Source organism: Heterocephalus glaber, unplaced genomic scaffold, assembly GCF_053883595.1.
Source record: "Heterocephalus glaber isolate CG9 unplaced genomic scaffold, H.glaber_assembly_v1.0 deba00000331, whole genome shotgun sequence".
In the NCBI taxonomy this organism is placed as follows: Eukaryota; Metazoa; Chordata; class Mammalia; order Rodentia; family Bathyergidae; genus Heterocephalus; species Heterocephalus glaber.
Window position 1 is genome coordinate 50,736,063 of NW_028258142.1, and position 72,089 is coordinate 50,808,151.

The window sequence follows — 72,089 nt, forward strand, 5'->3', positions numbered from 1 at the left end:
CTCCATGGTACATGAGCTTGGGTGCATGGGGCACAGAAAGCCAATGCAAATGAGCATTAATATCTGTGTTCTCATTTTCCCAATAGTAATAAAGTTATTCTTTTGCCTCTGACACAGGTGTGTCATCTTTTGGTAAATAGGGAAAAATTCTATACGCTCCATCATTCTTTAAAGACTCATTGTTATAACGCTGTTGAAAATACTGGTAGTGGGACATCTCCAAATGGTATATTATACCTTATTCTCCCTTATTAAAAAACCTTTCATGACTCTCCATGGCTGACAGGAGCTGCTTCTGGAGCATTGCCCCTTGGGTTAACTCATGTCTCATTAACAAACTAAAATTATGTATTTATAAGTCAATCTCCCTGCATACATATTTATGTAGTCATTATTTTATAATGCAACATAATGTACACTCTAAATAACTTGTTAAATGAGCTGAGTTGGTAGTAGCATAAAAGTATAGCATAACAAGTATTGTTTTAAACATGAAAATGAGGACCATAACTATGGGGTAATACATGTGTTTTCCAACTGCTGGAACAATATTAAAGTGAAATAATTCTAATAATTACATTTGTTACCTACAAAAACACTATGCAAACTTTAAATAGTATGATGTTTATATAATAATGTGTAAATTATTATTAATTTTATCTGACATTTCATTAATTTTATAAATATATGTAGAGTATTGTTTTTAAATTATTTTCTTATGAACAGTAGTTCAAATCATATATATTACTGTTTATAGGTGTCATTTGAATAAAATGTTCCATGATTGCATTTAGCTCACCATACAATTTCTTATTTTTAACCTGATATAATTTAAGCATGATGAATAAAATTATTTTCCCAAAAATATGGAAACACTATTCCAATTTCCTGATATGAAGAATATGTGTGTGAGACTTTGAATCAGTTAAGTAATAGGTAAGAGAAAGTATTGAAAATTTCTTTATAATGAAAAAATTGCATATCTAAAGCCACAAATGAAAAGAACAAAAACAATTTATTTGGGAACATCCCCTTAGGTAGTAAAAAGGGATTGATTTATTGTAATTCCTGAATAATTTTATGTGGCTTATGGGTTAGACGACTCTGTATGGTGATATATGTGTATATGTATATACGCACATATATATATATATGTAATTTTAATAATGATAATTCAGTTTAATGTAATCTTACTTTACTAGTCTCATAAAATGATCAATAACTCATTCTATTAGTGTATTAGTCAAGCTGTCTTGGAATTGAACTAGTAAATCCCATGGATATCTGTTCATTGATTCCATTCTTTAGCTGATAAATAACTTCTTCAGTTGGAATTAATATAAAATGATAGATATTGATGAAATTCAATATACTGAGTAATTCTGGAAGAATCACGAAGATCATAGAAAATCAAATTCAAATCTATATTCAGTAATTATTCTGCAGGAATGAATTGCTGGTTATAATGCCATGAAAAATAATTATGTCCAGAAAGCAAGTTTTGCACATGGTGTCATAACCAAGAATGGGGTGGCTAGGTTTTCTGCCTGGTGTCATACCCATGAATGGGTATGAAAGGTTGTGGCCATAAGAAAATTCAAAGATCAAACAGAGACTCAGTTTGGGAAATTTCTTTTGCTGCCCAGTCCATGTACAGCTTCCGTTCTTCCATCAAATCTGCTCTATACACAGCACAGTTCACAACACATTGTGTTTTAGAGAGAGGATGGATGACTCACATCCATTTACTCCTGCCAAGTTGGCTAAAGAACATCTTTTCCTGTAAGAAACTTAAGATGAGCATTTTATGGATGCAGATATTTTTACTCACTGGAATGTTGTTGACATGTTCAACATCAGCCTTCCTTGACATGCTTCTCCCAATCTGCAATATTGATTTTTTTTGCATCTCATACATTCATTAGCCACTGACAAACAACAAGTAATAACTAGATATATCATCTTCTGGATGCCCCATATGATAGATACTCTTCCACAGTTAAGATGATCATTTAATTTATGAGTATATTTTGATATATGGTTTTGTCAAGTAAAAAGAACCTGTTTCCCTGGAGAGCATTGCTAACAAATGATAGTAGTGTAGTTTTGCTTTAGAACAGTTTGTGTGTTCTACTTTTGATGGAGGAAATATTATTGGATTACTGTGTTTTTGTTGTTGGCCTCGGCTAGAAACACACTCTGCCTTTTTTGTCATCCTGGATGTGAAAGCTGTAGGCTCCATCTCCTCGAATCTCTAACAAGTTTCCTAATTGGATTTGGACATGAAAGGAAATTGAATAGAAAACCAAAAGGTGGTGGGCAAGAGAGTTCAGAATTATATAATATTTTTTCTTGTCTTCACAACAAAACCTGGCAAGTTACATTTCTCTGGAGGTACAGCTCCTTTTTGGTAATGTCTCTTCCTTAATTCCCCTTTTCCACTGGGCTCTATAACCCTTATCCTTCTTTGAAATATTAGACCTAGGGATTCCAAAGGTTCTCTACTATAACAACTTACTGCTGTTGGTTTACTTTCTTGATTACACGTCTTTAAGAGTTTGGTATACCAAATTATATTTGCTACCTCGTTAAATTTGTTACATTAAATTCTTGTTGAGTATGCATTGTGGTTTAGGCTGATATCTTGCCAAATATAGTATTTCTGACAACATTTACCCCTGAACAGCAACTTTATGAATGGTTGCCACTCCAAAAGATTTCTATTACATTTCAATCATTGACTGAAAAGTTCAGCATTGGAAAAATATTTGCTACCCCAAATAATTGCACTGATTTTTAAAGATTTCTTTGATAACATTTATTTAGTAGTGTTAGAATGTGGTGATTATTAAATTAACAAGAGTGATAAATAATTAATGGATAATGTAGTCTAATTTGTGTTACATATCATTTTTAATTATTATGTGGTATTTTCACCTGGGTTATGAGAATAATTTTCTATATATAAATATAGTACATATATGGCAGTACTAATAAATGAGCTATTTCATTGTGCAAAGCCAATGAAAATGCATTTCGCTCTCAAACGTGTTCAGTCTTATATGTAATATTTCTATAAACCATTATTGAAGAGATACCATTTATATAATTATGATACTACGTAATTCACTAGAAAATCTTTGTTTAGCATGAACATTTTGGAATCAGGCATTGGGATATCCTATAAATTTAGTAAAAGTCCTGTCAAAATTTAAGCAGCATAAAAGAATAGCAAAATTATGATAGAAAATAGTATCAATAGCCCTAGATATATCTAAGAATATTAGCAGTGGTATTAAGACAAATAATAAAGAAGATTTAAGGGAGGAGATGGGACAGAAAAATAATTTTAAAAGAGTTGACTTTTATAAATACTTGATGATGTATATATAGTTTTATCTCATTCATTCATTATAACATAGCTAAGATTTAGGCATAATTATGTGTATAGTATGAAGGTCCAGAGGAAGAGAATGATGAGAAGATAAACTCAAGTGCAAAAGGATGGATTATTTATTCATCGAACCTGTAAGTCTTGGAGCCACAACCTAACATTTATCTCAGATTACAGTTGTAATTGATCCTGTTATTGTTATCCCTTCCGAATTCAGTTATTCTACTGTGTGCCTCATATTTTTAACAATAACTTTGCTAATTTCCTAACTGGACTGCAATAGTATGCACTATTTACTGACCCTAGGAAATGTTCACCATTCAATCACGTCATTCATGTTTTATTTCCATGCCCAGCTAGTTTAGATTACATGCTTCATATTTTGTAATTATAATCACCCCATGTTAATATCTTTAATTTTTCTTTAATGGTTAAATTCTGCTTCTTTCTAAAGCTAATCCTTTCCCTCTTGTTTACATTCATCTGACAAAAACAAACAAACAACAAATAGTAACTAAACAAAACACTAATATCAGATTACCTTTCAATGTCTCCTTACTCCAAACACTACCTTAAAGCTCAGTGTGGAGAATATACACACATATGGCTAGTTTCATATCAAGTTCATGATCTCAAATCCAAGGCGGACCATTGGTTATGGTTGCTACATTGCAGTTCTGTTATTAATGTTTCTACTCTTTCCCCTATTCTTTTTCTCAATCTTCCTCTATGACTATGTCAATGACAGACTCATCTTATTTCATTGAGAACATAAAATAATTTTTAAGATCATATAATAGATTTCATTTCATCCATATCTACTGACTCTGATACTCTTTTGAGTATAATGGATACAGGGTGCTTAATCCCTGACTTAATCCCACTTCTCATTCATTGTATCTCAGTATTTCTCATCTACCCAAGATATCATCACTCCTAAAATTGTCTTCTGCTCCAAACATACCATCAATATTTATAAATGTATTTTTATCTGATACATAAAACCTGCCTAAATTTAGGTAAACATACCTTTCTCCTCAAAGATTTATCATTTCTTTATCATGAAAACATTAAAAATTCTTTCTTCTATCTTTTTGAAACAGAAAGTACATTATCCTTAGCTACAGTCTTCCTAGCACGATAGAAAAATATGAGAGCTTACTTTTAAATAAAATTTGAGTGCTAATGGGATGTAGTAGATGTATGGATTTTCTTTGTTTTTAATTAAATTAAGTCTATTGATACATTTAAATATACATAATGATCACTTTCATTGTAGGTAATTTGTACCTGTACATGATATATCTTGATTCTTTTTTTCCCATTCCTCTACCCTCCCTTCAATCCCTCTTCCCCTCCTTATTTACAAAAGCTTTGTTTCCATTTTTCCCTTATTTTCTAATTTTTTCCTTTCTCTTCCTTCCTTTCCTCCCTCCCCCCTCCCTAGATCCCCTACCACATGAACGTTTTCTCCCTATTTCACAATATCTGTTATAAATTTTGGTCTTCATTTACACTTTTAGTTTCTCACACCTGAGAGACAATGGAGTATTTACACATGTGTGTCTGATATATTTCACTTAAGTATATACTCTCAAGGTTCACCATTTGGCTGTAAACATCTCAAATTTATCTTTCTTTATGGTTGATTAGTACTCCACTGTGTATAAAAAAATCACATCTTCTTTAACCATTCATCAACTGATGGCCATATAGCCCATTTCCAAAATTTATCTATTGCAGATTGTACTGCTATAATTATGGATATGGATATATCACTGTGGTATAGTACTTTTCATTAAATTTAGACAAAAGTTTGTTGTTTTAAATCACTATAATGGAGAAATAAAGTATTTGTATCACTTGAATGTTTCCCCACAATCTTTTCTAGTCAATTCCTCCTAATTCTAGCCCCAGACTATCAATGGTGTGATTTCTGTCTCTGTGGTTTAGTTTTGTGTATTATTGAATTTTAAAAATTAGAAATATTTAATTTACAGTCTTTTGTGCATAGATTATATTTTCAGTTTATTTCTGAGCATTATCTGTCTTTGTGGGTTATGTATAGCGATACTAGTTGCTTCTTAGCCATATTAAAGTTTGTCAGGCCTTTAAATTTTAGTCAATATGGTTAATATAGAGTGCTAATGCATTGTAATTTCAATTTCCATTTCCCTGATGACCATTGATATTGATCACCTTTTTATGTATTTATTGGTCAAATACCTGAATTCTATTCCACTCAATTATTCCTCTTCTAAGTATCTTCCCAAAAGAGTTAAAGGCATCACATTTCAGTGATACATGCATGCCCCTATTTGTAGCAGCACAATTCATAATAACTAAATCTTGAAAGTGGCCTATATGTCCCTCAGCAGATTAACAGATAAAGAATTGTGCCATAAAGATAGAGTTGAGTCATTTGTAGGAAAATGGATGCACCTTGAGGCAATAATGTTAAGTAAAATAAATCAGACACACAAACTTAAATATCACATAGTTTCTCTTATATGAGGAACTCAGAGTAAAAATAAACAGAAAAATAAAAGATAGAAAATAGGAAGAAGGGAGACAGGTTGTTCTCAATTGGGAAGGTGATCAGGAAATGGAGGAAGGGAGAGAGAGAAAAGAGGAAGGGCAGGAAAAGATAATTAAAATGTGTTATGTACGTGTGCCCAATCCTCGCAAGGAAAGTAATTTTTATGCACTCTAAACAATACTAATAAAAAATAAAAATGTAAAAAATGTATACTATTAAAATTTCTATTGAAATGTTTTCCTTATTCCTAAGGATAGCTTTCTTTTTATCATTAGAGTTCTTGTATAGGGCCGGGGATTTAGCTCAGTGGTTCTGCTGCCTGCTGCACAAGCGCAAGGACCCGAGTTTGATCCCCAGTACCAAAAAAAAAAAAAAAAAAATGAGTTCTTATATCATAAAACTACAGGCCTTTAAAAATATAATTAATCCTGGTCTGTTTTCTGTCTTTTCATTTTGTAAATTGTGTCTTATAGATAGTAAATAAACAATTTAAATTTTAATGACATTCAGTTTTTTCTTTTATATTCCCTGCTTTATTGTCCTCCTAAAAACCTTCACCTAGCCCAAATTTGCAAAGACATTTTCTTTGTAAGTTGTTCTTTTAAAATTCTTCTGATTTTAGTGTTTATGCTTTGTTTAAATCTTCAGTTCAGTTAGAGTTGATTTCTTGTATATGGTGTAGGGTAAGGGTCAAAAGTAAAATTTTACATGAATATCCAAATCATTTAAGATCATCTGATGAAAAGCAGTTTCCCTGTTGAATATCCATAGTGTCTTTTGCAAATTAAGACTGTCTATTTCTGTATTCTCTATTATATTACTTAGCATAAAACAGCTTCTACATTCACTTGATTGAAGTAACATTATTGTTTTTCTTTAAATGAGTTATTTGAAGTCCTCCAATACAATCCTTTATTTTAAAAATTGTTTTGCATAGTTTTAATGCTTTGTATGCATCCTCATGTGTCTTAGTCACATTCTTGTTTGGTGAGATACAATAGCAGACACCCACAGTGCAAGGCAGGAAAAGTTTCTTTTGCTTCACGTTGCAGTAGAGGTCTCAGTACATATTCTCCAAGGCATGGCACAAGGGCATGGTGGACAGGAAGTGTGGAGACTCAAAAGAGAAGCCGGGAAGGGAAATTTAACCTTCTGAGTCACTCCAGGGTGACCTGCCTCTTCCAGCAGGTCCCACCTCCTAATGACAAGTCAACTATTGCACTCCTTAATCCAATCACATTTTTAAAGGCCCACTTTGAAATTTATTTTTAAATACATTTTAGTAATGTACGGAATTGTGATTGGCTTTGTATATTTACTTTATGTAGTATTATCTACATAATTGAGAAGTTTCAATGTCTTAGGATTTCACATTCATATTTCATATTATCTGTAAAAAAACTTTTATTTTTCCTCTTAAATATTTTAGAATTTGATTTTTTTTCACCTTATCTTCTCTGACTAGTCCCTCCAATAGAGAAGAGCAATAAAGCAGATGTGGTGGCAACATCTTCACACTGCTGGCATTAAGAGTAATGATGACTATAGCTTTTTGTTCTTTATAGATAACCTTTGTTGGGTTGAGGAAATAATTTTCTATGTTTAGTTTGCCTAGCATTTTCTTTTACTTGCTTATGTGTGTTTTTGTGTATGAAATAATGAGTGTGTCTTAATTTCTTCAAAGGATTTTTTCTATTTATATCACCTCACACTTTTCTAAATATAGGGTAAAAAACACTGATTGGTTTTTGAATGTTCGACTAAACTTTCATATCCTTGATAAGCCACTTGGTTAGGAAGTATTGATATTCTTATGTGTTGATCAACTTGGCTATTAGTTTATTAGGAAATATGGTGCCTTTGAGAATGGAGGATGGTATAGTCCCTTTCCCTCCAGGAAACTCAGTTGTTAGATATTTTTAGGACAAGATGGGCTTTTTTTTACTAAAGTTTCCAGTATTATATAAATTTATATTTTCCTATAACATTAATACAATAATCATAGATAATCATAATAATCATAGATAGTATATATGTAATTTTAAACTCATGCTTCTAAACCATGTCCTTTTATTGAGACATGCTTATTTATGAAGCTGTAGTTATATCTCTCTCTCTTATCCAGTCTTATATAATTTTCCCTTTTACTTGAAGTTTAGACCATTTACATTAATGTAACTTGTGATCTGTTGTATTTTGGAAAAGTCAACTTGCTCTTTGTTTTATAATTGGCTGATTAATCTTTTGTTCTATTTTTTTCATTACTCTCTCAAAGGATACTTGTATACATTTTAGCATTCCATTTTAGACTTCTTTCTTTTTTTGAAAAATTGTGGTGAATGATCTCTTACTAAATTATTCAGTTATTTTCAAGTAGCCAAACACACTTTCATAAAATATAGTAGGTTAAGCTTTTGGATTTAAATTTTTTTTTTTCAGCTTCTTTGACTGATTTTCTCTTCTGCTGTTTAAATCACTTAATTTACTTGGGGTTGATATATGAAAATCTGTACATAGTTAATATAATTTTGATAAGTTTTTGATATTCAAATATCCTTTGATATTTTAATACTGTATATTTGTATTCTCATTTTTGTAAACATTTTATTGCTTTCTCATGAATCTGTTTTTTAATGAATTTAGTAAGCTCATTCACTTTTGTTGTCACTGTTCTCTTTCACTAAATTTATTTATTTCTCTACCTCAATTTATGCACTCGAAAGAAACTCATAGCCTGAAACATATTACTAAAAATGATAGTATCTGAAATGCATATAATTCCTTAACTCATTTATGATTGTTTCATCTAACAAAAAAGGGATTTTTAGGGGAAATTCCAGGCCCAAAAAAAAGCCAACCACTAAATGAACGGATGTTGCGATGGCATGCCTTCATTGTCACTAACTTCCATTTTCATTTCTATAAAATAAAGGTGATGCCAGAGTCAGTATTTTATTGAAATGAGGATAGAATACTAATACTCATCATAATAGTGGTAGCAGCTGTGAGCAGCACTTTTATATTACATACAATGACCTAGACACATTCTAAGCTCTTACAAAACGACATTTGATTATAGCAAATATTACTTTCTTTCATCATTGTAGTTTAAATATTTCATCATTTTAAAAAACTATGTTACATAACTTAATGTACAACTGTTGATTATCAGCAATTTTAACCAAATTTCAGGCTTTTGCAAAATACAAACATGCACTGACTTGAGAGAGTCCTATTCATTTACTGAAATATCCCCAAAAAAGATAGAGTTGGGATGAAAACACATATTGTCTGTTTCTCTGTAATTTATCCTTGTTTATCCTTGTCACTGTGATTAATTAGAGCTTTAAAGATATGTTTTTGGAGAGATTATATTTCTGTCAACTACTGTCACTCTCAGTCTGCTACTCCATGTCATTCTTGAGTAATACAGTTCTTGACAATCTTCTGACAGAAACCCAACTGTCAGTCTCCCATGCTGATTGCCACTGCTTGCCTTGAACCTAATTAAAGATTTATGATTTTCACCAGACCAAAGATATTCTTTCCTGTTTCAGTTAACTTTAGCCCTGAGGTGCCCAAGTATATTAAGGATACATTTTTTCTCAACGATGATCTATTTTTCCTCAACATTAGTAACACAAAACATCTTTTTTTTGTCTTTATGAAGCCAAATTCCACTCTAAATACCAAGCTTCTTAAGAGGACTTTCAACACTTGACCTAACACAATATATACATTGTAGCATCATATACATCAAAAAAAGAATTATTCATTTTAAAATGAGAAAACAGAATTAGCTTAGCTATAATTTCAGCAAGGGGACTCTCCCTTAACTTTCAGATACATAATGTTTAAATTAGATAAGGATAAAAATATAAAATTTTATGAATATACAGCCACTAATGCATAAGTTTGTTTCACTATCAGCCTATATGTGCTTATGCAACTATGACAGTATTTATTTTGTTGGTTTTATGATTGCCTTTGTGCTTGTGGTTTTTGTTTTTGTTTTGCTTTTTATTTATCTTCCACATAAGATAATTTAGCCAAAGTACAAAATATCTACTGACTTTTCATTAAGGTTTAGGGGCTTTTATTTTGATTTCCTTTATTAGTAGCTTTAGCAATCTTTCTAAGAGTTGTATATATTCTTGAGATTACACCACAAGGATACAATTTCTTTTCTTAATCTTCCTATATATGAGTCAGTATTATCATAAGGATTTAATGGGTCTAGATTTTCCAAGTAGAAGAAAAATCTCATTTTTTAGAGTTTCTCATTCTATAGATATCTGCAATAGTTGTATAAGAGGTTTCAATAGTTTAACAATCTTGAAGACAAACTTGAAACATATTAAATCTCAGTGATCCATTACATTTGTACTTGAAAGAAAAGTCTAATTGTTTCCTAAAATTTGCTGTTATGTGCATTTATTGATGGCCCTGAAGAATGAATCGTTGTAGCAGCTATTAACACCATTCGCCTTCCCCAACATACCTAGGAAAATATACATTTCTGTGCATGGGCACACACACACACATACAAACACACAAACACATACACACATGTGCATACACACACATACACACACAGAGTTCTGCAAATGTCTGAACTCTTGAAATTTGTTTTGATAAACATAGACTTAATGACAACAGAGCTGTTCTCCTCTGAGGTGTTTATTCCAAATAATCTCAACACCAGAGTACATGTTTTTCACTCACCATTAACAATAGAAGGAAGATGAGGAGAAGGAAAAGAATAATAAGAAAGCAGAGATGAAGAGGAGGAGGAGAAAGAATAGAAACCCCACTGTTCGGTTTGTATTGTAGAAAATAAGTGCTTGGTCACATCTATCCTGTTTGCTTCTGCTTATCCAGTAAGATATCCACCTATTCTACTCTCTCTTAAACATTACAAAATGCAGGGTGATGGAGATTCCCAACTCTGAAATATTCTCTTCAGATTAATGTTCTTCATGACTGAATTAAATAAAGATCAATTCTAAACCGCCACTTGATTGTCTTTATATTGTACTGTATCTACATTTATAAATTATGATTTTAATTTAGGAGAAATATTCAAGTGAAATGTAGCTGTACATAATCACTGACAGCATTATTAGAAATAAACACAAATTACATATATAATATAAAGTGAAAAGGGACTTAATTTCACCCAAAAGTTAAAAAAGACTATAATCCACCCCTAATCACTAGTAAAAATGTCAATTATACACAATCAGCAGTCTATAAGAAGGTGCTGTGTTTATTTGTATGTTTTAGACAATAGAGATTATAGTTCTGTAGAATCATTTAAAAAAGATTGAGGATCTATGATTGTCACATAAACTAAAGGAAATACACATTTCTAAAATTCTGGAAAATAATGCCAATAATAGCTATATATTAACATAATTATATCTTAGAGAAACGAATTTATAACAAGATATATAGAATTCAAAACTTTGATGCTGTAATTTGTTCTAAGTAAAATACTTAAAATACAAAAACCAATTGGAAGATTTATAATGGTAGATGTTGTGTCATACTTTTAGGTCACCGGTTCAGATTTGAGTGAAGTTACTAATGACAAAAAGTCATTAACCCCAGTGACTTTTTGTGGCCCAAGTGAAATGAAATTGCTCTTTAGCCTACACTGCAGAATCTACTCTGATAATTGGAATCAGATTTAAGCCTCAAGAGAAAGTCTGACACATGTGTCTTTTATTTCATCTTAACTCATGTAATTAACACAAATCTGTAAGATCTCTAATGCATGAAAGTGATTCCTACATATGCACAGATTTTATGGCCCTACTTACTCAATGTGAACAAATAAACATTTTCCATAATCCATGTGTTTACACTGACTGAAGACAGAGAAAATATTCTCATGCATGAAATTTTAAGTGCAATGTATACCTGGATATTGGAGAGTATGTAGTATGGGAAATTATTATCATATTTGTTTCTTGATATTATGTGATTAAAATAATATTTCTATACATATAATTAAAGATAGATCAAAAGGAGGACTATATAATTAGAAAGGTACTGTTCCCTGTGTGAAATCCAAGAGGTTGTTGATACTTGGCAATAATGACTTATAGTATAAAAATTGTCATGAAGCTCTTCAGGGCTCTAAATAATAGTTACAATTTTCTTTAGTGTAATCAGACATTGATTTGTTTAACAAAGTTTTATATTTTCATTATTATGTATGACTGTCATGTGCACTGAAACATTTACTTGGGCTAACAGAATCCACCTGGCTATTATCAAAAAGTAAAATTGGCAATATAGAAAAATAATATGTTAGTACCATTTGCAGGGTCTTGCTTGGTTATTTTCACTACCTCATTTACTACTCACAGGAGCTACTTATTTTATCTATTGTATAAATTAACTGTAGAAGAGACAGATATGTTCTGAAATGCATTTACAAAATGTTAAACTTTCAAGAAAAATCTCAATGTTCAGAAAGTTGATTGGTTAATGTTTACTCACATAAGAATATTTAAGGATAGCATGCGAAATTGCATGGAGCAACAATGGCTTATTGATTGAAGAGAGCCTGACAGGTGCCAATAGGATAGATTGAGAAGCATTTATATTTTTATGACATATTCTTGTATTCCATACACACTTCTGATTTCCTCATCTGTCCTCAATCCCGCAGTTTAGTATTTCTGTTAACACAACACATTTTGCATTGCACACAGTCTTACAACATAACTTTTCTGTCACTAATTCTAGTACCTGAAGCAAAAGTAGGTCAGATTCTTTTTTTTTTTCCTGCATCTATTGGCTCTAACTTATGGGGCTGCATTTTGCTTTCAATTGCCTTCCATAGACTGCCCATGTTACATACATGTCATGAGATGAGGAATTGACAGTATTACATGATAACCTTGATTTGCTTCATACAATTCATATATGTATACATATATATATACATATATATATATGCAAGTGTCCGTGATTTGGCTGTGTGTGGTGGCACATTCTTATAATCCCAGAACTCAGGAGTCAGACACAGGAGGATCACCAAGAGTTAGAGACCACCTGGGCTATACTGTGAGTAAAAGGGCAGTCTGAACTACATAGGGAGATGCTGTCTCAAAAAAAGAAAGTTCTCAATTTGATTCTTTAGGGACAAAATATACTATTTAATTTACTACTTGAGTCTATCATTTTAAATTAATAGTATGCTAAGGGAATATAATCATTAGGTACTGTTATATACTAATAGAAATAAAATATCAAACAAAAATAGATTATATGACCAAGTAATAAAATATAAGATAAAACTGATCAAGTATGATTTATGCTGGAAATTTAACATCTCAAATTTTAAAATTTGGTTTTAAGTTCCAAATGATGATTTCAAGTCATCTTAAAACACATGTGAAATGCATATCATATACTTTTATATTACGTTATTTTGTTCTGGCTGCAAATATATGACTTTATAACTCTTCTTCCTTTATATAGAACAAAAATAAACTGTGACTCTAAAAGGCTAAGAGATCTTTTATGTGACAGATTCTATGTGACAGGAAAATATTTAGGTTCCACAATTTCTGTCTTAACTTTGGTAATATTTTTATTTATAAATATTGCACTTTATTTAGTCTTTATTTGTTCTTGATATCTATTAGAAGTCAGCAGGAATCTACTCTATGTGGGCAGCTACAATAAACATTAAAAATCCTACACATGCAATAATGGTCTTTGCTTTTCAGTAGGTAATCTTAACTGTCATTTGAATAGCTTTGATTATCAGAGTGAAATTAACTTTGATAATAATTTCTGGGTCAAGTAATCCAGTTTAAATATTAGGATATCATTTTATTTTAAATTTAATACAGAATTAATGTATACAAATTGTACATGTTTTATTTTATGATTATTTTATTTATTCAAATGCTGTATATATATGTGCATGCATAATTTTTTACAAGTATATATTTGGCTTAAATACAAAAAATATGCACTGTTCCATGCTTAAAGTAATGTGCCCATTTCTGGAAAATAAGAGGGGTGTGAGGAACAAAAAGAGAAAAAACCAATTGGTTGTGACTCGTATATGATTAACTATTTTTCATATTGTCATGTGCACCATTTGCATCATGATTTTACATATTGCAATATTCCACACAGCTAATTTACTTTTCTCTCTCTAATTCTAATACCTGAAGCAAAAGGCTTTTGTTTCCTGTGTCTATTGGCTCTAACTTATGGGACCTCATTCGTTGAATATTTGGTGACTTAGAGAATCATTTTTTTCCCTTCAAACATTAAAGTTAAGCTTCTTCTTAGGAATGTGAATATGAGTAGGTGTGTGTGTGTGTGTGTGTGTGTGTGTGTAAATGCTTGACTCATATCTACACAGAACTAGCAGGGCTTTGGGGTTACAATTCTTATATGGGTTTCCCTCATGTTATGCTTTGTGTAATTCTAGGCCCATTAGCTTTAAGACATGGTCATGAGAAATCATTAGAAATCTCAAGTTGACAGACAATTTTGGTGTAAATTATACATTTTAATCTTTTCCCCTTTTTATACTCTATTTCTCCATTCATACAAAAATTAGTTTAACTTGGGAGAGTTCTTGAGAGTACTTACTCTAACATATTCTTATGGATAAAACTCTCATGAATATATTTTTATAAAATTTTTCAGCACATGGAGAATATTTTACTTATTTGTTTCTAATTGTAGGAAATTATTATTAAACAGTGTAGCCCATAAGGTCTTTATGTTAAAAAGATTTTGTATGATATAAATCACTAAGTGTTGTGAATACATAAGCAGGGCTAAAGTGTGGGCCTTCTAATATTATAAGAAGATGCAAAATATTTGAAAGTCAGAGAATAATGTCCAAATGTCCAAATTAGAGACAAGGTAATGTTTCTCTGATTGATATCATGAGAACAATTTATGAATAAAATTATTTAGAAAGGAAATGATGGTAAACATTTCACAGCTATTGATTATGGGTTTTATTTGGAAGTAGGAGGAAACAGATATAGACTCAAAGTAATAGATTCAAATAATTCAATTCTTGTTGCCTACTGTTTTAAGCTACAAAGATGCTGCTGTATTATATAAGTTCAGTGTGAAATGATTCTGTTTTTTTAGTTCTAGGAAGCTAAATGCAGAGTTGCATAAATGTGCAAGCCATTATTTTAAAACACAGCAGGAAAGCTAATTCAATGAAAGTGAAGTATGGCATGTATGAAAATATATAACTCATATATCCTCCTGTAAGGAACACAAGTTAGTGGTAGAATTATTAAACTGAACATATGCCTCACTCTGAATAACTTGACATATATGGCAATGGTATTAAGACAGATTCAAGGAGGAGATTCCTCCAATGGCAAACTTTGACTTGAAGACAATTCATAGGCATGACCTAACCTTTGCTGGGGGACAATACATTATGATACTCCTCTTACCTAATCTTCTTTCCTTTCCACTATCTTAGCATATTTGTGAGATAATTATCATGGTTTATTCATTTTTCTGCTTTCTCTCAAAGTTAATATTTTGCCATCTCATATTTGTATCTGCTTCATGGCAGAACTAAAATTTATCTCATACTGAATAGCCTAAACTAAAAGCAATGGAATAGTGAACTGGACCTAGCTAACTCCCTACGTGGTAGATGAATAGAACACTCTGCTGTGACAAGTTGGGCACATAGTACCTGGCCCATGACGCAACTCTAATGTTAAACATTTTCCTGATGAGTGATCTTGGAAAACGTCTTTTGCGAATATGATAATAAGACCTGAAAGGCATGAGAATGATATCAATAAAGTAATGAAAGGCTTATTGAAAAATTGCATTGATGCCTTGTAGAGAGATAATTAGAACTGGAGATGGAGAGAGAGACAAAGACAGAGACAGAGATAGAGATACAGAAGGAGAGGAAGGAAGGGAGGGAGGAAGGAAGGACAGACTTACTTACAAATAGCCCCTTATATATTGTGAATGGACAGACCCAATGGAAAAAGCTCGGAAATCCATAGCCCTCTGGAAACATTTGTTTTCCCTGCCAAGTCACACCTGCGAGGCAAAAGCCAGGCTCTTGGTTAGAAAATCAGACTGAAATATTAGATGAGATAGCTTGATTGTTGCTTCCAAGGACCTTGGCCCTGGAAAGCCTCTCAAAAATTTCACTGAGCTGAGGAGAAGTTTAAGTCAACCTGTACTTCTATTCTTTCTTAAAGCAACTATGAAACTTTATTATGAATATTCTTATAGATAAAAAAAATCTACTAAACAGTATATTTCAGTAAAAAGAAAATTAGGAAGAAAACAATGAGAGTTGACATAAAACAATAGAATTGATAGATACAGTAGAAGTGATAATGATATAATTATTTATATAATTATGTAGCATAATGATTATAATAACAGATTTTTAAATAACAAAAATGATAGACCTTAAATTTAAACAATAGTAATGTGGAACAGAATTCTATATTTAGAATGTAATATATCAGGGATTTTCCTTGTTGGGGAGGTGGATAGAAAGAATGAATGTCATTGTACTCTGGTAAGCAAATTCCCAGTTGAATACATTCTCATACTTTCAAATTAAGCATCTAAAATATAAGAAGCAAGATATGTAGATTTCATGTAATTAAATAAATAAGAACAAAAGGAAGGAAGAAATCAGTGTTCTACAGAAAGTTAAAACAAAATTAAAAACTTAAAATCCCACAATAGGATTTTAGAAATAAAGTAATTAGACATCCCAAATCCTGCCATATGCTGTTTATAAAAGTTACAAATGAAACACAGACAGATTTTTAGGTGAGCAGTTCATGTTATACACTAGACCCCAAATGATTTTGAGTATCATCCATCTGTGGCCAGATTCTTAACACCTATGAATCTTGATTTTTTTAATCTGAAAAATAGTGATATACTCATTTTGAAGATTCTTTGAACAAATCAGGATTTTTTTAAAGCATGTAGAGTGTATTAGGAGCTTCAGTAAGTAGTTGTAATAGGCTGTTTTATTTATTAAAAAATGATAGCACAGTTCTAAATTGGAGTAATAATTCATCAGACTACAGTTAATTTTCTATTTATTTGGCTTAATGAAGGCCTACTTGAATTTGATTTAGTATTTAAAAAAATTTGTTCAGAGCTTAACTTAGATGGAAATATAAACCCAGAGGATTGGGCAGTTTAACACACAGAAAATTATTTATGACCTTGTAAAATAAAACAAAACAAAAACCTGTTATTTAAGTGGTTAGTCATATATGGCTCTAGAATAGCCATGTTTAGGTCTTGGAAATGCTTTGTCTGAAAATAAAAGCAATGGGAATGAAATTATTTTGTTTACTTAATGGTGATGGGTGTCACAATTTAAGGAATTTTTAAAATATTCATAATAACAAACGTACTATGTCCTGTTTTCTCCTTGGAATGAAATTATTTTATTTATAAGTTCTAAATATTTTCTTTCTACTGAATGGTTCCTTTGGTTATCCCAAGATTTTGTTTACTTTTTTCCATTGCATTTTAGGCTTTGTTATTAATATTTTTCTCTTACAGTTTTTAAAGTTGACATAGGGGATTGTTGGATTGCACAAAAAAGCTACAAAAAGCTTTCTTTTAAAAAATATTTTTATAAGCCTATATTTTTTAGCTTCATCTTTATTATAGAAGATATGTAAAAATATCTATGATTATGTAGAAAGACAGAAGAAAAAGTAGTTAATTCAGTACTACTAGCTCCTTAAATTTCATTTTTTAATTTTCTATATTTTTGTTGTTCTCAGCTAGTTTTAATATTTCTTTCATGAAGAGTAGAATTATATTAACAATTAAATCTTTTAAATCAGTGTTAATGTGGAATGGTGTTATCAATGGTAGAATTTACTGCTCATTTCTCACAGATCCAAATATTTCATGGTTCCTCTTCATATGAGGATCTGAAAATATAAGTAAATTAAAGAGCAAAATAACAGATAATAAGAAACAAAGTAGTTTTTGTTTGTTTTTTGTTTTTTTGCAAAAGGAAAGGAGACTAAGAGACAGAGGGAAGAGGGAGAAGAGGAAATGGGAATGAAAATAAATTAAGATACGTTATGTACATGTATCACTCTCCATGATGAATGCAATCATTATGCACTGTAAACATGCATAATAAAAATAAAAATATATGTGTAGTTAATTAGAGCATAAGTGTGCATTGTAACTAACCTAGATATAATTTATATGTAACTAGACCACAGGATGCCTTACATTTCAGCAACTGATGTACACACAGATGATAAAATACTTTTACTTCCAGAAAATTATCATATTACTTCCTTATACCCATCACATTCTAGGAAATAAGAAAAATAAAACAGAAATATAATTTTTGTCAGATAACATTTCTGTTTACCAAAATTATAAAATTTCTTTCCAGGTGATTTTCCTCTCCTTTTTCTCTAGGATAGAGTCTGGGATTGTACCAGTAGTCTTGCAGGATCTGTTGGCATTGGAAAGAAAACAGGCAGCCGCAGCGGGGTCCCTGGTCATGGGGAACACACCGATCCAGCCTGCACCCCAGCAGCAATCCACTGGACACCCCCACTCCCTGGCCTCTTGGCTGTACTGCCACTTGGTTCCACACTACAAAGACACAGAGGACACTGGAGCACCAGACCACTGTACTGGGTAAGTTGGAGTGATCATTACCTCCCATTGGAACCAGAACTATCTTCAGGGGAAGGGCAGCTGGAACCTGCAATACAACTCTGCAGAGTTCAACCCTACAGGCAGACAGGTAGCTCAACTTGGGACTTGCAGCCAGAAATCTGCTTGAATCTCACAGGTCTTTGATTGGCTTGTTGAGACTCATTGACATATATCTATCTGCACACTGCTACCCATGTTGTCTATTGTGACAGCAGAGACATACCCTGAAGGATGCCCTTCATTTTCATTTTTATTTTTTATTTCCAAAATTAGTATCATTGGTTTGTTTTTTTTCTTTCTCCTCTTATCTTTAATTTTTTTCTTTTTTTCTAATCTTGGCAAATTTTGGGTTTTCTCTCCTTTTTTTCTTCCTTCTTTTCTCTTTCCTTTCTCTCTCTCTCTTACACTCAATCTCTTGCTGCCCCACATTGTTCATCTCCCTTTTTTTACTATTCTGGCCCTCATTCAGATTCCTTCTTTATTTTTCTATTATTCTCTTTTTCCTTCTTGCCTGTGTCCTCTGCCTTCACGCTAACCTTCCACTATCCTTCTACCTATCTATCCCTCCCTCCCAACTCCTTCTAATTCCCCATCCCAAAGGATAAAGCTGCTATATTGAAGAGTTTATTCACTATAAACATATGTTGGGTTGGTCCTCAATTTTGATTTAATTCACACAGTTAAAGGTAATAAAGTAATAACTACCACAAAATGTCATTTTCTAAGATGTACTTGATGCAATGGTGTTGCTGACTGCATCACTTGGGCTAAGGTGTTGTTATTGATCTAGTCAGTGATCCTTTCTGGTATAATGAAAATGAGATAGCCTCAGAGGCATTAGGGGCTCAAAACTTAAAGACCAGCTATATCTGGAAGACACCTCTGAGAAGCAATCATTCCATAAGGGTTCTAATTACAAGCAACAAAGATACTTACAATAAGCAATTTCAAAGTATCAACCCAGGGGTTAAAGCAAGGACAGTACCAAAAACAAAAATGAGAAGACATTTAAGCAAGTCAGAAACTCAGACTTCCACCCCACCAAGAGTAAACCCTGGGGGAAACAAGGTGGAAAGGTCTGATAATCCACCACCTGGACACCCTGAATGATAGCACAAGAAGTAAAGAAACAGATGAATGAGGCTCTAGAAAAATTCGAAGCAGAAATAATCTCCCAGATACCTACAGAGATGGTGAACAGAGTGAAAGACATGATTAAAGGCTCTAGAACAGAAAAAGATAAAAAAAAATATGAGTTCAGAAACACGCTGGAAGCCATGAACAACCAACATAAGAAAGAAATGGAATCCATGAAACAGATTCAAAAAGATATTCAAGAGATTAAAAACTCCATTGAAATTATCCACAGCAGATTAAGGGAATCTGAAGATAGAATATCAGATACAGAAGATAGGATCACAGTTAAAGACCATGAAAACAGAGATTTCTTAAAAATAGTAAGGGACCATGAGAAATCAATCCAGCAGCTGCTAGATTATGCAAAGAAGAATAACATGACTGATAGGAGTCCATGAAAAAACATGAGAAAGTACAATTGACATAAAAAAAGTGTTCACAGAAGTAATAGCAGAAAACTTCCCAGACAGAGGTGGAGAATTGGACATACAGATAAGTAAGGCATATAGAACTCCACCTAGACATGACAAAAAAAAAATCTACACCTAGACATATAATAGTCAAGATCCCAGAAACCCAACAGAACAACGAAATCCAACAGGCAGTTAGAGAAAAGAAACAAATCACCTATGAAGGAAAGCCCATCAGAATCATGGCAAACTTCTCAACACAAACCCTCAACTCAAGGAGAGCCTGGAGTCAAGTATTTTGAGCCCTAAAAGAAAATATTTTTCAACCTAGACTGTTGTATCCTGCAAAATTATCTTTTGAAATCAATGGGGAAATTAGATATTTCCATGAAAAAGAACATCTGAGAAATTTTGTGAACACCAGACCAGCACTCCAAGCAATTCTAAACAATATCCTAGAAAAAACAATGAAGGTCACAGCTCCATGAGTCTAAACAGAGGGAAGCCACCAGGCAAGGTAAGACACTAAAGGGAAAGGGGGAAAAATAAAAAATTAAAGAGCTAACAAAAGTAAAACATCATGACAAAGATGAGTCAAAATCTATCAATTATAACCATCAATGTTAATGGCCTCAATTCACCAATCAAAAGAGATAGACTGGCAGAATGGATTAAGAAGGAAAATCCAACAATATGCTGTAGACAAGAAACGCACCTAACTCAAAAAAAAAAAAAATCATAGACTGAAAGTAAAAGGATGGAAAACAGTTCTGTACATGACAGGAACTCAGAAAAAATCAGGGGTAACAATCTTATTTGCAGACAAAGTAGATTTCAAACCAAAACTAATTAAGAGAGACAAAGATGGTCACTACATCCTTGTGAAGGGAACAATCCAAGAGGAAGAGATGACAATCATAAATATATATGCACTAAATACAAATGCCCCCAACTATACAAAATAAATATTAATGGACATGAAAAACCAAATAAGCACTAACACAATTGTAGTGGGGGACCTCAATACCCCACTATCACAAATAGACAGATCATCTAGACAAAAAGTTAACAAGAAAATTCTAGAATTGAACCGAGTTATTGAACAAATGGACTGAATAGAAGTTTATAGAGTGTTCCACCACACAAAACTAGAATACACATTCCCTTTGGTTGCACAGAGATCATTCTACAGAATAGACAACATGATAGCTCATAGGATATGTCTAAGTAAATGTAAAAGAATTGAAGTTACTCCCTGTATATTATCAGACCATAGTGCAATAAAATTGGAGATCAATAACATAAGAAACCGCAAAACCCCCACAAACACATGGAAACTGAATAACACCCTCTTGAACAACCAATGGGTCACAGGGGAAATTAAAGAAGAAATTAAACAGTTCTCCAAGTGAATGATAATGCCAGTACAACATACAGGAATCTATGGGACACAATGAAAGCAGTTCTACACGGAAAATTCATAGCAGTGAAAGCCCATATTAGGAAAACAGAGAAAACTCAGATAAAAAACCTAATACAGAACCTCAAGTTGCTAGAAAAAGAAGAGCATAACAAATCCAAAGCTTGTACAGGAGAGGAAATTATAAAGATCACAGCAGAAATCAATGCAATGGAGTCTAAGAGAATGATACAAAAAATTAATGAATCAAAGAGTTAGTTTTTTGAAAGAATAAATAAAATCAATAAACCTTTAGCCAACCTTATCGAAAAAAAAGTAAAGAAAAGGCTCAAATCCATGCAATTAAGAATGAAAAAAGTGGCCCGGGGATTTAGCTCAGTGGTTCCGGCGCCTGCCTAGCAAGCGCAAGGTCCCGAGTTCGATCCCCGGCACAAAAAAAACAAAAAACAAAAAAAAATAGTGAACATTAATTATGGGGCTGGGGATTTAGCTCAGTGGTTTCGCCTCCAGCTGTGCAAGTGCAAGGACCAGAGTTTGATCCCCGGTACCAAAAAAAAAAAAAAAAAAAAAAAAAGAAAGTACTGTATTTATAAAATAAATAAATAAATAAATAAAATAATAACAATAAAAAAAAAGAATGAGAAAGGTGAAGTCACAACAGATCCAACAGAAGTCCAGAGGATCATCAATACCTACTTTGAGAACCTGTACTCTAAAAAAATGGAAAACACAGAAGAAATGGACAGATTCCTAGATGCATACAAACTGCCAAAGTTAAATGAAAAAAATATAGAAATACTAAACACCTCAATTACAATGAGTAAAATGAAAATGTAACAAAAAATTTACCAACAAAGAAAAGCCCAGGTCCTAATGGCTTCACTGCTCAATTCTACAAGACATTTAAAGAAGAACTAATGCCATTACTCTTTAAACTCATCAAGGAAATTGAAAGGAAAGCAAGAATTCCAAATTCATTCCTGGAAGCAAGTGTTACTTTGATTCCGAAACCAGGGAAAGACTCAACCCAAAAAGAGAACTGTTGGGAGCAATGCTACATAATTCTAGGGATAAATCATTTGGTTAGCCTAGTTCTCTTGCCTACAGCCCAGCTACAGAATAACTCCAGTTTGGCCTCCGGTCACAACTGAGACTTCACTGATCCAGTGATGCTGTGATTCTCCAGGACAAGAAACATCCTGGGAGAACAAACATCTGCTCAGTTCCTCATTGTTCTTGGACTGATTAACATCTTGTTTGCCGGAGATGTACTGAACTCTCTGCAAGCCTTCCGTTACACCTTGTTTATCCCAATGTGAACTATTGAACCCTCTGCAAGTCATTTGTTACATTTGTTTCTCCCGATGTACTGAATAAAAAGTGTGGTAAGCTGGGGGCTTTGTCTTTGCTGTCCAGAGCAGCACTGATCAGAACCAAAGCTCAGCTTCTTCTCAGTCTCGTTTTTCTACCTTTCCTGTAATTCGCCGTGTGCTGCCGTGGCTCGCAGGAGACCAGGACTCACTGCAGAGGTTCTGGTAACGTCCCCTTCCCCTGTCCCCTACAGAGAACTATAGGCCAATCTGACTAATGAACACAGATAAAAAAAATCCTCAACAAGACACTAGCAAACAGAATACAGAGGGTCATCAAGAAAATCATACACCCTGACCAAGTCTGATTTGTCCCAGGGATGCAAGCATGGTTCAACATTCGTAAATCCATAAATGTAATTCACTATATTAACAGAGTCAAGGACAAAAACCATATGATCATCTCAATAGACATAGAAAAGGCATTCAACAAAATCCAACACCCATTCATGATAAAAAAAAAAACCTACAGAAAATTGGAATAGAAGGTCTTTATCTCAACCTGATTAAGGCTATCTATGAAAAACCAACAGCCAAAACCGTACTAAATGGTCAAAAACTGAAAAACTTCACACTGAAATCAGGAAAAAGACTAGGATGCCCACCATCACCACTCCTGTTCAATATAGTTCTGGAAACATTAGCCACAGCAATTAGAAAAGAGAAAGAAATAAAAGGAATAAAGATAGGAAAGGAAGAAGTTAAAGGTCATTATTTTCTGACAATATGATACTTTACAAAGAAGACCCCCAAAAAAATTCTACCAAAAGACTTCTAGACTTAATTAACAGATTCAGTAGAGTAGTTGAATACAAGATCAACACTCAAAAAACAATAGCCTTCTTGTACACAAATAACAGACTCACTTAGAAATTAAGGAAACAATTCCTTTTATAATAGCATCCAAAAAAATGGAAATATTTAGGAATCGATCTAACAAAAGAAGCAAAAGACCTCTACACTGAAAACTACAGCCCTCTGAAAAAGGAGATCAAGGAGGATATAAGAAAATGGAAAGACATCCCTTGCTCCTGGATAGGAAGAACCAATATAGTGAAAATGGCCATACTTCCAAAACTAATATAAAGATTTAATACAATGCCGATTGAAATTCCAATAATATACTTCACAGAACTAGAGAAAACAATATAAAAATTCATTTGGAACCAGTAGAAACCTAGAATAACAAAAGCAATTCTAGGCAGCAGAGACATGGCTGGGGGTATCACAATCTCCAACTGGAAACTATACTACAAAGTTACTGTGATAAAAACAGCATGATACTGGCAAAAGAACAGATGTGAGGATCAGTGGAATAGAATAGAAGATGCAGAAGCAACTCCAGACATACTCAGCCACCTCATCTTTGACAAAGGAGTCAATCACCCTCATTGGAGGAAAGATAGACTATTTAATAAATGGTGTTGGAAAAACTGGATTTCAACCTGTCATAGATTAAAAGTAGAGCCATACCCATCACCATGCACTAAACTAAGATCGAAGTGGATTAAAGATCTAAATATTCAAACAGAAACACTAAACTTGCTGGAAGATAAGTTAGGTAGAACTCTTGATGACACTGGCATAGGAAAAGACTTTATGAACAAACCTCAGTAGCATGGGAACTAGCACAAAGAATCAGCAACTGGCATCTCATCTTATTAAAAAGCTTCTGCACTGCAAAAGAAACCACCAACAGAGCTAACAGACAACTTACAATGTGGGAAAAAATGTTAGTAGCTGTACCTCAGACAAAGGACTAGTATCTAGAATACATAAAGAACTGAAAAAAAATCAGACCGCCCAAATTCAAAGACCCAGTTCAAAAACGGGCATCTTAAATGAACAGACATTTCTCAGTACAAGAAGTAAAAGCAGCAAATAAATATATGAAAAAATGTTGAACATCACTGGTCATTTGAGAGATTCAGATGAAAACAACACTGAGATTCCACCTCACCCCACAAAGAATGGCTGCTATCAAGAAATCAACCAATAACAAATACTGGCGGTGGTGTGGGAGAAAGGAACCCTTCTCCATTGCTGGTGGGAGTGTAGACTGGTGCAACCACTGTGGAAATCAGTATGGAGATACCTCAAAGAACTAGGACTAGAGGTCCCATTTGACCCAGGTATTCCCCTGCTGAGTATCTTCCCAAAAGAATTAAAAGAATCATACCACAGCGATATATGTGCACCCATCTTCATAATGGCACAGTTTGCAATATCTAAAGCTTGGAAGCAGCCCAAGTGCCCATCACCTGGAAACTGGATAAAGAAGAATTTTTTTTTTATATAAAATGGAATACTACTCAGCCATAAAGAATGAAAAACTAGAGTCATTTATAGCTAAATGGATGCATATCAAGGCCATACCCTTAAGTGAAATAAATAGGACACACATGTTTACATTTCTAATAGTTTTTCTAGTGAGAGAATATGATAGTGCAAATGAGAGTTAAAATGATTAAAAAGAATAATTGATAATTTGATATAGAAAAAAGGTCTAAAGATGTAGGGGTAAAGTGAGGGGAAGAGGAAAGGAAAGAATGGAAAAGAAAAATTGTGAGGAAAGAAAAAAATGGAAATGATGTCTGTGTAAATAGAGAATGGTGGAGAGGTGAAGGGCACAGAGATAATGGGGAAAAAATAAGAACCAAGATACATTATGTACAGGTACAAGCATCCAATGATAAATGTAAACCAATTGTATACCTAAAATGTGCCAATAAAAGAACTTAAGAAAAAGAAAAGAAAAGAAAACAGGCAGTTGGGTGAAGATAATGCCCTTGCTTTAGGAACTCTTAGTGAGATAAATCTTATCTCAAGGCTCTCATTCTCTCACTTACCAGCTTGACTGAGATTTCACCTTGCTCTGTCTCTCTTTCGTCCTGAAGCCATAAATAGGTACAGGCAGAAGCAAACTAGTTAATTGCAAAAAAATTACAAATACTTAAAAACTGCCATGCCAGTTATGAGTAGATGTATATAGATTTGTCTCAGAGAGAATGCTATCATTAAAATCTAAGTTTACTAGATCATATTTTGCTTCCTATTAAAGGGAGTATATTTAAAAATCAGTATGAGAAACTTCTAATCATTTTAAACTTAATGAAATATTTCTAATGGGAAGAAACCAATAGAGGAATTTATAAATCCCTGCCATTATTTCATTGAAATTACATTATAGGTGGGTGATTGTTAGATAGCAGAGTTAAATTATAAGGCTCAATTTATGAAGATGGGCTAGAATCTGGGAAAATTTGTAAAACTAAACTTTTCTGAAAAAGAGTACTAGAAGATTTGCATTTCTAACAACAACAACAAAAAAAAACAGGAGCGGGGGGGCGCAGGGACAGGTTTGCAAAATTAGAGTAAGAGGTTATTTAGAAAAAGTAATTGATACCAAACAAGATAGTAGTGTTAGTGTGAAGTCTAAATCATCCTAAACATCTTGTAATGTTCACCACACACACAATGAATACTATTTAGTGAGCATTTTGGAAGAGAACATAATAAAGCTGCATGTATATCTTGAGAATTACAAAGTGGAAAATTGGATGATACATTCCAAAACTAATTCAGTGCCTCACTTGACTAAAAAAATGTAAGTATTCCCATCTTTGAACACACATGAGAAATAGGAAGAGTCCAAAATATCCTCTACAGTGATTACAGGCTTTGAATCAAAGGGATTGGAAGCTGCTTGGATATTTGGGAAACATGTTTATAAAATAGTTTTTCTTATTTTGGTACAGATAAAATAAAATGTGACATAAACTCCTCAAATAAAGCTTTGCCTATGATTCTGTGTTTCCAGAGATTTAAGGATATCACATTTTCTGATATCTAGGGCAAATTTGAAGTAAATCTTCTGAATAGGATTTCTAAGTTTTATTGTTGACTGATTTGATGGCAATAATAGCCCCATTGTTGCTGGTAAAATAATAGACAAAAGGAAGTGATTTTGGAGAAAGAGAAACAAATACAAGGTAACACAGTGCAGTTTCCTACAGTTTCACAAACAATTACCACTGATGGAGGAGGATCACAGTGAGTTCAAGGCCAGCCTGAGATGTCTCAAAAAAAAAAAAAAATACCACTGGTTGAATGGACACTTGGGATATGTATGGACAGAGTGGAATTACTGTAAATAGAAACATTTGTTTGGGAAAAGCTTTATGGGCAATTCATCTGCCAGATCTTCTCAGTCTGCCTTCCACTGATAAAAGTTCAACCCCAGGACACGAATCTGCTAAATTATAACTTAATTAATCAATGGTTACAGTAGTTATTAAATGTGATATTGAAGGAGGGGCTAGTGGACTCACATTAACATTGAATCTATATGTTGATGTTTATGCTGAATTTGAAAGTTCTGTTGAAGAACATATCACTGGAGGGCAAATATGAAATATGGTGAGACATATGGTTGAGATACATGAACTAAAATCATGCATGATGATACTGAACAAAAAAAGGTGAAAGGAATAGAAAGCAGGGCCTCAAACAGATGTGGGTACATCTGTGTGCATAGCAGAATGGTCAAAGGCAGAAGCAATTCATAAAAAGCTATGTGAGTGACCAAACAAAACGAGGTACATTCATGAAAAAATATTATGCAGTCTTTTAAATAAAGGCAATTTGGACACGTACTTCCAGACGGATGAACCATGAAACTATTATGTGAAGTGAAGTAAGTTGAACACAAAAGAAGAAATACTGTATTATATGATACCACTTATATGACACACAGGGAATAATTGAAATTACAGAAACAGAAATTATAGTATTGATTGCCAGAAGCTAGGTGAAAAGAGAATAGTAAATGGTTTCCTTGGTATGGAGTTTTAGTTTGGGAATATAAAAAATTCCAGAAATGAATAATGGTGGTGGTTGCTCAACAATGTGAATGTACTTACTGCTACAGTAAGTACATATACTTCAAAATGGTTAAAATAGTCAATTTCCTGTTATGTTTATTTTAACAATAAAAGGTCATCTAGGAATATTAAATCAAAAGGCAAGTTTATAAAAATAGATCTTGATGAAACATCTAATTAAAATATTGATTTATATGCTTAGTATGTGCTAGGTGCTATAGGTGAAACAACAACCTGTTAATAATTATGAACTATGATATCTGTTAACTAATCTATCTCACCTTCTGCAGGAGTGCAATAGCATGGATTAGGTGAATTCCAAAGTTTCTCACATCTCCAAATACTTACAACATGTCCAATAATATTTTTCGTTTTCTCAATAAAATGGCATATTCACTCATATTAAGTCCAGGCACTATTTTATGTTTAAAAAGCCACCCTTTGATAATACAGGTCCACTTAACTTTCCCAGATTGTCACTGCACTCTTTAGTCAGCCCAGCTTATCCTGTACTCTTTGAAGGGATCCCGCTTTACTGCATCATCTCCGTTCAAGCAATTTTCATATTGTGTGGGGAAAAAGCACTCAATAAAATATATTTAATGGCTTTTAAAAACCAATGACATATTTTTTTCAGTGTGTGACTGTGTAGTTTAGGCCAGCATGGAACCAGCTTTGTGGTGCAGGTTGACTGAACTCATGATCTTCCTTCTGCAGCCTTCCAAGTCCTAGGATTTCAAGTGTATACCCCTACACCAGGCTGATTGATATGTCTTAATAGTGATGCAGTCTGATGATTTTCCAGTTTCTATTTTTATACCACTCATTTTACCATAGAATTATGTTGAGAAATGGAAATTCACAGAAAAAAATAATTTTCCATTAAATGAGAAATAAAGTGAGTAAAAAAGAAATTAAGTAGCATCAGTACTCTTCTCCTAATTGTGACTGAATTTCACATTTGGAAAAAATAATACTAACTGAATATGAAGATATTAGTTTTGTTCTAATTTGAGGCAAAAGAAAAGGAAAGGTGAGATGCTGAGATATAGGACAATAATATATATATGGGATGAAGTCAGCCATTTTAAGACATCTTACTCTATTTATTTTCTGAAAAAACAACAAAGTTGAGAATGTCTAATATTTGTATACTAAAATGAAATTCTAAGCACTGTAGTGCTTCAAATTTAGCTTGGAAAGGCACTGGCAAATATGCAAGTATAATGCCGTTGATTTAAACTGGAAATAACCCAAAATTTCAGAAAAATAAAGTTTAAAACTTTTTTTTAAAAAAAACCTGAAATATAGTGATTCGAAAGAAGGCTCTTATGTCCTAGAACTTATTTATGGCTTGATTGAGTGTGCTTTGTAGAAAAAAATGAATCAACCTGATAAGTCTCTCAGAACACATTACTTTCAATCACTGAAAAATAAAATGATGGAAAGAAGTTCTTGATAAGAAGTTCAAGGCTCATAATATTTCCACAACATATATTAAAAGTTTTGAGTATTATTCAAACAGATATAAACAGTCCTGCAAATCTCTGTGACGAAACCGTATCTGAAAGAAAATATTAGTCCTAAGGTGCTGTAAAATCTTGCCTTGTTAATGTGCCCCAAGGATGGTATAAGAGTGGAAGTTTGGCTATGCTTATCTAAAACTTCTGATCTGAAGGCTAATGAAGAGATCCTGACAGCTTTTCCACAGTGTCAGTAGAGAGCTTTAATGACTAGAGATTAATCAGTTGCTATGGCAGCAATCTTTAGGGACTTCCACCCCATAGAAACAAGGAACAAAACAGGCACAAATTTATGTCACCAAACAGAAACAAAAATCCAGACAGAGAGCATATTTGGACCTTAAGGAAATTGTGGGGAAAAGGGTCTGGATTTAGTGGTGCATTCACTTAATTAAAATGGCCAGGTTTTTCATTTTCTTCTCAATGTAAATCACTATTGAGAAAAACATCTGGCACTTCTGATATTTCCTGGGCAATAAATTTAAATGAATTAATCATTTTGCTTATTCAGAAATTCTGAAGAGTGATAGGAACTTGCCAATGGGCTGTAGAATTCTTGGCTCATTGAGCTTTAGATGTCAGTGGAGATTGGAAAGACTCTGAAATGATTTAAACAGAAATAAAAAAAAATCATTCTAGACCTATTTTGCCTACTTATCTTTCACCCTCTGATCAAATAATAAATACTCTTAAAACAATCTATATTATGACAGTATTTCTCAAAAATATTTTATCCAGTGTGGCATGAATTGAGGTTTTTTGATATGATTCATTTGAAATACAGTATATTTTCATACTGTACTAAGATTAGGCTTCTGAAGTTTTTATGTGACACAAACATCATATCAATATTTGCCCTAATATTTACACTTTACATGTGCACAATTAGAGTGTTCTGTCTTTCTACTTAATCGAAGTTTACAAAGTCATGATGATTTTGAACTATGACTGAACTTGAATTTAATTCTCAGTAGAAACCTTTTAGAATTCTGATATATCATTGAGCAAACCAAAGCACTTAAAGGTAGGGTGGTGATATATTTATCACTTCAATAAGGCCACTTTTCTGGGTGGAAGAAAGCACAATAATTAGGTGAAACTACAATTTAAAAAATCAGTCCTACTTAAAATGGAATACATAGTTATACAATCTAAAACTAAAATATTAATAAATATACATTATTTGTTTCTCAGGGGTAGTTGTCCCACGTCCTCAATAACATTTTTATAACTTAGAGTATATGAACTATGCTTCAGTAATAAAGAGGAAAAAATACTAAGATTCTTACACAGAAGCCTAGGGAACTCAAGTGGTTCAAGATATCCAGGGTTATCTACTATTTTTCAAAAAGCCCTTGATTTTCTTGGTTTATCATAATTCATTAACAGGATGACCACGTTTCTGATCATGAAGTGGGATAAAAAGTGCTTACCTTTAGACAAGGGACAAACATTTACCTACTTCATTTTTACTTCCAGTTCAGTGGAGACAAATTAGTTACATGTAGTGGCTAGTGGTTATGTACAGTGGCCAGTTATCTGAGTTACCACAATGTAGATCTGAGTGATGGAAAATATTGTAATAATAGAAGAATGAAAGATTAGATACGGAGGGAATTTAGCAAGTTTCCCACAATAGTGTTTCTCAACTATGTTATACTGAAAATTGTCACCTGAAGTCTATAGGATATTTACTGAATTATATATTCCTGAGCACTACACTTGTTTCTTTCTATTCAGTCTTTGAGGATGGGAGCCAAGAATGGAAATTTATCACCCAATTCAGGAAATCATTGTGCATACTAGTTGGATAGTCATGTCAAATATTATAAGGTTAGAAGTCTAATTTTATAATGGTTGTTTACATACTACAGCTTCTATTTTTTCCATTTTTTGTTGTTTCTTTTTTTATTAGTACATGTTTGTGATATATATTTAAGATATAGATTGTGGGAAGTTGATACTTAGATGTATAGATATACCACGTCTTAATCTTTTTTACTTCCCCTTTCTCTCCTCTCCCTCTCCTCACTCTACAGTTCCTTTTATTTAAACAAGAGATAGTTTCTTTAATTTTTCATTTGCAAAATATATTTCTTACAGTAAACAAGTAATTTTTCATCAGTAGATAAAAATTAATTTAAAATAAATACTCATAAAACAATCTATTTATGACAATATTTCTCAAAATATTTTATCGAGTGTGGCATGAATTGAGGTTTTTAATATGATTCACTTGAAATACAGTATAGTTTCATAGGCTTCTGATGTTTTTATGTGACACAAACATCATATCAAAAATTTGCCCCTGATTATCTTAGATTATATTGGTTTATTATCCAAAGAATAAAGTAATATTCATGAGTCCATACTGTTATAATGGTTGAACAAATAAATAGATGGGGGTGGTAGAAAAATCTCCCATGTAGAAGAACTTCATATAGATTATCTGTGCTTTATATGAGATGGATGTAAGTCCCCTCTCCTTATGTGGTGGCTCTGCATAGTGATTTTCTTCAAGGTAAGTATGGAAAGAATGGAAAAAGATGATTATAAGGTAGATAAGCATGACAAACACTACCTCAGTCTGGTCACTAAGGTCAATATCAACAGCATGTACTTTTTATATGATGCAATAGGAAGACATAGCTATATAGCCCTTGTTCTCTGTGACCTTCTTCACTAGCTGAGAAAAATATCAGACAAGTTCCCATAAGATACTTGATCAATATTCCTCAAAACCATGAAGAACATCAAACATAAATTTTTACAAAGTGTCACAAAGGTGCCATGACAACAACTAAATGCAATGTTTTATCCTACATAGGATCCTGGGCTGATAAGAAATACACTGAGTGGGCCGGGGATTTACCTCAGTGGTTTCGCCACCTGCTGCGCAAACGCGAGGACCTGAGTTCGATCCCTGGTACCAAAAAACACCCCCCAAAACAAAAAAGAAATACATTGAGTAAGAACTAAGGAATTTTTAATGCATTGTGAACTTTACCTAATACCAATCATGCACCAATATTTGCTCATTAATTGTGACAAAAATACCATACTAATGTGAGATGCTAATAATAGTAGAAACTGTGTAAGTGGTAGGTGGGATATATGGGAATTCTATACTAACTTTAAAAGTTTTCAGTAAATCAAAAAGGATTCTAAAATTAAAACAATTTTAAAAATTTATTCTCAAATAAATATTTCTTCAGTTGAGCTTATAAAATTGTTGACATAAGACAATTTGGCATTTAGGGCGGGGTCTGGAAGGAAATGCATTAAATATTATTAAAACGCAACATGTATATGTACCAATTCCACAAGATGAATGCAATTATTATGAAAAATGAATAATAACAAGAAAAAATAAAAATATATTAAAAGAAAAAGATATGCTTTTATGTTAAGAAACAATGGAACAAAGAAAACACAAAGGATTGTGCATATGAAAATCACTTCATCACTATCACTCAGGCCTAAGGAGTTTCTCCAAGGATACTGACACTAAATTATTTTCCCTTTCAGTTTCTTCATAGCATTTAAAAGATTTAGTTTAAAGACATATACAATGAGATAACACTATTCTGAAGATAGTAGATTAGGGTAAGAGGAAGGGATTTCTAAAGTGTTAAGTAGTAATTGAACTACAGTATTTGTACTCATGTTAGAAAAATTGTTACTAGTATTACTGAAGAAAATGTAAATTGATTATATATATATGATTATGTATGCTATATATTACCATATATATAATTTGGATTACAGACTATCATAGCATCTACTGATTAGGAGATTATCAACACAATTTTAATATGAGGTTATGATATGACAGTAGTAGGAATGGATCAAAACACATTGATCTGAAAAAAATCATGCAATTAATGTCATACCTTAACAATTTATATGTTGAGGACAGCAGTTCTTGCCATCTGCCTTATACAAATTTGGAAATTAATAAGATAAAATTTTTAAAGACATATTGAGCTTTTCACGTGAAAGTCACTATATAACATCACTAGAGGAGAGATTTACAAGAGCATGAATTACAGATTTGTCATGGGAAAAACAAGAGCTTTATAGTAAGAGCAGGGATGAAAGAATATGACTTAGAAGATGTACAGTATTCTAGATTTTTACTTGACGGTGTGATAGCTACTAATTTGAGTGTCTATAGTTTATAAATTAGTTTATTTCCTGTCAGAGCTTTACCTTTTTGTCTTTTAAGGATTTTTTAATGGATCATTTCCTTTCTAAAAATTTCCCACAATAACACACACTCAATTCACTCCTTTAAACTCCTTCCTATGAGCTTTTGAGCAATTGTCTTTCCCGCAGAAAATCGTGATGCTTTCATCTCTCAAATAACTATCAAGACAGAAAACTCTTAATAGGTACCACTAAGCACATGGGGTCAAGACTGTATCTCAAAGGATTGAGAGGAGGCAATTGAAGATGAGATGGAAAAGTTCCAGGATTAATCAATGGCTTTCTCTGTGTTCATTTAGCACAACCTCTTGACTATTTCTAGCAGAGTCCCTTTAACACACACAAATACGCACATATACACACACACTCACACAGCCCTCATATTTTTCTTCATCCCTTCTTCCATTGACACTTCAGGTGTTTCAAAATCTAGGCTGTTGGGAATAATGCTTTAATGAACATATACATTTATAAAGCACTCTCAGCTCTTTTGCATGTATAACCAAAGAGGATTTGTTGGGTTACACTGCAGTTCTATTGTTAATTACTTAGGAAGCCTCTATGATGTTTTCCATAATGACTCTACCAATTTATATTCCAACAGTGTTCAAATGTTCTCTTTTCTCCATACTCTTGCCTATATTTCTTACTTCTTGATAATAATGGCTAACTAATGATTGTGAAGTGATATCTCATATATCTCACAGTGGTTTTAATTCACATTTCCTGTGTGATAAGTGGTGTTAAGGCACCTTTTCATATATATGCTCATCATTTGTATGTCTTTTTAGGAGGAATATCTGTTCAAGACCTTTGTCATTTTTCAGTTGGGCTTTTTGTTTTTCTGCTATTGCATTATGTATTCTTTATAAATTTTAGATATTAATGCCTTTTTATGTAAGTAGTCTACACGTGTTTTTCCAAGCCTGTAGCTTACCTTTTCATTCTGTTGATTGTTTATTTAACTGTAGAATTGTTCTACTTTGATGTTGTTCCATATATCAATGTTTGCTTTTGTAGCCTTGCTTTTAGTGTGATATCTGAAAAATCATCACTAAAGCCAGTGTCCAATAGCTTTTTCCTTATACACACTCTCAAAATCCAGTACACCTATCTCAAATAAATCATTCATTGATTTCTATTATTAGGTATATTTGTTCAGAGTCCCTTTTTAAATTGTGAAAGTTGTGGTATTTTGCAATTGGGACTGAAATTCTTTTAAGGGTTTCAAGATATAATAATAACAAAATGGGCACTAATGAATGTTCTATAAATGATTAATATGTGGATATTTACACATCTTCTATGACCTAAACAATATGATCAATTTATGCAATAAAAACTGAAATTTTGCACTTGAACAATGGGTAGAATCTGCTTTCAAGAAATTATACCTTTTTTAACCAAAAAAAACCCCAACATTTAAATATTCATTGAAATTTAATTAAATAATTATCTATAACTTACAAATGAGCTTCAAAATTTAGAGTAAAATCTCCAAACTGTTAAATAATATCATGATTCTTTATATTCAGTGAAATATCAAACCAAGTTAAATATGTAAATTATACAGATCACTGTATTACAGCTTATGTACTATATCACTGATGATATTATGAGTAACACTAAACTTCATGTCTCATATTTTATCAGTGATCAATATATATCTTGTGAGGATAAATTCTAGCTGTTACACCCACAGAAAAGAAATGAAAGTAGCACATAGATAGTTTACCAATGGTAGAAACTGTGAAAAAATGCTTGCAAAAACCAGTTCAAACTATTTAGGGGGCTGGACTAAACTCTATCAGTTCTAGCCTAGAGCAGGAGGTGCTTTATTGTATATCATAATTTTATGCATCTAAAATCTGACACTGGACACCTCAAGGAAGAGCATTTTGAAACCCTAAATGCTTCAGGGCTCACCACAAGGTATACATCTTCAGCTGTATCAATACCTTCTTTCCCTGAATGACACTTTTGACAGCACTATGCTATTATAATAATACATCTCTAGCTCTAGGAAAAACAAATTTTTGTGTATATTACCTTAAAATGAGAAATAGCAAAAAATCTTTAGAAGAAGTTTCAGAAGAAGTTATATGGATGCTAAAGGCATTGTGATTCAGGGTAGATACTCTGAACATCAAGTTAGAGACCTTGCCTGAAGTCATAATAAGCGATCACAAATATTTACTAAAGCACATATACACATTAACACATTTCAAATAAACTTATAAGAAGTATATTTTGAATTTTTTTGTTTCCTAGACCCTAAAGCCTATGACTTGATTATCTTTTCTTTACAATGTGTCCATCACAATTATTTACACAAAAAGTATTGTTAAGGACATTCTATATGTTGAATAATTACATAAGTTACTGTAGATACAAGAATTTGTGGAGAAAAATATCTGAGTAGCAGGAAGGTTTAATATGTGTCAGGAAATATGCAGAAGAAATGATAGTAATGCCTGAATATGAAACTTATGTTCAGTATAGACAGAATATTGAAATATTATCTGACATTGACTATAAACAATAGATATGTGCCAAGTTAGTTACATTGAGGGATCCTTATTTAATTGGATATGATAGCACATTTTAGAATTATATTACTTAAAAGCAATACTTCTTTAGCAATACATATAAAATTTGGTAGATCAAAGAATAAACTCTCAGAATGATGTGGAGGGAGGTATATGAGAAATGGGAAATAATAGACTTTAATTGGTACAGATAGTGTGTCATTATACTGGTCTAACTGCTTGTGTACATGAAATTCCCCATAATATAAATACTTAAATACAGATATATAAAAGAACACAAAATATGTTACTTTATAAATAAAAAGTTGAAATATTATATAAATATGTTATATTTTTTAAAAAAATTTAAACCTTTATAATAATTTTTATTAATTCATTTGAGTTTTATATCAATGAGTAATATACATATGACAACTCACCTCCTAATTTCCATAATAAGCTTATAATGTAAATGGTACCTCATTTTCTTACTTTAAAACTCACAATACTATATAATAAATAACTTCATATAACACATTTTAATTTTTATTTTTAATTCACAAATAATAATTATATATATTTATATGGGAAAAATGTGATGTTTTCAAGTATATATTACCATCATGGAATGATTAAATCAAGTCAATTAACAAATTCATCACCACACTTACTTATCTTTTATTCTGGTGGAAACATTCACAAACTACTCTTTTAGCAATTTTGAAATACACAATGCATTTTTATTCTACATTCTAATAAATGCAATAGATCACTAAAGCTAGATTGAAAAAAAGAAAAGTTTGTTAAACAGTACAAGGTTTCAGTTAGATAAGAGGAATAACGTTTAGTGATCTATTGCATGCACCATATTTTGTTACATAAAATAATAGATGAATTAATAGCATGCTGATATAACTATCTTTTTTTTCCAGCTTTCAAGAAGATAAGAATAATTATGTCAACTGTATTGAAAGATGACAGGGTACCAAGTATATTTGCCATCTGCCTTGCTCACCAAATTTTTAAAAAATGTCAAACACCATTCTCAGTTATTCATGCAATAATTGCAAGACCAAAATGAAGTTATGCAGGGCACCAAATTAGGAAGGGAGAACATTAAATATCTTTGCATGTTTCAAGCAGGCATTCTTTTTAAAGTGAGGAGTTCAGAGAACACAAGCTGTCTAAGTCATTTTCCCCATCACTGGGATAAAATACCCCACACTCGCAATTTGAAGGTGAAGAGGTTTAGTTTGGCTGATATTTTAGTCCACCCTTGGCTGACTTAAGGCAGGAGGGCATGGCAGTGGCTCTTGGCAGTGGAGAAGATGCTCAGATCTTGGTGACTAGGGAACAGAGTGTGAAAGGAGAAACGGAGAACTGAGATCTACTCTGCCAGGTGACCCCCCTACAACCCACATCCTAACAGTACATTTAACTATGAACTTACCAATGGACTAATCCACCAGTGAGCATAACACCCCCGGGACCTAATCAACTCCTAAGAGCCCTGCTTATGTGCACAGGAAGCTTCAAGTTAGTAAATAATTCAATAATCAAAGGGACTCAAAATGTATTATCATGAGGCCTGCTTAAGTAAAATTGTAATAGATGCCATTTTTCATTTAAAAATAACTACTGCAAACATATATGGAAAAGTAAGAATCATTGCATATATTAATGTAATTAATGCAACAAAGATATTCACAGGCCTAAAACTGTTTTCTCTTAAGAGCTCAAAGAAAGAATCAAAAATTAAGAGAAAGAAAAAACACTTATGCTTGTTTGTTTGTTTTTTTCACTTATGTTTTTAACATTGTAGATTTTTTTTTTTTAGAAAATCAAATACATCCTTCACTTTAGTTGAAACATCCAGTGGGTGACATTAAAATTCTACAGTAGACTACAGTTGAAATATTGCACTAAAGCCTTATTGCTTTCCACCTTCTCGTTTTACAAATATAAATGTTCTAAAATTCAACACCATTAAATAGTGTGCTCAGAAAGACCTCAGAGATCTTCTTCAGAATTTCACTTTACACTTCTGGAATCTTATGCTCAGACATAAAGAGTGAAGGCTCCAAAGTACCAGAGTTAATCCTGGTGGATTCAGGACTAGAAGTTGGTTTTCCTCCTGCCTAGTTTTGTATTAGATCATGTTCTTTTCTTTTTCTGAAAGTAACACAAAGAGCTACAATGTTTTATTACCTTTCTGTGATGCTGGCTGTAAGGTAAGAGAAAGAAGGCAAAGAAAAACATATGAAGCTCTCTTAATCATTTTCTCATTGCTGGGTTATAATACCCAACACCCACAACTTTTATGTGTGTAGCCATGCTGGGGAATATAGGAAGCAATTTTTGTGTTCGCCCACTTTGTATGAATAATGGCCAGGTGTATGCACGTGTGTCGAAGTGTAAACAGTTTTCCCCACGTTACCTACTGTTATATTTTTGTGTATTTATAATTTTTAGTAAATATTTTCTTTTGATTTTTCTTCTATAATTAGCCTAATTCATTAAAATTGCATGAAAATATACTTTTACAACTTTGAGAGGAGATTGAAAGTGAGTTGTCAGGTGAGTCAGCTACCAATGATGACTTGGATCATGTAAGCCAAAGAAGTTAGCAAGATATGACAGATAGAGAAACACAAAATGATGACCTTGATTCAGATGGGGAAGAACATAGTAATGTAAAAAAATATTTGACTAGTCAAAATGCTACAAAATTGTCATGTATACCCTACCGATTCAACGTTAGAACTAGGTTGGAAACTGTTATTAGGTTTTTACCAGGGGTGAAATCCACTGAACTGAATGCCAGCACTGAGATTTAATGTTGGAAGTTGTTAGTAATGGACGATATGCTACAAGATGTTTTGAAATATACTAATAATGAAATACAAGTAAAATATCCTCTATGCATTAATAGTAATATTCAAAAACATATTTATCATGATACTATCTGAACTAAAAGCTTTCAAAGCACTAGTTTATCATTCTAATCTTCAGAATCTAAAGGATGTATGAAGAAGTGAAGAATGTGGCCTTGAGATTTTTGGAGCAATAATGATACTCAAGAGACTTGGTTTCCTTCAAAATTGCCTATATTTTGACAATAAAAAGACCCATCAGGAAAGAAAAAAACCAACAATTGGTTGACATGTACTCATGTTTTTGAAAGCTTTTTTTTCCAACTGCCAAGCAATTTATACACTGTCTGAATACATGAAAATTGATGAACAACTTGGGTCATTTTGTGGTTGTTAAGCTTTCTGCAATATATGCCAAATAAACCTTCCAAATATGGTATAGAAGTATGTCCCTTGGTAAATGTAAAGACATTTTATACCTTGAATTTAGAAATTTATCTTGAAACTCAGCCACCAAGTCTTTATTCACACAGTAATAAACCAAGACTTTGTGAAGAGACTTGTTGCTATTTCAAAAAGTAACCCAAATGTCACATTCAACAGTTGATTCACTAGTTATCCACTGATGTTACATTTGCAGAAAAAACACTAGTTGATCAGCATAGGAACTGTTCCCAAGAACAAGGTCAAATTCCTGAAAAAATATTCCAAGTTCACAACAGAGAAATGTAAGGACAATCTTTAGATTTCAGAGAGACATGACATTGGTCTCCTATATGACAAAGAAAAATAAAGTATTATTGATACTGTCAACATCATCCCATGATGTTAAGATTGATAAAGAAGCTGGGCATGGTGGTGCAGGCCTGTAGTCCCAGCTTTTGGGAGGTTGCGGCATGAGGACTCTGTGATTTCAAGGTCAACCTGTGCTACACAGTGAGTTCAAGGCTAGCCTGGACTACACAGGGATACCCTGTTTAAAAACAAACAAACAAACAAACAAAAATTGATAGTGAGTCCTCAACACAAACAAAGCCACAAATGGTCACATTTTACAACAAAATGAAAAGTAGTGTAGATGTTGTTGACAAGTTGTACAACAACTATGTTCTCACTCAAAACACAAACTATGGCCAATGGTTGTATTTCATTCAATCCTAAACATATCAGGTATGAATAGTTTCATAGTTTACAGAGAAAATAACAAGCACAGACTCTCATGGAGAAATTTTCCTAGAGGATTGGGACTGGAATTGATAAACGATCAATTACAACAGAGGGAAAACAGTATGTATCTGCTCAGGGAACTTAGCAAAAGATCAGTGAACAGACAGTTGAAATAAGAACCTCCTAAAATCAGGAAGAACACCAAGATACTAAGCATACACTACGAAGTCCGCAGGAAAACAAAACACAGGAGCTATCAGTGTAAGCAGTATTTGTGTATAGAATATGCTGTTCTCATTTATGAAAACTGCCTCAGGTGTGATAATTCAAATAAAGATTATTTTTGTGGTAGAGTTTTGTTTGTCTTTTGATTGTAGGTCACATAGGAATTCATTTCTGCTGTTGCTTTTTAGATCTTGTAAGCAGGTAAACAGTTGATGTTGAAAATCTTGATGTTTATCCCCGGTACCAAAAAAAAAAAAACTTGATGTTTAAACACTCATTACATATTAAAAATTTAATATTTTATTTTATTGATATTTTCTTTTCCTGTTTAGTACACATTGTTTAATATAATAAAACTCATAAATTCAAACTAATAATCATTATTAATAATTATTAATAGAAATACTTCTAAAAATACACGTGGGTCTTATACACCCCTCCCCCACAGTGCACCTTACAAAAAAAATTTGCCATGATGCCCCCAGGGGTACAGGAAGAGAGGTTTATTTTGGCTGTGGTTTTCAGTCCATGGTCAGCTATCTCCCAGGCAGCTAGGGCTTGGAAGAGCCTGAAAAAAGAGGGCTGATCAGGTCACAGCGATAAGGAACCGGAGGGAGAAGGGAGGAACAAGAGAGGGAGCAATACCCTTTCAATGACCCACCTCTAATCTGACCCCACCTCCTAACTGCACACTCAGCCTCGGAACTCACCAGTGGATGACTACACCAAGTAGTACAGCGACCCTATGATACAATCACTCCCCAAAAGCACCACTTCTGAGCACATAAGAATTCTGGAGGACATTCCAGATTCACACCACAACAGAAGCAATTCGATGTATGTGCTCATAACCGCATTGGAAGAAGGGAGTATTTTCTAAATTCCCACCCTAACAGTCAACCTTTGATTCATTAGTTGCATTTAGTATTTAGCAAACACTAATTTTAAATGCAAATATTCAATTTTAAAGATGTGGTAGTCCTCTAAAATGGATATTTTCTCTAAACCGGCATAGACTTAAAAAAAAAAAAAAAGTCATTGAGGTTTGTTGTTCTCAGAGTGTAGGCAACTATCTATGTGTACAGTTTTTTGGAATCAGACCCTAGACAATTCTCTGCCCCAGAAATTACTCACAGTGGATAGTTGCTTGAGAAAATTAACACAAAAGCAGATGACCTGAAACTAGTATCTGGAGACCTACATATGTCCAAATGATTTTCTGAGTTAATAATCTAGAGTCAAGTGATGACCTGAAGGGTCTCAGGCATGCAGGGAGATGTTGACTGGTGGGAAAAACTATCTTTAAAAGAAAGGTAAAATATCAAAATCCATGCTAACAGAAGAAAAGGAAATAAGAGAATGAGTTTGTGTAGCGCTGCAGATTTGTGTGTACAAAGGAGGAAGGGACATGCCACTAGTGAGTAGTTTCTTGGAAGAGTCACACAGAAATGCTTTAGTCTGATTTAACTTTAAAAAAAAAAGGAAAGCACCCTGTTCTTTCAGAAAATTGGTTCCATGAACTCCTTGAGAAAATACAGGCTAGACTTTCAAGCAAAAAGAATTTTATTTAGTAGTAGAATTGATAGAAAACTTATTTCAGAATCAATTGTTTCAGGCTATGGTAACTATAAAATATTTTAAACCAAATGTTACATATACATTATTTAAATGATTTTACCACCATATATGATTTATCATGTATTAAAATTGATTTCTGAATATCTTGGTACTGGAAAACAAAAAGTCATTTTTTACTTGTTTTTGCTTTGTGTTATATAGATTTTCTGACCATAAATTTTTACTTCTCATTTCATTTTTCATACAGTAAAACCACAAAATCATCTTTGAAAAGATATGACTTTAAGATGCTGAGCGGCAAACCAATCTCATGTTTACACAGGTGTGAACACATTCATATATAGATATACATGTATCCACATAAATATATATGTGTATTTGTATACAAATATAGAGTCATTAATAACTTCATATATATTTTTGAATAACAATTTTACCTACATAGGAAAATAAACTATAGAATACATAACTATCTGCTAAATTTAACATTGAGAAGGAAAAGTATATCATTTTCCTAACTTTAATGAAATAATTGTGTCAAAAGTTTGAATAGCAGATCAATTCTTGACATGCTTTTATCCAAACTCTCTAGATCTTCCATCCCTAACTCCAACATAATGAAATATTTATAAATTTCTCTACTTACATATCAATAAAAATCCTGAAACAGGTGAGTGAAATATTGAAGTTGGCAATCATTATATAATTATGTCATTGGGATTATTCTCATTTTCTTTTACTTAACAACAGATGAAGTAGAAGTCCAGCTGTGAACATATCCAAACCATGGAAATAGCATCATCAGTTTATAATCTTACAGAAAGTTTCACCTTAGGCTGAAACTGCTGCTGCAACTGCTCTGTATGAAACTATCTTGGAAAAATATCAGTTTAGGGTTTTGAAAATATTGAGAAAAAAACGCTAATGGTACATTGTTAATCATACTCCATAGAGCCATTAAAATAAAAATCTTCAATGATCTTATAAAAAAGACATTTTATAATTTATTCCTTGTCTACATTTCATCTTAATTTTACTAATATTAAAGTATATTTTCTCATATACAAGACAGTAAAGACATTTCAAATATATACTCAAAGAAATGAAGTTTTAAAATATTACACAAAATTAAGAAATGAGTAGAAATCAAATGAAATCATCAGAATGTAAATGATACAGTTAAATGTTTATAAAGAATAGCAAGCAGTGGTAGTAAATTTGTTTCATTTTATTTTAATTGTGAGTTGTATGTCCTGGGAGAGACTTTTAAATCAAGTTTAACTTGGTAATGTGCATTAAATAAAATGAGCTAAGTAATCACAGTATATTAGAAGTCAAGATAGTATTTCAGCAGGTAGTCTGATTTTATGTAGTTTTTATTGTAGGTTATCTATAAAAATTTTACCTTAAAATTACTTCTACAGAAATACTAACTATATTTCAGGATTAAACTATACCACACTAACTAGTTCTTACGAAAGTGAAAAAAATATTGTATTAAAACTTGACAATTTGTAGATTTTCTCTCCTCTGTGGTTTTGAATATTTCTGTTATGGCTCCAAGTAAGTGGTTATTATTGTAAAGGGAGTGTTAATAGCAACAAGGGTGCCTACACATAAAATAATCTGGGAATACACTGCTCCAGAAAACTAGAAGTTCCTTTTTTTATATTGTTTCTCTCGTCAATAAAAGGCATATTAAACACATATATCAAAATGCACTCTGTACTGTCTTAAGGGTAATATAGGTATACTATCACTTTGAAGGTCGCTCATTAATATTTAACTTTTACATTCACTTATCTCTTTTCTCTCATAGTTCAGTTTGTATTTTGTTACATTAATATATAATTTGTGTAAAATTGATTAGGGTATAGCCTTTATTTTGAAAGTGAATGCTCACAACAGAAAAAAAAAAATCCAAGTTGATTTTCTTTTTTGGTACCGGGGATCGAACTCGGGTCCTTGCACTTGCACAGCAGGGGGTGAAACCACTGAGCTAAGTCCCCTGCCAAGTTGATTTTCTTTACAAATGAGAAAAATCTAGATATATACACTTTTATTTCTATTTATTTAGGTGGATTTTCCAATCAATTTTTACTATAATTTATAAAGGGGCAATTGTTTTTGTTCTAATGCAAAATGAATTTTAAAAAACAAAAACTTTGAAGCTGCTAAAAGAAAATATAAGGGGAAACCTTGAAGCTATAGTTATCAACAAATACTTCCTACCCAGAACTCAAATGGTACAGGAAATAATAGCAAAATTTAATGAATTGGATTGCATCAATATAAAAAGTTTCTGCACAGCAAGGGTAAGAACTAACAAAATGAAGAGCTTAAAGAATGGCAGAAAATCTTTGCTAGCTACTCTTCCAACAGAATATTAATATCTAGAATATATAAAGAACACAAAAATCTTAACACCAAAAGTTTGAATACTACAATGAATAAGTGGGCAAATAGATTGAACAGAAACTTTTTAAAAGTACAAACGATAAGCTTATGAAAAATGTTCAACATCTTTAGCCATTAGGAAAATGTCAATCAAAGCTACATTGAGATTCCATCACACCCTAATCAGAATGACTATAATGAAGTATAAATAACAATAAATGTGGTCAAGAATGAGAGGAACCTTCCTACACTGTTGGTTGGAACTTAAATTAGTTCAGCCACCACGGAAATCAGCATGAAGGTTCCTCAAAAAGCAAAAATTGAGGTATCATTAGATATTTAACTCCTTGGTACATTCCTGGAGGAACTGAAGTTTGCATACCATAGTGATGTTTGCATAGCCTTATTACCACACAATTCACAATAACCAATATATGAAATTAGTCTAGGTGCTCATCATCAGATAAATGGATAAAGAAAAAAAATATATAAAATTTCACAATGAGATATTATTCAACCATAAAATTTTGTCAGAAAAATGGATAGATCTGATTGTTATCATGTTGAACAAAATAAGCAAGACTCAGGAATGTCAATATTGCAAGCCCTTCATAGGAATCCAAAAAAAGATGACATGGGAAGGTAATAAGAGGGAAGGGGAAGGACCTTTCTGAGCTGATACTAAGGGAGATCCATATGATTAAAATATATTATATACATTGAATCTCTCCAAACGTGAAACTGGGGAGAGGGCTGTGTAAGGGTGGGCATAAAGTGAAAATGATTGAAGTACACTACCTGCTTGTACGAATCTGCCAAAATGTAACCTAATGATCTGTACAACCACTATGCAGCATTAAAGAACATGTGAAATAAAAATTACACATTTAGATTTTCATATTTAGTTTCTCTATTAAAAAGGAATTAATATGAGCGGATATTAACTGAATGCCATACTATTCATCAAACAGCACACCAGTATAAAGTATAGAATTCCTAAACTTCAACATTCTGAATGTATATAGCCTTAAGAAACTATGTGAGTTTAACAAATAGTCATCAAGTTTCTCCCTAAATTCACAGCTGAATCTGCTTAATTTCTTTCTTTTATGACTAAAAGTTGTATTTTTAAGAATTTTTTATATACATAGCTATGGTCAAATATGTTACATTTTATTCTTAAAAGCAATTGATGGCATAGTTTTCAATTTTTTGGCAAGAGTTGTTTTGAACTGATATTTTTGTTTGAAAGGAAAAAGTAATGATAAAACCCAAGGAATCATAAACTGAGAGTAGAAATCAGCAAGCTAGGTAAACCAAAGGACAAAAAGTTTGCTTGGTTAAAAGTTATGGTTTTTGGTTTTTTGTGTCCTTTAGTTTCATACAAAGTGATGAAAGCAGGGAAGCTTTGTAGAGTGAACTGAGAATTTTATGATTTTTTTCAATTTTGGGTATCCCTTTCATTTTTATTTTTTGAAATTATTTTATTGTACATGTTTGCAGTACATGAAGTTTCCATTCATCTTACAGAGTGCAGGCTGGTAACAGAGCTGGTTTCTTTTTTAAATCCCTTTCCCCTTCCCACACACCTTCCTCTGTCCTCTAAATCCCTCTTTTGCCATTTTTATTCTTGTTATTATTATTCTTAGCTCATGTTTATGATATATGATGATTACATTCAATGTGAGTGTTTGGGACCTGCACATGGGTATATCTTAAAATTTTATGATACATAATTCAGACCTCTGCTCCAAAGTCCTGAATGCATGGCAAAAATAGTGGCAACTTCAAAACAACTGAAGATACAAGTTATCAGATAAGAATTTGAATGGATATTTCTGAGGCAATCTGTCAATAATTGGATGTAAACTACATAGACTCTTGGGTTTAAGTTAAAGGTGGAACTTAAATGAAACTTCTACAAAGTTGGCGTGTTATAGTAACAATTAGTAGGAGGAAGTCACATGAGGAAGATCTTTTCATATAAAATGAAGCTGTTACATCCTCAGTATTACCTTCCAGCATAGAAATGAAAACTTAACTTTCAGTAGTAGAGTTGACTAAAATTTCTGGAACAGACAGATGTCAGAAAGCATACTACAGCCTGATGTAGTAGCACATGTCTGTAATCCCAGCACTCCAGAGGCTAAAGCAGGAGGACTGACAGAAGTTTGAGGTCAGCCTGGGCTACACGGTGAGTTCAAGGCCAGCCTGCACTATATACTGAGACTGTCTCAAAAAAAAGAACCACAATATAAATTTTAATGATTCTTCTTATGAGTAAAGTCTGGTTTCTTTTCGACTTGTTATTTACCAGTGAACTGTTTCATTGTCTAACTTTTTGACACATTTATTTCAATGGATATTATTCTAACCATGTTATGTGTTCAAAAAAAACCACATGCAAATATTAGGTGATATTACATATCTGTGATTTCAGTGTTATTCACTTTTCTTTGCATTATTAAAATTATTATCAATTTCTTTTGCATATATACAGTGTCTGTCAACCATCTTTTCATTATCTAAAATTAGATAATTTATTTTTTAAATAAATCTAGTCAACAATTTGCACATAAGTGGATATAAATTCCAATACGCTGAGTTTATACCAATAAGGAGGTGTACAATAAAAACCCCTCTGAGGATGGAACTCTCAGCCCTCCTTGATGTTGTCTCTCTCATTGTGTGTGAGGCACGGCCACACAAATGTATGCAGAGAGTATCCATACCAATCTATGTGCTAACTAGTAGTCAAATGTGATGTCTCTACCACTTTGTACTCAATGTCTGTGCCATTCAAGGAAACACACATCTATTTCAGGTTGGGATTTTTCAGAAAACAAGTTCTGAGAGGACCATCAAGGATGTGTTTTCAACAGTTGACTGCTACAACAAACACGATATAGACTGGATATCTTAAAATTGTTTATTTCTTACAATTCTGTGGGCTGGAAAGTGAAAGATGGTGGTGTGTTGATGAACTGGGGGTTCAGTGAGGGTCCACTTTCAGGTTTCCAGATAGCTGCTTTCTCAGAAGGGGTGACGGGTGTTGCTGGGCTTTCATCAGTGCAGTAAGGGCACTACTCATACTCAACAACCCTACTCTAGTGTCCTAATTACTTCCCAAAGCCCCACCTCATAGTATAATCACACTGAGTGTTAGGATTTCAACATAAATTTCAGGGATTGGGCAAAAGTACAGTATTCAGTCTCTAAAAGCATGAAAGAAATTCATGTTCCTTTTCTGGAAACAGACACACATAGAATGAATGAGAAATCTAGTACTACTTCTATTTCCCCTAAATAAACTAAAAATGATATGAACCTACTGTGTTATTCAAGAGTTCAACTGATCCCTAAGTGATCTTAAGTCATATATGGATCTTCAGGGATGCTCTGATGAAGACATAGGAGTTGGGCCTTTCTAGGAGACCCCCAGGAAGGGTATATGACCTTGGGTGAGGAGGTTCTCTTCCATCAGCATCTCCTCATCAAGTTCTAATGAGACTTCAGGGCCAGTAGCCAGCCCAGGGCCAGTAGCCAGCAGCTGTATTTCAAAAGAGAATCTGATCAGCACCTCATGGTATTCTCTACAGTAACTCATGTGTGGAACTTTAAAAAATGATTAGTTAACATAGTTACATTATAATAATACATTATCTGAGAATAAAGGATTGTGTATACATATATATGATATTTATAGATTAATGTACCCCTGAGTTTGAAAGCTTGATAATATATTTTTTCAATCATTAATTGTCATAAATCTAATGTATATTAAAACTCTACCTTGGAATATAAATATCAGGAAAACAAAGTCATTCAGTCTAGTTGAGAAAGATTGACATGAAAATATTTAGATGTGACAAAGCATAACGGATGCTACAACAGATGCTTTTGTCAAAGTCATGGGAGGCAAAGCAGCAGTGTTCTGTTTGATCTAGGAGAAGAGATACATGGGTAATCTGTTAATGTTTTATGAAAAGATCCTTTGAGCTGCTTCTTACCAGAGCCAAGAAGTTTGTCTGGACAGACGCTAGTGAAAAGAATATTCATTACCGGTATTAGGAAAATGCCCAGGAGTAGTGACAGCAGTGCCAGGGCTGGGAGATGGGAGACACAGTCAGCTACTCGGCCCTGGAACCTGCGTTCTGTAGCCAGCAACGGACGTTTTGCTTAGGAGAATGTAGTGAGTCACTGCAAGAATTTACACATTAATCGTTATAGAAAGACTCTACTTGGAATTATGTAAAGAGTAAACTATTGTTAAAATATTAAATCGATTGTTTTTAAAACTGAATAAAGTAATAGAAACAATATAAACAATTTAAAAAACGAGAGCACTGTAGGACTATGTCAGAAAAGACAAGATTTTTGAATAAAGAATATATCAGATGTAAGCATAGGAAAAATCATTACCTTTAATTAGTTTTCATCTCCTTGAACAAGGTCTACTGAGTTAAGTTTTGTGAGATTTTGAACTGTATTTTATAAATATATGACCGAGGGCCGGGGATTTAGCTCAGTGTTGCCGCTGCCTGTCTCGCAAGCACAAGGTCCCAAGTTCAATACCCAGTACTGAAAAAAAATAAAATAAATAAATAAAATAAATAAATAAATAAATAAATAAATGACTTGCATTGTGTTAAGATAACGCCTGGGTCATCTGCTTTCTTTTCTGGTAAAAATCTGCTAGGAAAATAGATGGAAATCCAATCTTCTTTGTCTCAAAATAATGCCACAATGATCCTATCTGTCACTACTTCAGTTATTTATGTAGATTTTTGGGGGTATGTCTCTAAAATTGGAAGTCTTCCATTTTCCCATAGCTCTTAAAATTTTTACAAAATTACTGTCCAAGAAATGTGTCTCAATTTTCATTACAACTAGTTACATATATGAAAATGGAATTACCTCAGTAACACTGATAAAATTGATTTTTATTGTCTTAAACCACTTTTATGTTTTTAACAGGTTAAAATCTTTATATCTAACATATTATGTCATTTGAAATTAATAAATCACAGCCATAATTCAGAATCATTCTTTTATCTAATTTATTTTGGAAGCTGATTGTTTTCTTTGGTGAAAGTTGGAACATATGCAGAATTTTCCTATGATGCTTATACATTTACCACATTCTTTTATTTTTTAACTTCGTGTTCCATTAAAATCAACAAAACATCAGACTTCACTTAATAGTTTCCTTTCCTCAGTCTGAAAATCTGAACTGAAGGATGAGTGTAGCTCCAATTTTCCTTACCAATCTGCTATCCCTTACCTGGCTTCTGCTTTTTCTCTCTTAAATATTTTGAGTCTTTTTGCTAATGTTATTTGTGATTTGATGCTGCCATGGAAAGCTAACTCTCTTTTGTGGAAAACTGATGCTTTTCTGAAAATGTTCTCTTTAGCAGGATTCAAATACAGTGCCCTAGACCCAAATACATCTCCTCCTGATGGTACCTTTATTTACTGAGCATCTAGTTTATTCCTCTGGGGTCAGTGATTTTTCGTTATATATTCTCATCCTCAAAGTCTTTGTCTCAGAAATGTTCCCTTATAAGACCTGTTTTGCACTACATGTGTCTCACATTTCCTTCACCAGGCTTCTTTGTCTCTAAGTATGCAGAAGTATATTTTTTCCTGATATAATCCCTGCTCTTATACTCTGAGTTATACCTTAGTTCAGTTTAGCCGCAGCTTTTCCCATCAACCCATAGGCTTCCTAAACTCAAATTCTGAATAACTGAGCCTCTCAAAGAGCCTTACCATTTTTGTGATTAGGAGAAACACTCTCTCATTGTTTCCTTCATGGATAAGAACAGAATTTACAAAATATTGACACAGTGGAAAAGGATGTTCTCTTTTGATTTTTTTTATCTTCTTTGTTTGAAACTTGGGGGTAGGAGATCACTATTTGGAGATCCATAAAGGTCAGATAGGAACAAAACATCTCCAATGGAATGGAGGAGTATTTGGCAGATACTGAATTTCTCTTGGAATTGAAGTCCTTAAAGAAACTTTGAGAAAATTAATGATGTTAAAATTTCTTTTACAGATTTTCCCCTTTACTCCTTCTTCTTGGGTGAATAGTCAATATTTTTATCTAAAATAATTCTTCTATGAGGAATTTAATTAATTGTGTTTTATAGTTGTTCCTTACATTTCTATAAACTTTCATTTGAGATTTACAAGTGGACAAAATCACATTTAGAATTTATCACTAATTTTAAACCTGCTTACTATGATTTATTGAGAAAATATTTTGCTACTATGTATGCTAGTTTATTCTACAGCATAGCTTTATAATACTCTCACACATTAATAGTGAACTTGTATTAATTGTTGAGTAACTTTGAAAAGAATAACCTAATTCAGAACTTAAGTGCACATAGATATCTAGAATTAAAACATTTATTACAGATGGTTAATATAATTTTTTTATGTCTACACATTTAAAATATATGCTGTGGCTATATAATGGAAAAAATTCTAATAGGAAAAAACTGCAATTGGTTGTACAAAGATTAAACTACTAACTTCTTTATAACTAACTACCACTCAGGACGTGAGTCTCATTTTTATTGCAGAGGAATGCCAGTTCTTTCCAGTTCAATGTGAAAGCAGTTGTTGGAAGTTTTTTCTTTACTTTTCTTGGCATAAGAAGTTTAGGATAATCATAATAATTCTCCTTTTCCTTTTTTTTCTTTTAAGTTCTTTCTTTCTTTCTGTTTTCTTTCTTTCATCACTCCTTTTATATTTTGTGTTGAGGATTGAACTCCTGCCTGGTCTTATAAATGCCAGCCAAGTGTATTACTACTGAGCTCTACAACAGCTCACTTCAGTCTCCAAGGAAGATTTGTGTTTGAGTAGATAGCGACAGAATTGGAAAGTCAGGGAGACTTACAGGAGAGTACTTTGTGACAGACCTCAAAGTCTAATGCTCAAATCCAGGAAGGAGTGGGTGCCCAGTTACAAAGAGGGTCATTGGCTAATAGCCCACTCTGTTAACTCAGCTTTTGAGCCTCAGTCACGCTATCTTCAGGGTAGATTCTGCTAAACAAGGCAAAAGAATTCAAGGATGTTCTCTTTTCTTCATGCTCACCAGCCAACATCTGTACAAGATGCCTGTACAAGGGCCTGGTCGTTTTACCCACTAAGACTCTAGCATGATGCTGTCTATGTTTGCTTTGGGGCTCCCCGCTGGGCTGATACTTTGGCAAATCACCATCACTATCTGAAGGCTTCTCCTACCCAATTTTGTTTCCTCCATTTCCTTTTTCACCAGTGTTATCCCCCAGTAAGTGTTTGTGCTCCTAAATAATCTCAGTATCTGCTTTCCAGAATGCCTGACATGACATACCTGATTATGTTGGAAGAACTGTTTCTTCTGGGACATTACTGGTCATAAACTTGGGTCTGTTATTGATATTATTCATCTGGTATCTTTTCTTGGCTGCATTGTCCCAGTCCCTGCTTGCTTCTTGCTCAAAATTCCTTGACACTTCTGTTCTCTGATCATGGTCCTCTACAAGTCTAGCTGTCAACTTCCTGGTCTTACCTGGCAGTCATTTCACCTTCATATTCTTTGTTCCTTCTCATTCTTTTTTTTCCCCCATGTACCCTTGAGTTATGACTGGTCTGATGTATGAACAACTTAGGTTATCCGTGGAATTTTAGTTTTAACTTATAACCAAAGTACTGAGTTACAATCAGAATGCCAGCTGCTTGAGCTTCCATACAGTCTCAGATACAGATTTAACCCTTAAAGAGTTCTGGAAGGAACATTACAACATCCTTTCCTGTGTGGGGTTCATTGAGAAATCCAGGATCAGCGTCTCTCTAAGGACACTGAGATCTGCCTGTATACACAAGAGAGACTTTGAAGGCTGTGTAGAGGAGCCTGCACCTTCAATTGACCAACTTGAGTTACAACCAGACCTTGTGAACAAACTGAGTTCTTAAGTCAAGTGTCCAATGTATTTTACTAGTGCACATTGATTGTACAGATTAATGGGCTTCAATTGGGCAGATTTGTACATGCATGGAATATCTCACTTTTTATGTCAACTAGCAGAGGAGAGTATAGTACATGGACAACTCAAGAGAGGGATGATTTGAGGACATTTTCTGAACAAGAATTGACACAAGATCTTCTGTAATTTATGGGCGTTCTTCACTTTTAAAGTTATTAGTGATGAATAGTTTGTTTTGGCAAAAGCAGTTGTTTTTTATGTCTCGCACAATAAAATGAATCAGATTTTCTTTGATTCGTCTACCGATTTGCCTGCTTCTTTTAGTAGCCTCGTACTTGGGCTATGAGCAAGAGGTATTTCTCTGCTAGTAGCTCGTCATACCACCCCCGTTGCTCCTCTTCTACACTCTTCTAAATGTTTCCTAAGAAAGAAACAAGGGAGGGGAAGGAGGAGCATATGGCTTGCAAAATCCAAGAGTTTAAGATTGCATATTTTAAAAAGTGTAAAATAATTTTTTATTTTTTATGAAGTATATGTGCCTTTATCCTCATTTTTTTTAATCTTCTACTGAAATTTGGGGAGAAAAATAGGTACAACACTGAGAGCAGGGTGCAAAACCTGCCTTAGCTATTTCATAACATTCTCCTACCTGTCCATTCCTAGAAAAATCATTGTATCTGTAATACTGCTATAGTTTCAATAATTATTCTTAAAAATAAATAGATTTCCTAACAGTATAAACCAAACAAGCCATATTTTCCAGCAAAGCTCTGATGTTATTTTTCTCCATCTATAGACCTCAGATTTTCTACCCTCTTATTTCACTGGCTAATTTATCTTTTTTCAAGTGCTATATGGTCTGGATTAATATTGCATTATAATAACATTTTCTTTTTTACTAGAGACTGTCTTCCATATGTTTTTTTTTTCTTTTCTTGCCTTTGCTACTCTTGATCTTTTATTCTGTAATGAATAGTTGGAGGTATTAAATTTGCAATTTATGAAATAAAATACAATATATAAACAACTTGAATAATCCTAAAATGTGAAATGAATTTAATATTAGAATATTCACTAATGCGATATATTGTGTTAACATTTTGAAGTGAAATTAGCTTTTATTTTATTAATTTATTTTATTATTTTTGAGTCAGGGTCTTACTATGTAGTTCAAACTGGCCTTGAACTCACTATGTAAACCAGGCTGGCCTTAAACTCATTGTGATCCTCCTGCATCAGCCTACCTACTGAGTGCTGGGATTATAGGTGTGCACCACCATTTCTGGCTTAAAATTAGCTTTTATATTATTCAGTATTCTATTCTTTGAAAGATTAAAGGTTGTAATAATATTTTCTTCAAAACTTTGATAAAATTACCCTGAATACCTCTTCTAGGTGTTTCAACCCATCGCTCTTAGTATCCAAATAAAACAGGAATTTGTAAACCAAGAGTTAGGATTATATTCAGAACTAAAGACAGGGCCTGCAAAATGGAGCTGGGAGCCCAAAATGGAGTCTTCTGACTCACCATCCTCCAAGTATCTTACAAAAACATCTTCCAGGTTCTCTGTGGCTGTCTGTGACCTCCCTAGAACATGACCAGGGAGGCGGGGCATATGGATGGATGACCATGGAGGCAAGGCACATGAGCCCTGCATGGGCATGGCATGAAAACTACAGAGATTGAACCCTAAAAATACATAGTATCTTATAGGGCAGAGATCATATCAATTTCATGATGGCTCCTGCTCCCTTATGAACTCCTTAAAATCCCCTAGACAAAGCCTTTGAGGACACCCTGTTCAGGACCCCCTCTTGGCTAATCAGAATTCTACTTCTTTACCATTTTATCTTTTACCTCTTTACCTTTATATCTTTTAAATAAACTTGATTGTGCCCTGCCTCAGTATCACACCCCCCTCATTACCACCACCAACAGCTTCTTCTTTTTAATATATTTCAAAATATTTTATTAGTATATGTTTATAATACATAATAAATGCATTTCTGATAGGTAACTGGTACATACACATGTGCATCTGCATACTTTCTATTTCATTACAATTGTTCTTAGAGAAGAAATCTTAGCGAGGCTGACTTATTACATCAATGGTTGTAATAACCATTATTACTTGCAGAACTCCTTTTTATTTTTGTTTTCCTCTCTTTTTTTTCCTTGAAATGTATCAACACTGGTTATTTTTCTTTACTTTTTTTTTTCTAATTTCTAACCTGGTCAAATAACCAAATACTGATTTTACTTTTCTTCATTTTTTTGTAATTATTTCTGTTCTGTTCACTATTACTTTCTTCTTGGTTCTCCTGATTTATTATTTTGCAAAGTTTATAAGCTTAGGTCATTGATTTTTCATCCATTCTTTGTTAGCATTTGGTTTTCTTCTTGGTTCTTGATATACTGAAAAGAAAGTTTCTTGATTTTTAACATTTGAGTTCTTTTTAGTTACATTTTTATTAGTTTGTCATTGTATTGAATTGTGATCAGAAAACACAATCTGTATAATACAATTATTTGAAAATATTTGACTTACTTTATAGCATAGTGCTTGTTCACTTATACATGTTTCAAATGTGCTTAAAATATGTATGCTATAATTATTGATAGCATAGGATTCTGTACATCCTTAGAGAAAGGTTATTATTTATATTTCTAAACATTTTAGATATTGCAATAACTTATTATCTATTATAAGAATAAGCTTGTAGAAATCTATTGTGCTTATACATTTGTAAACTTTCTCTAATAATTTTGGTAAGTTCTACTAGACTGAGCTTCATTTGGTAGAGGTTGTAAATTTTAAATTATTTTGCAATCCTGGACAATTCAATATATTTTCATTATCATTCTATATAATGCATTTAAGGATTTATTACTCATAGGATCAATTGTTTGGACATTAATGTATCTAGCCAATTTTTCATTTTATGTTTTCATTAATGTTTTCTTGCTTCACTTTATTCCTGTATTTAAACTTCATTCTCCATTTTATCTAGCATTTCTGGTATAGGTAGTTATCTTGTAAATATGTTTTTGTAATTTAAAACATCTAATTTAACTATATGCCTTTCAACTTATGTTTTTTGCTGTTGTTTAAGTTTTTGTTGGAATTTGTTAGGCTAACCAGTGTAGTTGGACTTATTTTTACAGTTTTGTGTGTCAATTATTATATTACTATTTCTCCTCTTCTATTTTTCTCTTTCTTCATCTCAACCTTATTCTTTGAGTTTGTTTTATTTTTTAACCTTTTATGATTATTGAAATATTTGAAAGATACTGAAATCAACAAACTGATAATAGGATATCCTGTCTAACACATTTCTCTAGATTCTTGGTCCTTTTCTTTGTTTTTAAGCAAGTTTAAAATGTATAAATTTGTAAATACTGTAAGGAATGAAATATAATTTGTAGATAGATAATCATTTTTGTGTGCATTTGACTATTGCCCTGTAAATATTGATATTTTTTTTCCTTTACTTTTGGACATTTTTCAACATTTCTGATTTCCAACATGCTTGTTTTTCAATCTTTGTTAAAGTTTTCTTTGAACTAGTTTTTATACATTATTAGTGACAATTAATATATTAAATAAAATATTTGATGTGTTCATTTTAGAATTCTATGGAAGTAATGAATTTGCTTTCTTAAAAAAGTTATGTTTAACAATATGAGTAGCAATATGATAGGTAATCCATAAAGAAAATATAGGAAGCAGGAGAAAAAATAACAATTGGTAAGTCTAGCATTTTTCTCTGATTGGCATTTGCACTGACAGATTACAGTGATTCAAGAGGATATATATTTGAGCATCACTAGAACTTAGTCTTTATTAACTCTATAAAATAACAATTACTTTTTAAGTTCAACATAAAGTGACTTATGTAGAGCTTATGAGGCATACATGTTTATGGATGATGACTTAAGATTTACGTACATTTCCCTCTCAGGATCATCTTTCAATAAAACATGTGTTACATCACATGATGTTATTATGGATATTAAAAATTTTGAACCACAGGAACATTCAAGTTATTGATAGGTGGCTAGAGTTGAATGGTCCTAAAGTTCTATATGTGCGTTATAAAAGCCCAAGGGAAAATCTTAAGAATAGTATAAAAATATATGATTTGAAAACCAGTAGGAAGGAAATTATTAGAAAGAAAATATAATAAAGTTAAAAAAACAGTAGAAAAAATGAACAAAGTTTGAGACACAATATAACCTGGTAGAAATTAATCTAAACATAACATGATTAATACAAGTGGATAAAGGTCACTGGATATGGTTTCGTAAAGGACTCAGAAACTTGGCCAAACTATGAAAAAGTTACCTTCACTTTGATTTTAATATGCAAATTGAAAAAACATTGATTACTTATGTGAAGCTATGTTTCCTTATCTTGAAGGAATAACAGGAGGAAAATGATGACCCGATTTTATCGTGTATGTTTCCCCCTTTCTGAGACTATCAGCTTTTCTTTTGCTAAGCACATGTGACATTTTGAAAAAACTATAAATTTTTACATTTATGATGATAATTCTAACCAATTATTTTTAAAAGTTATGCCTTGATTTATCTAGAAAACATGACTTTTTCTAGAATTCCTGAATTTGCTTTGCTTCATTCATACTACTTTTGTGTTTTGAAGATTTAGATATTGTATTCTAATCTTCTGAAATGATTAAAACTATCTGAGTCCATTTCAGGGCTATTCAAAAAAGAGATAAATTTAATCCAGAATTTTTAAACTTCCATTAAATTTTAATTAAAAATTATCTTTCTAGTTCTTGAGGGTTAAACCAGTATACAAGAAAATCTCTAGATCTGCCACCTGTTCATTTATCTGAGCATTTAATTTCTCAGAACATTTTTTTTCTTCTCTGCAACAAGGATTAGTAACGAAAAGTCATAAAGTAAATATATGAATACTACTGGTTATACAATAATATCATAATAATCATGACCATAATTATAATGGCTCATACTTAAGTCATCTATGTCAGCATACTAAGCAGTATTCAAAGCAGCATTTTGAGAATTAATTTATTTCATCTGTATAAAATCTTATTTGATTTTAGGAGAACAGGCAACATGATGTCATACCTAAGCATTTGGGCCTTGAAATTATCCTCCCTGTCTGAATATTGGCTCTACTATTGATAGCTGCATTTACTCTGTACACTTAGTTACCATCCTTCATTTAGCCTCCATTTCCTCACATATAAAATAATTCTTTCAGAGTTGATGGGATGATCAAAAGCACTTAGAACAATACCTGAAATATAATGTCTTTTCATAAGTGTTTCTGAAAGTACACAAATGTTGTTATCTCTATTTTATCCCTGAGAAAACTATGGCACAGAGAGTCTAATTAAATCATTCATGGTCATGACCATTAATAGTATGTGGAATATATTGAATTCATCTCTCATTCCTTAAGGCTCACCAACTATAGTTACACCAAAAAAGGAATCGAAGTTTGAAAGCTATCATTCACATTTAATATACATATATATAAATAATGGAGATATATAATATATTACATATACAGTGGATATATATATATAAAACTGTTTTGACTCATAATTTCTGAAAACCAGATAATAGGACAAATAAATCATGAAAACACTATCAAAATGCATTTCTCTTCATGTACAAAATAATACTATGACATTTCACTTCATATACTAAAAATAGCTGGGTAAAACAATTTGTTTTCCATTACTTTTCAATATTTACTGTCTAATAAAAGTACCTTAGAACTTTTACAGTTTTCAACAACACTAGTTCTGCATTTTCTTCTGCATCCTATTCTGATGATACACTGAAGGAAGATGAGTGAGAATAAATTTTTTTCAATGGGGATTGATAAGATAGGAAAAAATACAAATTGGAATTTAAACATGAAATATTTAGTTAGTATACGAGGTTTTTCAAAAAAGACTATCTGAGGCATCACAGCAAAGGGAATTGTCCCCATGTGAAAAGCCAGATGCATAACACAGAAACAGAGCACACCCCTCTCTCTATTACACATAGGAGAAATGAATTTTAATCAATAAACATGAGGTTTAAAAATACAATGAGGAGGGAAAATAATGAGTTTGATTTTATTTTTTGGCTTGTAAATGTATTCGCTTATTTTGTCAAATATTGAAATAGGTTTATGAACAAATTAAAGGCAAATTATTCAGAAAACCATTGGAATTGTCATAGAATATTAGACTAAAATTGATTTAGCTATAATTTTTACACAGCCTATGTTTGGAAAAATGAATAACATTAATAATAGAATAATATTCGGAGTCTCTTCAGATAGAAAACAATTTAGTACTTCCTTTTAGTTTTCTCAAAGCTCTTGATTTAGCAGTTTTAAAAAAGTTTGACTACAAACCTAAAGGACAGCTTAATCTTACAATCATTTCCTTTCATGCTGCAGGCTTCCATTTTAGCTTTATTCATTACAGCCCTAAAGCTTATGCTTTCTAAATGTGTAGGTTAGAGAAAGTACCTTGGAGCTCACCTGCTCAAGATTAATAATATCACTCCAAGAAGATTAGAGCTATTACTCTTCCTGACCCGATCCAAATGGTACAAATGGGATTTTAAGGATGATGTCTGTTCAGAGATCCAATGAACTGACAAGGTTCAGGGGAGAGCTACCCAGAGGAATCAAGAAAGATAGACAGCAGGGTTGTACAGCTGATACACCATTATCTTTAGCTATTATCCAAAGAAAAGATTATGGCTATAAATAAATTCATCCTGGCCCATAACACAATGAATGGGCATACCCAAGGATGGACAGACCAGGAACATAACTATCATTTAAAAAATAATGTCTTAGGCTATGTTCTTATTCAATAGCAGACTTGAAATAATACATATAATAAATTATATATATATATATATAAAATAGTCTTGGTAATTTAAAACCTTAGTAACATCAATTTATAGTGTATGAACATAATTTCTAGAAATTAGCTGCTCTTGCTCTGCTTTTATGCTATCATACCTCTAACAATAAAGATTAGATTTTCTCATTTATCCAATTAAAATTTCTTTGCTTTCAGACTCAATATAGATTCAACAATATGAGAAAACAGAAACTTATTTATATTGGAGAAGGACAATGACCGATGTCATACACACATATCATAAATCTTCCCAGTTTTCACAAAACCCTGAATACTGGATTTACGTATTTTGTAAAGAAAAATAATATTCGCATTAGGCTAAAAATAGCACATGCCACATAGTTTTATGCAGTTAAATAAATTATTTGATCCTCATAAAATAGTTATTTTTATGTAGTCACTTTAAAAATGAAAATAAAAACTTGAGTCATTAAAAAGAACAAGTAACTTGTTTATCCTTCTCCTGCTAAACAATTTAACTCATTCTCATAAAAACTCTTTAGATTTACCTTGTCACTTCATTTTGGTTTCCTTCATTTTTTCTTCATGAACTACTTTCTGATTCCTCACAAAGCTATATTTGTTCTCACTTCACCATATCCCTTAAGGAGTCATAGTTGCCTTTTTCAAGCTGGATTTTACAAAAACTTTAATACTATTCTATGAAAAAGAATCTTTTGGTATTATATACTCCTTAAATATTCTGATTATTTTTGGAGTTGTCTGCTTTCTGCCACTAACATTATATAAGCTCATTATACTGTAACCCTATTACCAAGGTCAACAACTGAATTTTAGTATGAGATTGACATATACTTGGATAAATTAATAAATGGAATATAAAATTTCTAACATGGCAAATGTTAAAGATGAACTGTTTATGGAAATAATAAAGAAGATCTACAATTCAATGAACATTTCCACTTTTAAGATCAATCAAATGGTTGAATAAGGATACTATTAAATATAGGATACAAAAAGGAAAAGTCAGTGTTTGGGAAGGAAAGAACTAATGAGAACACTTTCTGATTTATTGACTTTAACTTATCTATGAGATGTTTTATAGAGAGATTTCCATAGACTTTAAAGCAATAGTTAAAGCTAAAGGGATAACTTGAATTTGGAGAGAAAAGTACATTGACAACAAAGGGAAGAGGCTGGAAAGTGCATATAACAACCAATAAATCAGTGAAAACTGAAATAGATGAAAACTGCTGATGCCATTTCAGAGACTTCCACTGCTTCACATTTGAGCAAAGAAGTGGACAGAAGTCAAATTCTAGGATATTGTGTTTTTGAACATATGATTGATATTTCATTGTTTTCAATCTTTTTAATTGTCATCCCTTACAATATTCACAAATGTCATAGCTGTCTGTTTTTATGTCTACATTTAGTAACAAAATGAAAACATATGCAAGTGGATTGCGAAGAGGAGTAGGAATGTTTTGCTAAGTATTCTGAAACTTTGTTTCCTTTCCTGGTTTTTAAAGTTTTTATTACATTAGTTTTGATAAATATTTTATTCTTTCCTTTAGAAGACTTCAGAATAAATTATTGCAGAAACATTAAGATATAAGAATGTTTTAACTTTAATACTATGTAAATAAATAAAAATTATAACCTGAACATTTTATCGTTTTCTATAAATCACCTAAATTTTTGTTGAATTAAATAGAAAGCTTAGAATTCCATGGTAAGTGAGCAACCTGTTGGAGAATCTTTTCTTTGTATAATATTAAATATTTTTGTGAAGTCAAGATTCAATGATTAAAGCAAGTGAATATATCAAATTCTCTTGACACATTTAATTATCCATCAAAATTATATGAATTTAGGGTTTTTTCAAATTTACTACTATCCTTTAAAAGGTTTTCATGGCTTTTGTGCAGCTTTCTTCTTCTAGAAATGAGCTCATATTTTATTATTAAATTGTATGTGTATTTTTCTAAATGTTTTCAAGCAAACTAATGATACATTGGCAAGACATTCAAAATTAGCAGAAAATGAAAGAGTCCATAAAAGGAAAATAATAATAGTACAGCTGAGTGCCTTCCCACAAGCAAATGTCATGTAAATTTTATAGAGGTGAATCATAAGAACCCTGACTTAGAAAGTATCTTTTTTCAATCAATTTGATGCTCTGTGAATATATTTTTACACAGTTGTTAAACAATTCTTAACCTATCTATTCTCCTGTTAATATATTTTTAAAAAGTTGCCAAACAATTAAAAAGCCAAAACCTATTCTAAATTTGGTAGGTTTCCAAAAGTTCTATACAAGAATGTAATAACATCTTGAAAGTGGCGCAGTGTCTTAGTTACTTTTCTCTAGTTGCTGAGGCAAAACACCGAACACTCGAAGTTAAAAGGGTAAAGGTTTATCTCATAGTTTGTAGAGATTTCAGTCCATATTTGGCTGGCTCCAAGGTAAAGTGGCACATGGCAGGGGGCCATTGCAGAGGACAAACAGTTCATTGCAGGCAGAACATTGTAAAAGTAACAAGAGGCTGTAACAGCATCTTTCTGCCCCCTTTATCTCATCCAGGCTATTAAGGGCAGGTAGCATTTACACTCTTAATCCTAGGGTCCTTGATCCTAGCATTGCACCATGAATCAATTCCAGGTTCACACACCCTGGATTAAGCCACCTCTGAAAAAGCCCCACCTATGACTGCACAGGGCCTTCAGGAGACATCTAAACATAAGCTATAACATATAGGTTATTTAAATATCACCTTTTAAACATAATACTTCTAAGTTTCTGACTTTGAGTGCATTCTTCATAATAAAGCAGGGATAACCAAGGACAAATTCATCATGTTCAGCTTAAAAGAATGCTAGTCATTGGCTTCCATTTCGGAGATAAAGAATTTAGATCACCCAGCACATTGGTAACAGTTATAGAACCTTTAATTCTACCATAAAATGGCCTTCATTACTGGTGAAAACATAATAAATCTCCTTTCTTAATCCTACTAACTTCACTTGGGAGAAAAATGTCTTTACTTGACTTTACTAGAATTAGTAACTATGTATACCATATAACTCTCATTTTATGCATATGGATTTTTATTCAATACCTAGAGTACATTAGCTGTTTGTGTTTTTGACATTAGTGTGCATTATCACACTTATTCCTTATTATAAAATTGTAAAGTGATGATACCCACACCATATGAATGAGAGATCAGAGTACTAAAGAGAAAAAGGGTAGCGGATCACACAGTTTGTAGGCATGAACTTTTACTAAGGTCTTCTCCTACTTTGCCCTAAATATTATGATCTTTATGTTTTATTGTTTATTTGCTAGTTGAAACTGATTAGAGGAGAGCTATTCTAGAAGTCTTCAGAGAGGGTCAGGATGAGCTATCCAGGTGTACTTCAATGACAAGTTTCCTGGCTGTTTTTAACCACTTTATCTGACATACTAAAGAGTAGGTATAGTAAGTAAGTATGTTGTTTTAACTTTCATTTTAGTAATATATTGTACTTCTTCAACTCTTGGATGGTAGACACAGAGAATTTGATTGATATTTGAAGGACCCTAGTTAGCAAAACAAACTCCATGTTGCTGCTTGACCCACTTGTTTGTCCTTTAGATGAACTCAGAAAGAGGAAGCTAAGAAACCTCCTCCCCTTAGAAAGTCTCTTTAGAAATAACAATTAATCAACTATTGTTTTACAAATGTCCTAACAGCAAGACTTTCTGCTTCTGTACCTTTCCTTGCTTTACTAGTTCTATCCCATAGGGGGGCCTAGGAACTGTTGGCCTCAAAGGTGTATAAAACATGTTTGTCTCCCCCAGTGGGGGCTCCAGTCTGATGCTCGGCTCGGGTCCTGGCCGGTAATAAACTCCAGTGTGGATTTAAAATCAGTCTCTGGTTGGTTCTTTCTCAGTGGGTCTAACAATATTATCAATGGAGAGATGCTATTCATTCATTTGCTCTAAAAACTTATAGAAGTTGTTAATATATGTGAAAAGTTTGTGGCAAGGGTAAGCAGTAAAAAAAGTAAGAAGATGAACATGTTCTAATAATGACTGCTGCAGACAGACAGGGCCCCAAAAATGCAGAATTAAATGAAAAGTTGCAACCATAAATAGGTGAGAACAAATACTAAGGTACTAGAGTCTAAACATTTGTGCTCCCCCAAAAAACTGTATGTTGAATTTGTAAACCCTAATGTGATGGTATTTGGGTATGATCATTGGCAGGTGATTAGGTAATGAAGGGAGAACCCTCATAAATGCTATTTGTGCCCTTATAAAAAAGACTCTAGAGAGATCCCCTGCCCTTCCACCATACAGAAAAATATACAGAAAAAAAAAGAATAAAGAAAAAACTTTAGCAGTCTATCTACCCTTATCAGATATCAAATCTGCCAGGGCCCTGATTTTAGACTCCAGACTGTGAGAAAAAATTTGTTTGTTTTTTTAAAATAAGCTATCCAGTTTGTGGTGGTATGTTATAGCAACGTGAACAGACTAGGACACAGAGAGAACCTACACTCATAGGCACAGTCATGGATCAGAAATTCTTTCCTAAAGTAATGATGGAGATTACCAAGAGAAAAATTTAGGAAATTTTTGCTGAGTTAAAATTAAATACATTAAGACAGGAGGAACAAAGGATCACTCTACAGTGATGTCAACTTGTAAAAAAAGAACTGTTGTCTTGCCTAGAGGAAAAGCAAGAATAATGCTGAATACTAAGACATGAAAAGTTTCCATGAGATTATTTTCTTGGAGGACAAGAATTGGAATGTAAGATCATTTTAACAGTCAAATAAGGTCAAGGAACTACAAGATATGAGTGAAGATCATGGTTTTCATTATTGAAAAATACGATATGATGTTAGAAAATTTAATGTTTCTTTTTCTTTTCATTTAAAAATTTGCTCTATTTGGAGGAAAATTGACTTAACAAGGGTCAGAATGAAAGAAGGAAATGCAGTTAGAAATATACTGACTTAGTCAATTGTAGTAGCCTGGGTTGCACTGACATTAAGTCAGAAATGGAGAAAGGAATTATATGTTATGCTTTTTTGAAATCTAACAAGCACGGCTTCACATTATCATATATATTTACTGACAGAAGACACCGCGAGGCTTTCTGTGGCAGGCAGACAGGTAGTTTATTACTCACAGCAAAATGCAGTAGCCAGAGCAATATCTTAGCTTCAGTTCCTTGAGCCCAGTACCCATTGGGTGGCATGGTGAGAGCCACACATCACCCTGTGTGTGCAGTGGGTTACACCACACAAGAGACCTTGGAGGCAGAAGATTCAGAGTTTATATAGAGCAGCTGGTCATTCTGCCTATCTTCATCTCCAGAGGAATAGTGAAATTCCTTATTAAGCCAATCTACAAGGCAGGGGGAGATGTCCCTGAACATATTTCTCTGAAGTGTAAGCAAATGTTTCTTGGGAAAATAAAGAACTTTGTCTTAGTTTCTTTCTCATCACGGAGACAAAATACTCAACACCCACAGGTTACAGGTGCAGACAGAGGTTTATTTGGGTTCACAGTTCCAGTCCACGATGAGGTGGCTCTAAGGCCTGAACAGGATAGCAGAGGAAAAGGCAACTTCACGGCAATCAGCAAGCCGAGAGTGAATGGAGGAACCAGGAAGGGAGATGCATCTTTCCAGGTCACTCACACTCCCCAGTGACCCACCTCTTCTTAGCAGGCCCCCACCTCCCAACAGCCCATTCACATAAGAGTATAGTGCCACTGATGAGTACAGTGTCACCCTGATCCAATCATATTCCAAAAAGGTCATCGCTGAACACACGAGAATACATGGGAGACATTCCAGATCAAAACGGTAACAGGTAACAGACTTTATGGCTTGAAATGTTCTCCAGGTTCTCTGTCTTTAGGGAGATGCTGTCTCTAACCTCTAAAGCTTTTGAATTTATCCAATCTGTTAGGCAAAAATCTGTTTTGTTTTGTTTTGTTTTGTTGTTTTGTAGTACTCTTTGCTCAGAAGAGTTACAAGGAGCCCAGAATTATGCAGAATTAGCTCCAAACATTATGACCCACAGAGATTTACATTAGTTAAAGGTAGCTGAAGTCAGCTTGAGTAATGCAAACCTTAGGGAAAGAGGAAATACAAACTGGGATGGTTCAGCCAAGGCTCAGGTAGCTCCTGGTTGTCTCTCTCTCTCTCTCTCTTTCTCTCTCTCTCTCACTCTGTGTCTCTCTCTGCATTATTTTTATTATTATTATTATTATTATTATTATTATTTGGTTAACCGTGTAACAAGGACTCATGTCCTTGTGCTTGTGAGGCAGGTGGCAGAACCACTGAGCTAAATCCCAGACCCTCTTTTTCTTTATTTTTAAATTTTAATGCAAAATAGGTAGATATTCATAAAGAAAATGTAAAAGCCTTTCCATGAAAAAATATTTTCGTAACAAAAATAGTTAGAAAATAACAATGGTAAATACACTGTGTATTGTGAACCTAAAAGAATATATTTTAATTTGCTAATCTATCTCTCAACTCATTTCCTAATAATACTATACTTTTATGCATAAAACATTTTAATTATTAACAAAGTATCTCACACTTGGTATAATTTTGAACAATTTCTTCCTATTTCATAATATTTATTATACTTTTTGGTCCTGAGTTACACCTTAAGTTTCTCACACCAGAGAGACACTGCAATATTTACACATGTGTGTTTGATTTATTTCACTTTTAAGGTGCATACATTTACCTAAAAATATCTCAAATTTATCCTTCTTTATGGTTGAAGAGTGCTCCATTATGTTAAAAAAATCTTTTAAATCCATTGATCAGTTGATGGGAATTTGGGTTGCTTCCAAAATTTAGCTATTACAAACTGTGCCACTGACAATATAGGTGTGCATATATTGCTGTGGTATAATACTTTAATTCTTTTGGGAAGATTCCCAGAAGGGGAATAGCTGAGTCAAATGAGACCTCTAATTCTACTTTTTTGAGAAATTGCCACACTGATTTCCACAGTCTTTTAAAAGGTAAGATTTGAAAAAAATAAAATAAATAAAATAAATTAAAAAACTAAGATTTGTTTCAGCTACCTACCTCTGCATAACAAACTACTCAAAACTGAGATGCTTAAAAATGATTTTGCTTGGAATTTCCTAAGACATGAAAGCACTGTTATGTGATACATACTAGAATGTGATACATACTAGAAGAATAACCTGACATAAAGATAAAGTCTCTTATTTCCAATATGACTCCATCTTTTATATTTCTAGCTCTCTATGGCTCTTTGGCCTTGCTCTTTACATGGTGCTTCTTTCTCTAGTGCCACTTTAAGTGGTCTTGAAATATTTTCAGTGTGGTCATCTCAAGGCAGACTGAAAGAAATCCTTCTGAAACAGGAGCAATGGAGGCAAGGCTTTATTGAGGGAATGAGCTGCCAGGCTGTCTCAAAAAAAAAAAAAAAAGAAAAAAAAAAAATATATATATATATATATAGAGAGAGAGAGAGAGAGAGAGAGAGAGACTAATTGAGTGAGGTTTATAAGGGTTGTATGCAGAGCGTCGTGGGGTTTGAGGATTGGCTGTATTGCTGGGCCGGGTGATGAAGTTTAAACTTATTGGTGGATGAGTAGTGGGGTGGGGTGGCAAATTCAGTTCCACTTTCCTGGAGAGGAAATGACCCGTCTATGAGAAACAGGTGCCATTTTGAGCAACAGACCTCCCTGCGGCCATTTTGTCTAACACAGACTTCTGGTATAGAGGATATCTCCCCCATAGCAAGAATTCCATGGAGAGTTTCTTAATGGTAAGTCTAAGGAGAATGTGCGGTCACTGTTAACTTACTGCATTGTTTATTAAAAATAATAATTCCATGAAAATGTGTATCAGCTTTCTATTGTCATAATAAAGGATCATTAATTTACTAGTATAATACAAATGCATTTATTAGCTCACTGTTCTGTCAGTTCAACTTCCAGGTAGGCTTAGGATCTGTATTGCTGTTCTTGCAAGGTCAAAATCAAGGTGTCAGTCTTATTTAGATGATATAGAAGATAATCCACTTTCACGCTTATTCTGCTTTTGGAAGAATTCATTTCTTTTGCATGGCTTCTGTGTGTCCCTAAGCCACCCAAGATAGTTGAAATCTCTCTAACTTTTCTTTCTGTTAAGTTTTTCTGAATTGATCCATCTTCCCCTAATGGGAGAAGCTCTACATTTTTGAGTTTGTACAATTACGCTGGATCCAGCCTAATAATCCTGTAAAATCTTCTTATTTATTTTAATGATAACTGTTTAGTAAATGTACTGGGTTGAATAGTGTCCTACCAAAATTTATGTCTCTCCAGACCTGTAGCATATGACCATATTTAGAAGTAGGTCTTCTATAGACTGAATGCTTGCACCCTGCCCTCTCTAATTCATATGTTAAAGGGCTTATGCCCAGTGTGATGGTATTTTAGAGTGAGGCCTTTCAGACACAATTAGGTTTGTGTGCCTTCCCAGGGTGGTCGTCAGAGTGGAGTTGGTACCCTTTTAAAAGGAGAAAGATATCAGTGATTTATCTCTTTTCTTTGGAGGGCACAGCATGAGGAACAATCTACAAGCTAGGAAATGGGCCTTCACCAGAAACCATACTAGCACCTTGTTCCTGAGTTTCCCAGTCTCCAGATATGTGTGACATATCAGTCTATGGTGGTTTGTTACAGTAATCAAAGCAGACCAAGACAGGGCATTTACAGCCATAATTGGCACTGTTAACATGAAGTTATATTGCATTATGGAGACCCTAAAACCAATATAATTGGTGTCCTTATCAGAACAGTAAAGAAAACAGAGACACAGACAGATGTAAAAATCAGAAGTCTTTGGACAATCAAGGAAGAATTAGAAAAGAGTAAGCTACAACCCAAGGAAAACCAGTAATGCCAGCAACCATGCCATGGGAACTGAGGAGAAGGAAGCGGTGGTTCTTCCCCAGAACCTTTGGGATTCCGTGGTCCTGCCAAAGTTGTGACATCGGACAGCTAGCCTCTAGAGCTAGGGGAGAAAAATTTATATCATCTGAAGTCACTAAATCTATGGTACTTTTTCACAGCAATATAGGAAACTGACATAGTAACCTTAAGAACATCTCCCTTTTGCTACACAATTACACAAGATTATGCATGATACCAGGGGCTAAAGGTCAGAAGTTCAAAGTTCTGACTGGTACACTCCCTCTTGACTCATACCCTACACTTTTTCAATTAAGTGCATAGTAGTACTTGCCCAGTGTCTCAGAGTCACCCCAAATCTTTAACTCACACTTCAAAAATTTCGTCTTAATCCCATCAGTTCCAATCTTCCATCACACTCATGAATTCAAAGATCCCAAAGCTCATTATCTAGGTAAGGCAAATAAAGTGCACAAGGGCTCTGGTAGTAATTCCTCAACGTCCATAAACCTAGGAAATTAATGAAGTGGTTGTTTGTTGACAAAATTCCCAATACACCATGAATGGGCTTAAAATAACAATTATAAACATTTCATCTAAAAAACAGAAGGAATCCAAGGAAAAACATATCACTGGTCAACAGCTCTTTTGAAATCTCATCAACCAAGGTCCGTCCAATGCCCAGCTCATGGCATGCTCCTCCTGGGCTCCCTTTCCACTGCTGTGGGTCTGAGATCAGAGCCCAGAGCTCTAAGTTCTACTCTCCAGCTGTACTTCCTGTTTTTCGAGCTCTGGCACCGGTTTGCAGCTGAATAGATTTATGAAACTGTTCATGGTCAGTACACATTTGGTGACTAAGCACTATTTCTTTCATAATTGGCATCCCTTTCAGTTTGGACTGGCAGGGTTTCTGCTGAAATAAAGTAATCAAGAAACTTGGGGATTTTGCATGGTTTCAACAGGCATTGTTCCTTAATAAAAAAGATCCCCCACAGATCTTTCTGGGGTATTTTTCTTTCTCCACCTGTGGCTTCCACCGAGCTAAGTGAGGGTCAATACTCTTAAATGCCTAGAAAGTCTCTGGTTTGATGAAGGGAATCAGTGAGTCATCCTTTGAAAGGTCTTTTGTGTAACTGAGCGCTCTGACCTACAGGTTTTTCTTTTGTACTAACAAAAGGTGGATAGCCACACTCTGAGTTTTTCTCTGCATCCCATTTTCTGAAGCAATGTCTACTTTTAGTGTGTTTTACCATCTGGAAAGATTTAGAATTTCTCAAATCATCAAATTCTGGTTCCTTTTTGTTTCACACTTTTCCCTTCTGTTTCTCTGCCCTTTCCATTTTACAATGAGCAATATCTTCAAAATTTTGAAAATCTTCTGACTGAGCTGCATGCTCATATAGTCACTGCTTTCAAATTCTGCTTCCCACATAACTGCAAGAAGAAATTTTACTAACCATTCTGAAACTATATAATGAAGATCACGTTTTCTACAGTTTCCAATAACAGTTCTCACTTCTTCAGAGCATACACTAGCAAAATCTCTAGCATCCATATTTCTTCTTGTAGCACATTCCAGTCAATCTAGGCTTTTACTATTATGTTTTTCAAAAGTCTCCCAGCCTATTCCCACTACCCCATTACAAAGCCTCTTCTGTAGTTTTAGGCATTTGTTATAGTTCTATCACAGCTTCTGAGAGTGGTAGATTTTCTCACATGTGGATTTATTTCTTGCACAGTGAAAATTCATCTAGAATACCTAATAGGAGCATTAGCAAAGAACATGTGGCATTTTAAACTACTATTCAGCTTATAAAGAGAAATAATCCTGTAAAAAAGTGTGGTGAGACTATGAAAACAAACCCATTTGAAGGAATTTTAAAAAGTCATTTTAATGGTCTCATTTGGTCTAAAATAAGGTTGACATTTAAAAATATTCATTGATTAAGAGCGACTTGTACCTTTACTTGTAACTGGTTAATAAATAATTTGCTACAAATTGTAGCTTATGTAAAGTAAAACAGAAGATATGACACTTCTAACTAATTCACATTATAGATTTTTCCTCCACTATTTGAATTTTTGTCACTTCACACCCATAATTTGCTCAAGAATAATTTTAAAACATCTAGTTATATGTTTGAACTGTATATTTTAAGTAACAAAAATTAGAAAAAAAAGAAATGGTAATTTTAAGGGTCTCACAAAGATGCCCAAAGAAAGTAGAATACAGAATAAAAAGAAAGAATAGAGATAAAATGTTACTTAACCTCTCTGTTTTCAAAATGACAGAACTAAAAAGACCAGACTTTTGTTCAAATAACAGTTCAATGATATTTCCTTTCCCAAGGGGAAAAACAAAAACAAACAAGTTCAGTGATTAGGTCTGAAATCAAGCAGTTATGAAAGTTCAATGATAGCCTAATTGAAAAATCTCAAAAGGTAAAGCCCTTGATGATAATTTTTTTTTTCTAGTACCGGGATCAAACTCAGGTCCTTGTGCTTACAAGACAGGCAGTGGAACCACTTAGGTAAATCCCCAGCCCAACCCTTGATATTCTTTAGCAGTGATTCATGAAAATTTTCTTTTATTTCTGGAATCTTAATTTTGAAGCAGTATTTCTCAAAGTGGTATTACTGAAAATATTTGTCTATTTGCAACTTTAAGCATTAAAATAGAATTAAATTAAAGCATTTCAGAAACAATAGATTTAAAGAGCATCAGTAAGTTTAGATAAGTTTACTTCTTGTTAAACTGTAATTTAATGTATTATGTCAGAAAACTCCTTTCAATAATTATTTTTAAAATCATGTCTATTTTTAAGTTTAAAATGGAAATTAAAAAATTGAGAAAAGCTGTAATTTGTCAGGGTCTCATAAAGCTATCCCCAAAAATGTCTAAATGCTATTTAATGGGAATAGAAAAAAACAAAGTGTGTGTAATATTTTATCAATCCACTCTATATGTTCCACATAAATGTCTATTTCTTTATATAATAATGTATCGATATACTATGTAATGCTTATATTAATATTATTCATATTAAAATATACTATATATTATATAAAATTACAACACATTAGTTATACAGTTGCATTAATACTTCATATTTTAGTGTATATACATAGATATTTATGTATGGCCTATTTTATTTGTATAACATGAATATATTGTGTTAAGTAAAATATGTTACATTGAATTACAATATAGTGTATTTGTAAAACTTCCTCAAGTTATGTTTTTATGTTAACATAAGTTAGTTTATTTTTTTGTTGAGGAGTAACCCCAGGGCCTCACAAATGCAAAATATACTACTGAGCCAGTCCCCAGACATGGTATATCTTAATTATGGCTTTTAATCCTTGTCATTCTTTTTTTTTTTTTTTTTTGTCATTCTTGTTAAAATGACTTGTTCATATAAATATGGCCATTTCTTTTTACCACTGGCATATTGCCATCACAGCCATTCCAAACTGCTTAAAGTTTTATCTTCTTGTATCTCATTACACAGATCCCGGTTGGAATACCTGACCTTTCAGCATGCCTCAAACTGTTGACAGAAATACGAAATGTAGTACATGCTTTCATTTTGTATTAAAGTCACTGCCATTTGTCCAGTACTGAGAATCTACCATAAACCAAGATGATGCTATTAAGACAATGGAAATGAAATATATAACCCCTTGTTATAATTTATATCTAGATGGTCCCCGAGAGACTTGTGTGTTCACTCCCGGGACTTTTGGAAAGGAATAGCATTATGAGGGTTTACAGCTGACCTGCTATGAGTAGGAGGGACCTGGGCCAAAGAGGCAGGGCTTTATCTCCCTCCCCAGCTCCTCCCTGGGCCTTGCTCTGCTTCCAGCCACCATGAGGTAAGCAG